Below are 67280 nucleotides of genomic sequence, written 5' to 3'. Positions count from 1 at the left end.
ACGTTGCACTTCGGGGGCCGGGATGTGTGCGGGGCGTGGGGGGCCCTGGCCACGGGGCCCGCTATTCCCGGCTCCGCGCTGCGCGGTCCGGCCGGTGACCTTCACCGCGGCGCTGGCCCCGCACGATCTCCGGGGGCTCCGGGACGGCCCGCGGGAGGAGGGCGTGCGCGGGGCGCCCCGGCCCCGGGTCCGGGCTGCGCCGCCCCTCCCCCGCCCGGCTCCGCCGGCTCCTCGCTCCCCCGCCCGCGCCGAGTCGCAAAGTTCCAAAGCGCAGCCCGAACGTTCGAAAAAGGAACTTTTTGTTTCCGACCTTAGAACGCGCGGCTTTAAGGTGGCACGGGGGAGACCGGGCACCCTCCTCCCGCGCCGCGGGGCGCCGGGGCCGGAGGGGGTGGGGAAGCTGGGGGGCCGCGGAGGCGCTCCCCCTCCCGCGCCAGCCCTTTGAGCGAGCGTCTCCTCCCTCCGCCCCTCTGCGCCCCGCCAACTTGCTCCTCCTTAAGGGGCCAAGGCTCCCCTCCCCCCGCGGCGGGCGGGGGGCAGCGGGATTAACCCCCCTCCCGCTCGGACTTTCCCCCCTCCCCTCCCCCGCCGCCCCCGGGCTTTCGCGGGCTGGACTTTGCGCCCCGGCGCGCGGGGGGAGGGGTCCCGCCGCCCCCTGCCCGTCTACCCCGTCGGAATCCGGCCCGGGGCGGGGACGGGGGAGGGGGAAGGGGCCGGGCGCCGCTGTTCAAACTTGTTTCCTTCCCCAGGCGGCGGCCGGGGCTCGGGCTCCCGGGTGCGGGTGTGTGCCCCGACCGGCCCACCCACCCTGCCCCCCGCCGGGGGGCGGCTCTTAAAGGGCGCGGAGCCGGGCCGGGGCGCCTGGGGCCGGGGCCGGGGAGGGGGCTGGGGGTGGGGCAGGGGTGCGGCGCGCTGTAGGGTCAGTCACGTGCGTCCCTCAGGCTCTCCCCGGCTCCCGCGGGCTCCCGGGCCTCGGGCCTCGGGGGTGGCCGGGGCCGGCCTCGCCGGGGAGGGGGCCGCGGCGCCCAGACAACCCCGCCTCGGCTCCCCGCGCCGCTCCTGCCCTTCGCCTGGTGGGACCGGCTGGGCCGCTCCCCGAGCCCCGTCTGGGGCGGGGGGGCGCGCTGTGGGGGTTCTCCGGCTGGGAGAGGGGGCGGGAGGCCGGCGAGGGCCTCCCGAGCCGCCCGTCGGTCTGTCGGGCCGCCCGCGCCGCGCGCCCGCATCCCGCCTGCATCCCGGCCGGCTCCCGGCCGCGGCTGTTCCACTTCCTGTTTTCTTCCCGGCGCTGGCGCCACCGAGGGCTGCCCGGAGTGGGGGAGGCGGTGGGCCCCCCAGGAGGCTGGCGTGCTCTTCCTCTCCCACTAGCCCTCCCTTCCGACCCCCGCCGTCCCTTAAAAGTTGGGCTGTCAGTGAATTTGGGGGGTGCCCGGCAGTTGTGCGCCCTCCCCCCGCAGGTTGCCACGGTCTGTCTAGGAGAATCCCTGCCCTGCTTCTGTGGGAGCCCGTGTGCCTTCTGGGACCCCGCCATCCCAGCCCTTCCTGTCTGTCTGCCACCATAACTACCCAGTCTTGAAGTGTTCTGAAGCCTTCTGTGTCCGCTGCTCGCTCCCTGCCTCACTGTCCTCGGTGCACGGGAGGTCCCACACCCCCAAGCTTTCTTGGTGCAGGCCGGTGGTTCCCGGTTTTCAGCACGTGGATCCATACACAACACACACTCACACATGCTCTCCTTGCCCGTGCCTGGCTCCTGGCTCCAAGGCCTGAGGAACAGAGCCCCATTGAGATACCCTGACGTCACCCCCCCCCCCATCCATCTCCCCCCAAAGCTAGGAACAGGCCGTCATGTATGCTGGGGATGGGGTGGGCCTGGGAGTAGGGAGGGACCCTGCAGAAGTGGGATCCAGGGTCCTGGCCCCAGAGGGGGGTTGCTCAGGGAGGGGACTTAAAGAGGGATCCTGGGACAGCCCCCCAATGCAGCTTTTGCAGAGCCCCCACCTCCCTTCCAGTTCCCTTTGTGTTGCATGTAGTCTCTCTCACTCCTTCTCTTCTGCAAAGTTTATTTTTAGCCTCCTGCTCCCCCGCTCCCAGGACTGTCGCTGCATACACGTTGCCTGGTTACCGGGACAAGGAGGCTGGGGCGGGTGGGCTGGGAAGGGTGGCTTTAATTTTGGGGGGGTAGGGTGGAAGTCAGTACACCCCCAACCCCAAACTGATGTCTCAGGGGCCATATCCTCCCCCCCTCCTGCATCTGAGAGCCAGATTGGGGCTTAGGTGGGAGGAGCATGGCGCTTGGAGTCCTAAAGGGGGCGAGGAGCTTTATGGAGGGGTTGGAGGGTATATGGAGCTGGTGGTTTGGTCACTTGGCTTCTCAAGGACCTCTGGGCCCTGAGAGACCCTGGGTCCTGTAACAGGAGGCTAATGGGGTGAACACCTGGATTCCCAAGAGAGGGATGAGGCTACAGATGCTGGGGTCCTTGCAAGGCGCTTTTGAATGGAGCAGGGGCTGCTAGAATGGATCAGACCCTGAGACTGTGACTATTAGAGGTCACGTCCCAGGGGCCCAGGGTGCGAGCTTGTTTGAATCTGGGGATTTGTGAATGAGGCGGGGAGTAGGTGGCCATCCCTGTCCATCTAAAGGCCAGGGGCCAGGGAGTCAGGTCCCTGTGGGGAATGGAGTCAGCTCTGCATGTAGAGGGGATGTGCCCCGTGTCCCCGAGGGGAAAGGTCCTTGTTGGATTCTAGACTGGACTGGAGTCTTTTGGGGGAGGCTCGGTGTTGCCCCTAGCCTTGGTTCCTGCTCGAGCTGGCGCTCGGGCCAGGGCAGTGAGGCTGACTGTAGCAACCTGACTGGAACTTGGGACCCACGCATCTTTAGCTGTCCACCTTGGTCTTCTCCATTGAGTGGCACCAGGGCCCCTGCCTGGCCTCCCCCTTCTTCTCTTCCTCCCTTTTCCCTCCTCCCACCCCTCCATTACCGGCTGCCTAGTGCTGAATTATTGATGGCCCCTGATTACCCGGGGGTTTGGGAAATGACAACAACCGCAGCCCCCCACCCCAGGCTGCCCACCCCCTCTAGGGACCAGCCAGCCCACCACCAACCTCTACCCAAGGTTAATGCTGGGGGCGGGTAGGCAGGTGGGCAGGAATGCTGGGGATGAGAAGGCAGAAGGGGGAAGAGGCGACAGGCTTCAGCAGGGCCTGTTCAACCGTCTGGCCTGAGCTGGGGCCCTGCAGCCAGGTGGGGCCAGTGTGCCCAGGTCTGGGGAGGGCAGTGCAGCGGAGGGTCCAGGGCTTGGGGGGGCTTCTCTCAGACAGTCTGAGTTTCACTCTCCAGGGAAGACAGAAGCCTCTGTGTGTGCTAGCGCTGACCTCATCGTCAACCAGCCACCCCACCCCTCCTGGTCCTTTTAAGAAAAAAAAAATTCCTCCTCTTGGTCCTGGGGTGGGAGAACGTGCTCTGGTAGTCTTGGGAGGGAGACAGCGAATGTTTCTAGGAGGGCACCAGAGGAGCTGTGTGTGGGGGATGCGATTGGCTCTGAGTAGGAGTGGGGGGGCTCTGATGGGGAGCTCACCCCAACCTGTCTGGCCACGTGTGCCCCTTCCTGCCCCTCCCCCACTGGCAGCCCTGCCCGCCGGCCTGGCTTGGTGCCTAGCCCCCTGGCACTGGCCCCGGGACCCGCCGCCGACGGTTTCCTGTTTCTCCCGGTGTCGCTGGAGCAGGCTCCAGCTTCCCCTCCCCCCAGCTCCTATCTAGCCCCCCTCACACGGACAGATGCACACTGTTTCTCCCTAACCCAGGTCCTGATTTGGCTGAAGGGAGACGGATTTCCTCAAGTGCAGGGTGGGGTAGGTGGTGGTCCCTGGGGTACAGTACCCAGAGGCCCCCCCCCCACGCCTTGGCATCCTGACCCAGGCCGCCCCCCTGCCTCCGTCCCCAGGGTTTGCCTTCCCGGATTGGGCCTACAAGCCCGAGTCGTCCCCGGGCTCCAGGCAGATCCAGCTGTGGCACTTTATCCTGGAGCTGCTGCGCAAGGAGGAATACCAGGGTGTCATCGCCTGGCAGGGGGACTACGGGGAGTTCGTCATCAAGGACCCTGACGAGGTGGCTCGGCTCTGGGGTGTCCGCAAGTGCAAGCCCCAGATGAATTATGACAAGCTGAGCCGGGCCCTGCGGTGAGGAGGGCAGATGGGGATACTCCTGGGTGGGGAGCACCTGACCTACAGGAATCGGCTTGGGGTTTGACCCTGGCTCTGCCAGAGCACAGCTGTGCGACCTTGGGCAAGTCCGAACCCCTTTCTGAGCCCTTTGTCACACACAGGTGACCTGAGGCGAGAATACGCTCATGGGTGTGGCCTCTGGTCTGACTCCAGCCCACAGGAGAGCTGGTCCCCACCCTCTGGGCACCCATGTTTCTCAGTTGCCCTTTGGGAGCAACACCTGATGCTACAGCAGAGTGTGGGGGTCTAGACTTGGACTCCCGTGACTGACCGCCCACTGGTGTTTGTGCACCCACAGCTATTACTATAACAAGCGCATCCTGCACAAGACCAAGGGAAAACGGTTCACCTACAAGTTCAACTTCAACAAACTGGTGCTGGTTAACTATCCTTTCATCGACGTGGGCTTGGCTGGTGAGTACCAGGACTGGTGGGCATGGCCTCGGAGATAGGAGAGGGCGGTGGGCATGGCCTTGGAGATAGGAGAGGGTCCGTCTCTCTGGCCAGGCCCAGGGCTTTGACGCCAACTCTCCCCTTCTCTGCCAGGGGGTGCGGTGCCCCAGAGTGCCCCGCCAGTGCCATCGGGCGGCAGCCACTTCCGCTTCCCTCCCTCCACACCCTCCGAGGTGCTCTCCCCCACCGAGGACCCCCGCTCGCCACCGGCCTGCTCTTCTTCCTCCTCGTCCCTCTTCTCGGCTGTGGTGGCCCGACGTCTGGGTCGCGGCTCGGTCAGTGACTGTAGCGATGGCACGTCGGAGCTGGAGGAGCCGCTGGGAGAGGACCCCCGGGCCCGTGCGCCCGGCCCTCCAGAGCTGGGTGCCTTCCGAGGACCCCCGCTGGCCCGCTTGCCCCATGACCCTGGCGTCTTCCGAGTCTACCCCCGGCCTCGGGGTGGCCCCGAGCCCCTCAGCCCCTTCCCTGTGTCGCCTCTGGCCGGGCCTGGCTCCCTGCTACCCCCTCAGCTCTCGCCAGCTCTGCCCATGACGCCCACCCACCTGGCCTACACGCCCTCGCCCACGCTGAGCCCTATGTACCCCAGTGGCGGTGGGGGCCCCAGCGGCTCAGGGGGTGGCTCCCACTTCTCCTTCAGCCCCGAGGACATGAAACGGTACCTGCAGGCCCATACCCAAAGCGTCTACAACTACCACCTCAGCCCCCGCGCCTTCCTGCACTACCCTGGGCTGGTGGTGCCCCAGCCCCAGCGCCCCGACAAGTGCCCGCTGCCGCCCATGGCACCTGAGACCCCACCCGTCCCCTCCTCAGCCTCGTCCTCTTCTTCCTCCTCTTCCTCCCCATTCAAGTTTAAGCTTCAGCCGCCCCCGCTGGGACGCCGGCAGAGGGCAGGTGGGGAGAAGGCTCCGGCGGGCACTGACAAGAGCGTTGGCATTGGCGGTGGCGGCGCTGCCGGCGGGCTGGCTGAGGGGGTGGGGGCGCTGGCCCCCCCACCGCCACCACCACAGATAAAGGTGGAGCCCATCTCGGAAGGCGAGTCGGAGGAGGTGGAGGTGACTGACATCAGCGATGAGGATGAGGAAGACGGGGAGGTGTTCAAGACGCCCCGTGCCCCGCCTGCGCCCCCCAAGCCCGAGCCCGGCGAGGCACCCGGGGCTGCCCAGTGCATGCCGCTCAAGCTGCGCTTTAAACGGCGCTGGAGTGAAGACTGTCGCCTGGAAGGGGGTGGGGGCCCTACTGGGGGCCTCGAGGATGAGGGCGAGGACAAGAAGGTGCGTGGCGAGGGGCCCGGGGAGGCCGGGGGGCCCCTCACCCCGAGACGGGTGAGCTCTGACCTCCAGCACGCCACAGCCCAGCTCTCTCTGGAGCATCGAGATTCCTGAGGGCTGTGGGCAGGGGACCCCTGTTCCCTCCAACCCCCCAAGCTTCTTTTGCTGCCTTAACCCCTCCCCCCCATTCCCTGGAGGTGAGGGCAGCCCTCTAGTCTCCTCCCTGCCTCCCTCCTCTCCCCTCCCCATGTTTTGTATACAACTTTTCATTTTTTTTTTTTTAAATGGTGAGGGTGGGTGGGTGCCCAGGGCTGGAGGCTGCCCCTGTTTCTGGGAGTTTCTAAGCTGTGGGCAAAATGGTGGGGGGAGGAGGGGGGGTATTAAGGGGTCACCTCCACTCTGGGGAATTTATATTGAACTGAGGCTCTGGCCTCAAGGCCCAGGAACTTTTTTATTACAATCGCTTAGGAAGTAAAGCCTTGTCTCCCTGTCCTCTGCCTCCTGCACCCTCCCCTCCCCCTCCATCAGCACCCCACCATCCTCAGCCCCAATCCTGCCTTCCCTGCCCCTCCAGGGGCCATGAGTGCCTGGGTTTCTCATATCCCACAAGGTTGCAGCAGGAGAGGGAGGGACATTTTATGATGAACCAAAAATTCCATGTTGGGGGGAGTAGAGGGTGGAGGAGGGTGAGGGGTGCCGCCCATAGGCCACAAATCTCTACAAGTGCCTGCTATCCCTCTCCCACTCCCCACCCCAGCACCAGTCCAACCCCTTCACCCCCAGCTGCTCCTAGGACTAGCCCATAGACAGGCGGGTGGGGGGTGGGTAGGGGGTGCCCTGAAACCAAACTGGAAGCCCCCTCTGCCTCCTAGCTGGGGCCCCTGGGGTGGGGGTCTGTGGTCAAGCCTTATTCTGTATTGGGGATGGAGGGTGGGGGGGAGGGAAGTCGGGGGACTGCTGGAGAATGTATTCAAAACAATAAAACTTTGGACCTTTGGATGCAGTGATCTGTCCTGGGTACAGCTATCACCGGCTTGGCTTGGATCAGTGGCCAGAGAGCCTGACCCCACTGTAGCAGATCACCTCCAAGCCCGGGAAATGGTGTTATCTGGGGTGTGGGGGGGGTTGTGGGGAAAGCATGTAAACCCCAGGGCCTGATGATTAAGGTCTTGGGCATAGGTCTAACCTCTGACTGCTCCCCTATTCCATCTGATGCCCCATGACGCTTGTCCTTGGAGGCACTTAGGACTCCACCATGCCATTGCCCTGAATCTTCCCATCCCTGGAAATGCCTTTCCTTTCGGGCTCTGATTTTCTACTCGTGCTCCCGTGTCCCTGGTGAAAGCCAGGAGCTCCTTTCTGCACTAGGTCTAGTCCTGTTCACCTCACGTCTTAGGACCACCAGGAGTTGTTTGATGTCAAGACCTGTTCAGTCTCAAGACCTAGACCTTGCAAGGTGCCTTAGTGACGTCGAATGGGGAAAGACACTTCCCACCAGTAGGTTGAAAAGGGACTGGCTTAATCATAGGGGCTGCTGACTGACCTACCTTGTACCCAGTACTTTAGTACCTAGTGAGCGGCTACAGTACCCACTTTTGACATCCAGCAAGGCAGGGCAGGAGCCTCCGGTAAATGACCTGCCCAAGGCCTTAATCCTGTCTCTGAAGCCCAAGTTCTTTTAACTCCTGAGTTTTCCTCCTGAAGCCAATATGGATGGATATAGACTGGTGTCAAGATTGTAGGATCTTGAGAGATGAACTGGTAAAGCTAGAAGCCAAGGATGGGGGAGCTGGATCAGGGATAAAAGAACCTAAAAAAAGAAATCCAGGGCCTCCCTGGTGGCGCAGCGGGTTGAGTGCAGCGCTGTGAAGCTGTCCACATCCTCTGCAGTGCGGGTTCTATCCTGACCGGCCGCGGAGATACCCACATGGTACGGCAGGCCTCTGCTGTCTCGCCCGCTGGTGTCCCCTCAGCAGTGTATTTCAGTTAGTCTGCCTGTTCTGTTCCCTGCTCTGTCTCTGGTGAGTCCTTCCACCCTCTCACGCATCTGGCCTGTACCCTGGTTCTTGTATAAATAAATAAATAATAAAGAAATCCAGATGAAGTGCCCTGAGAGTCCAAAACCCTCATGCAGGTGAGAGGCCTGAGGCCCACAGAGGGAAAGAGTTCCCCAAGGCCAGACAGCTGCTAAGAGAGGTGGGGATTGAGGACTCCAGGCCTGTTGGACTGGCTTCACCATGAAACCCGACCCTGTGCTCTGAGGGGGAAGGAACTGGCAACTGCTACCCTGTCTCCATTCAGCTTCATTTCATGCCAGCCCAGGGTGGGTGGTCTTAGATGATGTCGGTTGGCAGCGAAGAGAGGATCCAGGGCTGGGGGACTGGCAGGAAAACGGCTCCTGTGGCGGCCTGTGGGCAACTGCTCCCTCTCCTGGGTGATGTAAGTCACTCCCTGGGGTGGGGGCCGCTGGGCTATTTCTGGAAGTTGGGATGAGGCATGTCTCCTGGCAACATAGATGTAGCTGAGTTGGTGGTGGTGGTGTGATGGAGAATGGGGGATGTCATCACTGTGGAGGGGGAAGAGGGGGAGGACCCTTCAAGAACTAGCATTCTCAGCCCTGATTCCAGTGCCTTCAAAGCACCTCTCACGAGATGGATTAAAAAATGCTCAGTTCCAGAACTCTCTGGATCAGGCCGTGGCCCAATCAGACTTGTCGCCCCAGATTCTGGATGACTGGGTGGTCATTTTGGCATCTGGTCTTGAAAACTCCAGAGGCTCCTCTAATCTTTAATGACCCACCGAAGTCTCCTCAGACTTTAGGCAAAACCACACCCTTGTTTCTTTCCACATCCCCCGAGATCTCTTTCCATAGAGAAAGCCCTCTAGAGATCCCTGAGGACGCTTCAACGGTTAATTCACCCCACTTCACGCCTACAGCCCCAGCATCCCACAGTCCCCCAAAGTCCCTTCCTCATGCTTCAGACTCAGAGACCTCTTCAGTCACGTGTCTGAGTTTCCTACATGCCTTTTAGAGACACCACGAGTTTCCTCTGCCGATTCTCCACTGGTCCCCAGGACCTGTTCTCAGGTGTCTGCAGCCCAGCAAAGACTGTTCTTACTGACTCCCCTCAGCACCTCAGACACCGTCGGTCCCTCAAACCACGACCCGCCCTAGCGCCCCTCTGCAGACATTCTCAGCCCCTACAATAACCTGGTAAGATTCCCTCAGGTCGTCGCCCTGACTCCCACGGACCCCACACCCTAGTGGCGGTTGCCCACGCGCGGCCCTCTGCGCATGTCTCCGGGGTTCAGGCCGTTAAGTAACTGCCGCCACTCCGCCTCGCTCTGCTGCTCTGGAGGGTTTTCTCGGTCCAATTGGATTCCCCAGACTTTGGGACTCGACTAGGATTTTTGCTTTCCGACCCTAAGCTGCCGTCAGAGGGCAGCAGGCACCCCTGGCCTGGAGAACTACAATTCCCAGCATCCCCCGCTCCGAGCCGGTCGCGATGCAGACACATTCCTCGACAAGGGAGCGGAAGTGCGTCCTCGCTTTGCCTTCTGGATAATGTAGTCCCCAAAGGACGAGCGCTGGATTGTCATGCCACCGGGGGTCTGTGTCCCCTGGAAACTGCAGTCCTGAACAGACCGAGTGGATAAGATTTTCTTCAGGCTTCAGAAAGGGCAGGGCAATTAATATGAACACCGACGCGGATTAAAGTGAAGTCTGGAGACTCCATTCCCATCATTCCAAAGGAGAGGCGGGGCCGAGGGTGATTTTTATTGTAGTTTGAAGTATTTCCGGGAGGCAGACAGACACACAAGAACTCTGTCTCCCAGAGCCCTTTGGGGCTACTCTATTAATCGATAAAAATGGGGCCACCTAATGCGTGCACACTACCCGAGTCTTACTAACTGCCAGCTTCTTTATTTGGGCCCTCCAGGATCCTGTAATTTAGGAAGCGGGAGGTTGCTAAAAGCTTGAATGTGGGTTCAATTTTATTTTCTTCTTTTAACGCACCCCCCCCCCCCCCACTGCTTGAACAACCCAGACTGTATCCAAAGAATCCAGTGTTCTGGGAAACTGCCCGGAACTTTGTTTCCCAAATCGTTTGCGGAAGCCGAGGGCGGTCTCTCCCTCCCTATTTGTGTAAACTTGGAAACGTAAAAGGAATACTTGGACTCATTTTCCAGCAGCTCCTGATCGATTTCGGCGCTTGGGACCTTGGAGGCGGGAAGGAAGGCGTGGAAACACCCTTCAGTTTTCCCGGGAGACTAACATCCTTCACTTTTCACTCGCACGCGCCTAAGGTACTCTTTGGACTCCATTTCCCGGCAAGCCTCCGCACTCTCGTCTCACAAAGGGCCAGGATCCTGACTGGCCTATTCCCTAGCACGCTTCGGGCTCAGGGTTGATCCCCTCCCATTCGGTCAGCGAGGGAGGCCGGCTGGAACTCCAGTTCCCAGAAGACACCAGGGCTCTGTGTACCAACTACTCTGAAGCTACGGTGTTGACTACATTTCCCGGCAGGCGCTGCGGCCTAGTTTTCGTACCCACTCCGCTCCCCAGCCTATCTCCGGAACTGCAGAATCCAGTTGGGGGGTGGGGGTGGGGGTGGCGTTCAGGGATCACATGGGACTCCATTTCCCGGCGTGCTTTGGGAGTCGCTTTACACCCGCAATGCGGTGAGGGCGTGGCGTCGAGTCCACTTCCCGGCTTGCCTCACGGCCCTAATCTACGGGTCCCGGCGCAGACTCAATTTCCCAGAGTGCACCTGGCGCCGATGGCCCTCCATCGCCCATCGCTTAAGTGAACGACTGGACTCTGTTTCCCGGCGTGCATCAGGCTCCATAGCGCGTGACGGAGTGGCTGCGACTAAAATTTATGAGGCACGCCTCTGCCTCCTGTTGTCGCAGTGGAGTGAGTGCGATTCTGACTTCGCTTCCCAAGGCGTTTCAGAGCCCACTGTCAGCACAGGTGGCCGATAGATTGCCCAGGTCTCTTTCCCGACTTCCAGTGCGACCGATTATCCCCGCGGTGGCCGCGGAGACCTCTGTGGACTCCACTTCCCGGCGTGCCCCGCGGCTGTCTGTGTGGGCTGAAGGCCGTGACGGCGGCGCGGAAGGCCGGCGGACTGCATCTCCCAGCGTGCCCCGCGGCGGGCGCTGGGCCGGAGCCGGAGCCCGAGCCCGAGCCCGAGCGGCGCGGCCTGGAAGAGGCCGGAGCCCGGGGGAGGCGGCGGCAGCGGCGGCGGCTGGGGCAGCCCGGGCAGCCCGAGCCCCGCGGCCTGGGCCTGCGCTCGGCGCCATGAGCGGCGGCGCGCCTTCGGGAGGCGGCCCTGGGGGCTCGGGCCGGGCGCGGACGAGCTCGTTCGCGGAGCCAGGCGGCGGAGGCGGCGGCGGCGGCGGCGGCCCCGGGGGCTCGGCCTCCGGCCCGGGCGGCAGCGGTGGCGGAAAGGCGTCGGTCGGAGCCATGGGCGGAGGCGTGGGGGCCTCGGGCTCCGGGGGGGGCCCCAGCGGCAGTGGCGGAGGAGGCAGCGGCGGCCCTGGCGCGGGCACTAGCTTCCCGCCGCCCGGAGTGAAGCTGGGCCGTGAGTACTGGCGGCGCCTGGGGTGGGTGGAGATCGGGGCTCCCGGAGCCCCTCCAGCGTCGATCAGGGGCTCCCAGACCCCCGGACGGGAGCTTGAGGTCACTGTCCTCGCAGCACTGGCGTTTGCGCTCCCTCTCTCCCTCCCAGAGAAAGCCAAGGGGCGGGGGGTGGGGGGCGCCTGCCATCCCTTGGAGTTTAAGGTGAGAATAATCCTCGAAGAAACGGGGGTCACAGGTTCTTCATCTTGACGTGTGAGACCTGGGGTTTTTGAACCTTAAAAACAGGGCTCTTGGGTTGCCATCCATTAAAGAACAGGAGCAGGGGGCGTCTCTTGCTTCCAAACGAGGCTTCGGGGTTATTGTTCCCAAAGAGGACAAGAGTAAGATCACCACCCATAAAGGGGGGCTCTTAATTTGCTCCCCTTTAGAGGATGGAGATGTGGAGTGAATGTTACATGGAAGCACGGTGTGTCCCCAAAGAGCACGGCTTTCCAAAGTTGGTCCCTAGGTCATCGTCCCTTTTAGCGCGGGGCCTGATGTTGTTACCCACCCCGTAGTAGGTCAGCTCTACCCTGATGGGGGAAATGAATGGTTACTGCTGTTTAGGAGTCATGACAGCTTGGGTTTACTCTTAAAGCAAAATCATAGTCACTGTTCTTCAAAGAGCAGCTTTGGTGGGTCATTTTTCACAAAAATGGAATGGGGGCCACGGGGGTCACAGTGCCCCATAGAATAGGGATCTGAGGTTGTGCCCCTCTTATTGAGGTAAAGTGTCATTTGCTTTGAAAAAATAGCAGTGTAGAATCATCTCGCTCCAAAAGATGTCACTGGCTCCTGAAAATCGATTTGGTTTATCAGTGATCTCTTCGGGGAACCTTTCGTTGGTTCCTTGAAGAAGAGGGGTCTCCAACCCTCAGTAATGGCGCCAATGTTTACTGCCATTTGGAGAATGTGAATTGACTGGATGACTGCCTGGGAATAGAAATCAGGCTGACCACTCTCACCATGGAGTGTTTGCCCATTAGAGACCCCACGCGTACAGGAAGGAGTCTGGGGCTCTGGACCACACAAATGAGGAGTCGGGTCAGTGCCTTTTCTAATCCCAGAGTATTTTGGATAAGAGGTAACTGTTCCCCAGAAGTGAGGACTAGGGCACTAGTGAGGCTCAGGCACTCCTGATTACCAGGAGGAATCATTAATTTCTGTCACCAAAAAAAACAATGGTGAATTTACCAGCTCTGCCTGGGAGGACTTGGAGGTCACTCTTCCCTCAGTTGTAAGAAAGGTTAGCGCTTTCCTGAAATAGAAGCACCTCAGGGCTCCCACTCGCTAAAGTGGAAGAGGTTAGGTCAGGCAGGGCAGTAAGCTGAGAGGATGGATTCAACCTCTGCGGGGGCAGAATGTTAGGGTTTTCTGGAGGGAAGAGAACACAGGGAGGCATCCAGCAACCACCTTTCCTCAAAGACGAGAAAGGGACAAAGAGACACACAACCCTCCCCCTCTCCTCAGCCCAAGCCCAGCTTCCTGTAGAGGATCACCACCCACAGCGTGAGGATGAGGTGGTGGCCAGAGGAGAGAGGTCAGTGGGTCTCGTGTCTCCTTTATTCCGCAGGTGACTGTGGGAAGGTGACCACAGTGGTAGCCACCCTAGGCCAAGGCCCGGAACGCTCCCAGGAGGTGGCTTACACAGACATCAAAGTGATTGGCAATGGCTCCTTTGGGGTCGTGTACCAGGCACGGCTGGCAGACACCAGGGAGCTGGTGGCTATCAAGAAGGTTCTCCAGGACAAGAGGTTCAAGGTAGTTGGACGAAATGGGGACAAGGAGTTTGGGGACTGGGCATGGCTGGCCAGAGATCTCCAGCAAGGGAGCTAGACTTGGGGTTCCACAGGGTATCTGAGCATGAGCCAGAGGAGAAGGGGAGAAAGAAGGGAATGCCTTGTGTGGAAGATGAGGATGTGGATTCCAGGGAAAACCCAGAGATGAAGCTGACTGGGCTTGTGCTCTGTGTAAGTGCTTTACAAGCGAGTTCTTGTGTAATTTACGCAAAGCACTCTAAGGGTAGCTACTGTTGTTATTCCCATTCTAAGTAAGCAGAAACTGGAAACTGAGACTCAGATAAGAGAATTGCCCAAGGTCAAGACTGGAAATCCAGCAGTCTGGTTCCCAAGCACTCCACTGGGTTACACTTCTGCACCTAGAGGAAAGGAAGCTGTGGGGTGATGAGTCTGGTTACGAAGGTCGCCTTCTGCCCCAGGTGCGTGGCAAGTGCTGGATGTGATCCAGCCTGCCCTGTGCTCACCCAAGCACGTGCTTCGACGTGGGGCTCTGTCCTCCTGAGGAAGGGGCGGCCTTTCCTCGTTCGGGCAGAGGTGCCCTCAGAGCTGGAGGAGGCCCTGTGGATGAGAAGGGCATGGAGGTCCAGGGCGGACTGGTGTGTGAAGGAATGGTGTGTGGGAGCACAGGTTAGCCCAGATGGGGGAGGACTGAGCCCAGGCTGGGAGGGAACCAGGTCCGGGCCTGGGTCTTAGCCTTGAGGACTCTTAGGGAGGAGTTGGGTGTTGGTCAGAATTTGGTTAGGGTTGAGTCCCAAGGGGGAGGGATCTGAGACTAGGATTTATGAGACCTTAAAGGGGACAGAGAACAGGAAAGAGGCTGTGGCTGGATTCCCTTTGGGAGGATGGAAATTGGGTCTGTAGTGTGGGACTTGGGATCAGGCTTTGCGGCCCAGAAGCTCTAGGGACAGCTCTAGGGAGGAGCAGACTGATGCCCACCACTTGCTCTTGTCACCTGTGCCATGTGGGGGTGGAGCTCATGTAGTCACATTGTCTGACTTTTCAGACAAGCTGGAGAACTGGATTTATACGTGCTCATTTGATGTTCAGATGTCAACAGTACTGGAACATTTTTTAAAAATGGGCTGAAGAGAGCACATCTGTGTATGAGGGGAATGGGTTGGGGTAAAGAATTGGGGCTGCCCCAGAGGGGCCTTGGAGCTGGGACCGAGGGAGTAGCTGCCTGGCTCAGTGGGCAGGAATTGGGGAGTGGGCGTGTAGTGAGGGGTCATAGAGCAGGGGGGCAGAGAGAGTGGGTGTTCTGAGGCTCTTTCTCTTTGCCCCCAAGAACCGAGAGCTGCAGATTATGCGTAAGCTGGACCACTGTAATATCGTGAGGCTGAGATACTTCTTCTACTCCAGTGGGGAGAAGGTGAGATCTCGGATGTGGGGGGAGTAGTCTACCTTCACCCATTTTCTTGCTGGTCTTTCTCATGACTGCCAGTCCTCCCCGCCACTGCTCCCCACAAACCTTCCCTTCCTCCTTCTTTGCTTTTTTCTCACAACGCCTCACACCTCTTCTTTGCTCTCTGCAGAAAGATGAGCTTTACCTAAATCTGGTGCTGGAATACGTGCCTGAGACGGTATACCGGGTTGCCCGCCATTTCACCAAGGCCAAGTTGACCATCCCGTACATCTATGTCAAGGTGGGCAGGCAGGCTGGTAGGCAGGCAGCCAGGGCCTCTGGACCCTCCTGCCTTCTATGGCTGTCCTCACCTCCCAAGTTTTTGTTGGTCTCTGGAGGCCTAGTGATACCTACCTTTGTCCCCATGCTACCAGTGATGGAGTTTGCCAAACGCCCGGTAAACTCAGGGGCCCCAACCTGAGGCTGTACTGAATGACTATGGCGGGTTGCTCAGGGGTCTGGGGAGGCTGCAGGACACCTGCAGGCTCTACACTGGTGGGGTTGGCTCAGCATCGGGGTGGAAGGCAGGAGATGCTGAGGTTGGAGTCTGGACCCCCTCACCTTGACAGAGGAGCTGAGGAGGAGGTGGGACTGAAGGACAGTCATCGCCCAGAGCCAGGAATACATCTTCTCCCTGTGCCTGTGCAGGCTCATTCCCCCTGCCAGGTCCTGTGTCCCAGGAGTTACCCTTGAGAGGTGTTGGAATGAATGAGTGAGTGAATGACTCCATCCATCCAATAACAATAAGGAAAACAGAGGTGGGAGCAACTTGCTGTAATTGTTGGGAAGGTGGGTGGATTCAACTCTGCTGGCGGTTGATAGGGGCCCAGCTGCTCTTCCCGTTGGCACCCAGTTCCTAGGTGAGCTGTGGGGCTCAGCCAGGGCTTGTTGCTGGGAGGGGAGTCCTCTGGCAGGCGAACCTGTCCTGTGGCTGTCTCTGCTGGCCCCAGTGCTGGCCTATGCCAGAAGCCTAGTTGACTGAGACCCAGACCTTGCTCCTGCAGTGCTCTTAGTGTGGCAGGGTAGACAGGTGTCACAGTGAACTGGAACTCTAGGAAACTGCCATACTAGAAGGAACACAAAATTCTGGAAACAGTGGCATACCCCCCCCCCGCCCCGCCCCCAGGCCAGACTGTTTTAAAGATGAGAAGGCTCAAGGAAGGCTTCTGGGAGGAGACATTTCTGGTCAAGGGCAATGGGAACAGGAGGAGGAAGGGACCCTGGAAACAGATCTGTGTGCAGTGGAGAAATCAAGTTGATCACATCCAAGGCACTGGGCTAGGCCCTGGGGATGCAGCAGTGATGAAAACACAAAGCATCCTGCTCTCTTGGCACTTCCGCTCCAGTCAGTGGGAGAGAAAGTGGCAGGAAAACCCAGCTGGAGAGGGGCTGGCTCGTGGGTGGTTTTGGCTGGCGGCTGGAGGAGGCTGAGCCCTTCCTGTAGCCAGTGGTTTGGGTGAGGGGGCAGTAAGTGCCTGACTCCCCTGCTTTCTCTGCAACAGTCTGTTTCATTCTGCAGGCGTCTGTGGAGGGGTGTGATTGCGGCCAGAGGTGGGGACAGCTACATGGGCGCTGGCAGGCTTGTTGCAGATGCACCATCCTGAACTTACTGAGACAGAAACTCAGGGGCTGTGTAGGCAGTCCTGGCCCTAACTAGCCCTCCTAGTGATTCTGGTGCGGCACCCCAAGCAGAACCCAGGGGCCAGGGAAGGGCTTTAAATTAGGGAGAGCGGGCCTGGGGTGGAATAGGGTGTGTGCTGTGTGTGTGGGGCGTGCTGGGCTGCAGCTCCGCTGAACCCTGCCCGCCCCAGGTGTACATGTACCAGCTCTTCCGGAGCCTGGCCTACATCCACTCCCAGGGGGTGTGTCACCGTGACATCAAGCCCCAGAACCTGCTGGTGGATCCTGACACGGCTGTCCTCAAGCTCTGCGATTTTGGCAGGTGGGCCCGACTTGGGAGTGCTGGGTGGCTGTAGGGGCGAGGAGGGACCCCACCTCTTGCTTTATGTTTACTCCTACCCGCCTCTTCCCACAGTGCAAAGCAGTTGGTCCGGGGTGAGCCCAACGTCTCCTACATCTGTTCTCGCTACTACAGGGCCCCAGAGCTGATCTTCGGAGCCACTGATTACACCTCGTCCATCGGTCAGTTAGGGAGGTGGGGGTGGGGGCCGCAGTCATGGCAGTTTGTTCTTTCCATGTGCTGACTGCCCGGCCTGGTGATAAAAGCTTAACATCTGTTCTTTTATCCAGTCCTCACAAACTCTGGAGGGCGATGGCGTGTCTGCCTGCGTTCCTGAGGCTTAGGGCACAGGGTACCTCCTGCAGCTGCACCACGGGCACTGGGCAGGGCCTTGCTTTGAAAGCTGACCTGACCAGAGTCCGCCGCAGCTCTGGAACCTCCCCGTCAGCCTCTGTTCTCAGCCAGGGGGAGGGACTAACTGTGACCTTGGGGGAGTCAGAGGCGAGGCTTTGTCACCTCGAGGGTGTGACCTGCTGCCACCTTCCAGACACAAGAGGGTGTGAAAAGATTAGGAAGAGAACTTCCTTCAGCGGTGTGATAAAGCTGCGTGACCCTTCGGTGTGAACTTGTGCTGTGGGGGTCAAGGTGTACAGGCCAGGGAGGGGTGGGAATACCCGACTGCAGCTGTGCCTGTGGGCAGAGGCTAGCAAGTGAGGCAGTCCAGTGCTTAATACTTTAACTCCCTGAAGCCCACGGCACACAGGTACCTGGCCTAGGCCTGATGGCCTGTCCTGCAAGGTGAAGGGCAGAGAAAATGCTTAGTGGGGTCCCTGCGCAGAGAGGGAGTTGTACTGGAAACAAGTCTAGAAGGAAGGGGCAGTGGTTTTGACTGGTCTGGAGATTCAGTCAGGCTTAGTGTTCTTAAGCCAGATATGACCTTCAGTGAGCCGAGAGAATGGGGTTCTTCTCAGGGTGACTGATAGAAATGGGTGTGAGGGAATGGGTGTGGTGGCCCTGATCATCCTCCCTTTCCTTCCAGATGTGTGGTCAGCTGGCTGCGTCCTGGCTGAGCTTCTCCTGGGCCAGCCCATCTTCCCCGGGGACAGTGGGGTGGACCAGCTGGTGGAGATCATCAAGGTGAGGGCAAGGCCAGGTGGGCAGGGATGGGGATAAGGGATGGGGGCCTGCGCTCAGATCCTCCGCTCCCCACTTTCCCTGCAGGTGCTGGGAACGCCAACCCGGGAACAGATCCGAGAGATGAACCCCAACTACACGGAGTTCAAGTTCCCTCAGATTAAAGCTCACCCCTGGACAAAGGTGGGGCAGGGCTGGGGTCGCAGGCAGCATGGCTGAGGTCCCCATTGGAGACTGACTGGTCTGGGGACCTGGCCACAGAGGCATGGCTTGGGAGCCGGTCAGTAACTCATCAGATTTCAGTTTCCCGAGTTTTCCATACTGTAACAATTGAGGACCCACAGTAAATTCGGAAGTCTTTCGGTGGGGGGAAACAGGCTCATGGCGAGGGCCATTCAGTCATGGGACCGGGGAGGGCTGAGATCTACATTGACCTTCTTTCGGTGGGCAGACCTCAGTTTCCCCATTGGAAAGGGGGTTTGTGGAAAGCCATGGTCCCTGTGGCAATGAGGCGAGTACACCAGCACTGGGGTGTCTCACTCTGGTGACCTCCCCTGCCAGGTGTTCAAGTCCCGAACGCCGCCTGAGGCCATTGCGCTCTGCTCAAGCCTGCTGGAGTACACGCCGTCCTCCAGGCTGTCCCCGCTGGAAGCGTGTGCCCACAGCTTCTTTGACGAACTGAGATGTCCCGGAACCCAGCTTCCCAACAACCGCCCACTTCCGCCCCTCTTCAATTTCAGTCCTGGCGGTGAGGGCACAGCCTGGGGTCTGAGGCTGGAGGGGCAGCCAAGATTGTGAGAAAAGCTTGGTGTTGGAGACAAGGGCTGGGGGCTGGGCGGGGGCTCTAAGCGGGGGCTGGGGAGAAGCCCCCAGGTTTGGGGAGGGCCCAGCCTATTCACCTACGCTCTGCCATCTTGCTGGTTTTTCATTCAAAGAGTCCAGCTGCTGTATGTCACCATGGTGTGACCTGCTCCCAGGGCCTCTGTGTCTCTTCCTGTTGGTCGGGATGACGGTGCCCACCTTCAAGGCAGGAAGAGGGGGCTGGAAAGGGTTTGGAAGATAACCATCCAAAGGAGGCTTTGCCAAATAGCTAGGCCCCCATTTGGTGTCTCTTATTAACCCCAGCTGAGTCTCCAGATACCCGGCCCTGTCCACTGACTGAGTGTGTCCATTCCTGTCTCTAGAACTCTCCATCCAACCATCTCTCAATGCCATTCTCATCCCTCCTCACTTGCGGTCCCCGGCGGGCAGTACTCCCCTTACCCCAACCTCACAAGGTAAGTTGGGGCCACTTACTGTGGGTTGAAGCAGCATTTCTCAGCCTGGGGGGTGGGCGTGTTCTCACAGCCCTGCGGTTCCCGCAGATATCTGAAACACTGCTGTTTGCATGGCGTAGAAAGCCTGTTTTCGGCCATGTGAATGGCCCCCTGTGTGGGACATGACTGCCTAGATCTGGAAGACCAGAGAAAGGTGTTTGGCTTGTGTAAACACACCCAGCCGAATTTGTTGCCCACATGTAAAAATTGGGGCCGTTTTGTTGACAATGCAGATTTCCAATTTCTGTTGGAAGAATATCATACTTGGTAGCCCTGTCATCGAGCTGAGTTCTAGCTGTCCCCTCTTCTGTGGGGCCTGGCTCTCTGGCATATCACTCAGCCTGGTACCAGCCTGGTCCTTTGGCATGTGGGCTTGCCTGGACCTAAAGTGACAGCTTGGAACTTCCATGTGGCATTTCCCACTGACTTTCTGCTCTTGGTGGTGGTGGTGGAGGGGCCTCCGAAGAGCTGGGCTAACTGTCTGCTCCCTCTCCCCAGCAGCTTTAAGTGAGGCTCAGACCAGCCCGGACTGGCAGTCCACCGATGCAACAGCTCCCCTCACTAGCGCTTCTTGAGGGCCCCACCAACAACCCTTCCATCTGGGAGCCCCAAGTGGGGAAGGGGGGGGCCATAGCCCATCCAGCTCCTGCCCTGGCTAGGCCCCTAGAGGGCAGAGGTAAATGAGTCCCTGTCCCCACCTCCAGTCCCTCCCTCACCAGCCTCACCCTACGGTGGGCTTTTTAAGAGGATTTTAACTGGTTGTGGGGAGGGAAGAGACGGAAGGACAGGGGGTTGTGGGGGCACAAGGACCCCCGTACCCCCTTGGTCCCCTACCTTACCCTCCCCCCAGGCTTCCACCTCTTCCAGACCCTTCCCTGCCCATGTCCCTTGTAAATAGAACCAGCCGTGCTCATCTCTTCTTTCCTCCCTCGGCCCCCGGGTGTAAATAGATTGTTATAATTTTTTTCTTAAAGAAAATGTCGATTCGCACCGTCCAACCTGGTCCCTCCCCTTCTACAGCTGTGACCCCTTTCCTGTCCTCTGCCCTTTTGGTTTCTCCCTCCTCTCCCCACCCTGGAGGGCTGGGGGGCGGTGGGGGAGCTCCTGATGTCTTAGTTTCCACAGTAAGGTTTGCCTGTGTACAGACCTCCGTTCAATAAATTATTGGCATGAAAACCTGCTCCCTGTCTGGCTGCCTGTTTCCACAGAGGTGAGGGAGGTGCCGGGGCTGTTCTGGGACAAGAGTGGGCTGACGCTTAGGCAGGGGCGGGATATATGGAGCACAGGCTGCCTCCCCCGGGGCCCGAGTCCCGGCCCTGGTACAGGGGCTCAGCCTTCCTGCCTTGGTTGTCCCCGGCGTGACTGGGGCTGGCTTGTCCGCTGCAGGTGGGGGAAAGGAGCCTGTCCCGGAATCCAGCAGACATCTGTTTCCACTTACAGAGGGAGGCCCTGTCACCCCAGGTGATGCTGAGAGCACCAGAGAAGTCAAGGCCATAGTGCCTATGGCAGCACCAGACTTCAACAAAGGACTGTCTCACACTCTGAGCTGTCTGCTACTTCAGGGTCCAGAGGACACAGGATGAGACAGTGACTCAGATCAAAACAGCCTGGGTGTAGATTCTTAGAGGGCCTGGGTTCCCACCCGTGCAGAGGCTGTCCTGGAATCCCAGCAGATGCCCAAAGCTCCATTTCTCTGTTAGGTGGCAGCGCACACTACATGGCCCACCTCTCAGGGATGCTGGGGAGCAAGAGAGCATGGCTTTTTTCCTTCACTGTGAAAACATGCCGGGGCCAGATGGGGGGGTCCGTGGGTGGAAGGAAAGGGTTCTCTGCTCAGTGCCAACTGTAGGTGAGTGCAGAAGGCTCCAGAAGTGGAAGGGGGCCATGAGCAACTGACATTCCCCTCACTGGAATCTACCAGTGCCCCAGAGGGGCCTTCTGGCATCTGGGCTCTGCAATCAGTAAGGCCGGCCCCAGGGGCATCATTACCTCCCTGGCCCGCCCTACTGAGCAACAGGCAATGTAGCCTCATTCCAAAGACTAGCCTCATTCCTAAGACGTGCACACAGCAAGCAGACTGGGCGAGGGGCAGATCCTGGCCTCTGGGGGACCCCTTCCTCCCCTTGCTCACATCGGGAATGTGCCAGGTGCCCCTCACTGTCCTCCCACCTCCATGGTCTCCGCCCAGCTCTGGCCCTGTTCTCTCCCTCTCCAGCCTTTCCCTCACCCCATCCTAGCCCCCACTTAGGACCCTCCCTTCTCCCTTCCCATATTTAGGCCTCCTTCCTCCTCTGCTTTATCACCCACCCTCCCGCCCAGACAGCTCAGAGCTGCAGCTGCCTCCTGCCTGCACCTTGCTCTGCACAGGCCTGGGAAGCATCTGCCCCACTGACCTCCCATAAATCACCGGCTTCTGCTTTGAGAGGAAGGTATTGTCATCCCAGATAACCTTTAAAGAGTTTGGGGAGTCCTTCCTGCTCCCAAGAACTTTGATCTTTTGAGGCCCCATCAATCCCCAACGGCTCTGTAACACCCGCTCACTTTTCCTCCACTTAATCAAGCCCTGAGCCACCAGCCCTGCGTGGGTTCCAGGTCACGATCAATCAGTGGCACTGGTCCCAGACGCGGCCTGAAGGAACCAACTGGGTTCAAACCTCAGCACCCCCTCCGCCTAGCTGCAAGACCTCGGGCGAGTCTGGCCCTGTTTTCTCATCTGTACGACAGAGAATATACTGAGATCACCTCCCAGGCCCATAGGATCACAGTACACAACGCTTACTGCAGTGCCTGCCACAGCTAGGCAGTCCAGTGTCCACTGTACTGGGGCTGTGAATAACTGGACAGTATCCAAACATACCAAGAACTCACCCTCCTTGCATTGCTGCCTGTTGGAATGTTCTCTTCCATTGTCACTAGCAGATTTCTGTTTTTCAAGGGCTACCTCTAGGAGGCCTCCGACTCCAGATCTGCCACCATGGAGGTCGGTCTGCTGCTCTGGCCTCTCACTGTCCCCGCCCATCCCCACCACAGCCTAAGGAACCTGGGGCTGAGAGCTGTCTGTCCCCCAGAAGTAGGGTAGAGGCCCGACTCATCTTTGGCTCTTGGTATCACCCAGCACAGAGGGTGGCCTCAGGACACCCAGGCCAAATGAATGAAGACACACTTGGAGAAGCAAGGCCATCTGTACTTGTGTTCCTCCCATCACCCCGCACGCCTGCTGGGGGCACAGCCCATGTCTGACTTATTCCTGGGTCTCCAGCATCACCCAGTCTGCAGTTGAGCACCTCAATACCTATAGATTTCCTTCCACATCGCCAAAAACGAGCTTAAGGAGCCCCAGAGAAGTCCAGTGGCTTTCTCCCACCAGGTGGAGTGAGGTCCTAGGTGCCTGGTGTCCAGGGATGGCTAGGGCTGAGAGGACAAGCAGAGGACCAGAAATAGGTGACCGTGCCCAGCTCCAACCTGGCACATGCTCAGGGCTCAGAAAAGGTTACCTGATGTTGCCCGGCACCCGGGTGCTGCTGAGCAAAGGGCTTGGCAAACTTCCCTGGGTAGTGTGGCGGGTGACTTGGGACAGATCAGCTCGCATCTCAGAGCTTCAGTTTTCTTTCAGGCAGAAAAAGGTGACAAGAGAAAGCTGGCGGGGTTGTTCTGAGGAGTCGGTGGGGAAGAGGCCAGGGTGGATCCTGGCACATAAGTGGACGCCAGAGTGGCTTGCCAGGGGGTGAGCCCCTTGCCCCCCAAAGGGAACCACAATGGCCATGGCAACCAAACTTTTATTGCTCTTCTTCAGCTGTGTCACATGAAGGCTGCATCCAACTGCAGCAGCCCGCTGGCCTCAGTGGCCCCCAGGGCAGCCTGGCACAGCTGCAGTGTGTCCTCAAGGGCCAGCGGCTGGGAGGTCTCAATGATGGCAATGGTCTCCCCTAGCTCGGTGCACATGATAGTCTGCTGCGGCTCAGGGGGCGGGGGTGGGGCGGGGGGCGGTGAGCGGGGTGGCTGTGTTGTCGCAGTCCGGGCTCGAGCATGGACCCGCTGATGCAGCCGCAGGCCCGCCATGGCACGGAACCAGCGGCCACAGGTCCCACAAGAGTAGGCGCTCTTGTTGTAGAGACCAGTGATGGGCAGGCGGGGTGCCCGGGCGAAGGCCACAGGCCGCAGGTGCAGCCTCCGGTGCTGCTGCAGGTTGGAGCTCTGCGTGAAGCGCTTGCCACAGTCCAGGCACTGGTAGGGCCGCACGCCTGTGTGGGTCAGCTGGTGGCGGCTGAGGTTGGCTAAAGACGCAAAGGTCTTGCCACAAGAGTGGCACTGGAAGGGCCTCTCACCTGTGTGCGTCCGCAGGTGGTTGTGTACGTGGACCAGCTTCTTGAAGCCCCTGCCACACACCCCGCAGCGGTGCCGCCGCTCAGGGGGACCATGTACTGCACGTCGGTGCCGGGACAGTCGGGAAGCTGAGGAGAAGGACTTGGAGCACTGTGGGCAGGGCAGCTGGACAGGTGGGGCGGGTGGTGGGGGCGGAGGCGGGGGCGTGGGCTCAGCGGGAGCTGGGGAGGCCACTGCTGCCGCTGCAGGGGGTGCCCCGCTCTTGCCCGCGTGCGTGCGCCGGTGGTACAGGAACTTGGTCATGTTGCTGAAGGTCTTGCCGCAGCGGCAGCGATGTAGCGGATTGGCGGTGTGGGCCCGGCGGTGGGCCACCAGCGTGAGTTCTGTGCCAAAGCCGCGGCCACAGTCCACACAGAGGTACCGGGCTTCGCCGCGATGCAGCCGCAGGTGCTGCTCCAGGGAGGCTGCTTTCTTGAAGACCTTGGAGCAGGTGGTACACTCGTGGGTGCCACCCACGTGGGCCCGTCCGTGAGCCAGCAGCCGATTGGCGGAACTGAAGCTGCGCTGGCACTGGCTGCAGTGGAAGGGGTGGGTTGCTGATGCTGGGCCACGAGATGCCCGCCGGTGTCGTCGGCGTGCCCCTGTTGAGGTCCTGTGTTGGGGACAATCCCCACAGCTATGGGTGCGGCCGGCTGTGGACTTGTCGCCTCCCACGGCCTCATCACCCGCCTCCGCTGCTGCCTCCTCTTCTTCTGTCTCCTCGTCATCTTCGTCGTCCTCATCTTCCTCTTCCTCCTCTAGCCCATTGCGCTCTTCTTTCTCCAGGGAGTCGAAGTGGGTGCCCTGATGCTCCAAGAACTCCTCAGGGGTGGCGCAGAGAGTAGAGCACTCGGGACACTCGTAGGGCTCCATCTTGACTTCAGGTGGAGCAGGGGGCGGAGGCGGAGGCACGCTAGGAGGCAGCGGGGGCGGTTCTGGTGGCCCTGCCGTGGTGGCAGAAAGGTGCTGAGCCTGGCGATGAGCGACCCACAGCTCTGGTGAGGGGAACAGCTCCTGGCAGTCCCCACACTGGTACTGGATCTGGCTGGCGGACTCCCGGAGGTGGGCGTCCTGGTGGGCCAGGAGCTCACCAGGGGAGAGGATGAGCTGGCTGCACTCACAGCACTGGAAGGGCCCGTCCTGGATGCCACCTGGCACTATCTCTGGGCCGGTGTCCTGGGGGCCCAGCGCTTCTTCCTCTGTGGCCGTGGGTGCATGCTGCTCCTGGTGCGAGAGGACTTCCTCCAGAGTGTTGTAGAGGTTGCCACACTCTGAGCACATGAACTGGTGGTGCTGGAAGAAGAGGGATGAGGCCAGGGCCTCCCCAGGCATCATCTCGGTCACCTCTGCTGACATCTCTGTCATCTGCCCTAACACCGGTGTTGATGCCTCTGTGGTCCCTGGTGACATTTGTGTTGGCATGTCAGCCACCTCAGCCACCACCTCTGTCATTGTCTGGGAGGGCAGTCCCTAGAGAAAAAAGGGCCAGGCTGATGAGACCGTAAGAACCCAAAAGGAGGGGAGGTGTCTCAGGAGTCCCTGTGCCTATCCCATCACTCACTAGCTACTGTCAACCAGCAAGTCTCGGTCCAGTGTTTATACCTCAGTCCTTGGTGAGTCCCCAATTTCGAATGTGACACATGCCTCCTGCTGGCACCTGGGCTTCTGCAGGACAGACAAACTAAGAAGAGCTCCCCGTTTGGCCTCTGATGCTGCCTTCCTTCCCCAGAGGGCCAGACATAACCTTTCTATGAGCATAACGTGATTTCGGGTCTCACGGCCTCTGCCTGTACAGCATTTTCTTCTACATAGACACACAGAGCTGCAGCAAAGCAGAGGAGCTTGAATCTGAGCTCCACTTCTTACTTCCTCTCTCTGAGACTGTTTTCTCATCTGTGAATTGAGGCTAAAAGTAGTTCTGGCCATGGAGACTCTGGGGCTTGATAAAGACTAGATATGACAATTACCTGAAGTTCTCCAGAAATGTTGCTTTTAGATCCTAAGCCTTTGATGCTGTTATTCCTTCTGCTAAGAAAGCTCTCTCCTCTTCTTGCCTAGCAAATGCCTACCCAGCATCCTTTGCTAAGCTTTTTCTGACACCCTCTATATCCTTAGGGTGGTGGCCACTTCCTCCCTCCCTGGGGTTCCTATGGTCTCCGGTGTCACCTTCATCACTGCAAATATCATGAGCCATGGAGTCTCTGGGCCCCTCAATGGACTGAGTTTTCTGGCAGAGGGTCTGACTGATTCATTGTAGTGGCTGCTGTCACCAACAAAATCACAGACCAGGCACAGAGATTTCCACTTTTGAACTTCCCTCTGTGGGCCCCATTTCCAGTTCCACATTTCCAGTTCAACCCAACCCAGGACCCTTCACACAGCAAGGGCACAGAGTACCTTCAGCAGTTGACTGCCTCCCCAGAAAACCTAGGAGCTAATTCTTGGACTCCAACCCCTACCTTCTCCACTTCTTCTTTAACTCAGCTGTTAGTGCCCAAGGGTAGGAGGAGTTCAGCTTACAGCCTTGCACACAAAAGTTGTTCATGTCAAGCTCCCACAAGGCAGGGATTTTAGTTTGTTCATCGCAGATGCATTCCCACTGCCAAGAACACTTCTGAGCACACGGGAGGCCCTCCGTAGATACCTAGGGAATGAAGAGTGGTCCCTCCAGGAAATGAGGCCTGAGTTTCACCCTTTCTTGTGTACACTCCACCTCTCCCACCAGATTAACTCTCCCATTAGACCCTGAATTCCCACAATAAAAGTCCAGCACAGAGTCCTGCTTTCAACTGGTGCCCAATAAATACTCCTTGAGTAAATGATTTACTAAAAGTCCAGGGGCTAAACTTGCCTTAACTCCTTATTTCTATTCCCTAAGTTTAGAGCTGCCAAGCAACAGCCAGGATCTTCCTGGCAGTAGTGAACCATGGAGTGGCCTGAGAGTTCAAGTTTATGCTGTGTACTGTCTCATTCCAGAGAACTCCCCCTAGGGCGAGGCCCCAGGCCTGGTGGAAGGGCTTACACAAAATGGGCACACAGTAAATATCCCTCGAGAAGGTCGTGCAAGAGACCTGTAGTGTCTCCTTCCCCATCTTGGACTGTGAACGCTTGGGGGCGGGAGAGGGACTTTTTATACAGTAGATAAATAGTTCTTCCAGGAAAGAACCCACCAGAGGCCTGTGAGTTTAACTTTCCCGCTACACCTCCCCCTTTCTCCGACCGGACGGATAAACTCCTCAGCCTCTCGCGCGCTCCCGGCAAGGGGTGTGCGTGCGTGTGCGGAGGGGCAGCGAGCCCAAGCACAGGGTCCTCCATCCCTCAGGGCGCGATCAATGCTCAGGGGCACCTAGGGAGAAGCGCTCTGTGCACTCCGCACCGCTCCCGCCCTGGCGCAGGCCCCAAGCTCTCCGACTCCCGCGGACCCCTTCGTTCTCCCTCCGCCCTCTCCGCACGCCCAATGCTCTCTTCCCCCGCCCGCCCCGCGGCGCCCTCACCAGTCTCTCTTGCCTGCTGCAGCCCCCGCCGCTCTTGACACGGACCCTCTGCTCCAGGCGTGCGGGACCCCTCACTATCCACGCCTCCCATTGGGCGGCACCCTTACCCGTGACGACCAATCAGCGCCGGCGGCGGAGGGCACGCGCCTTTGCGCCTGCGTGTTGACGGTCAGGCGGGGCTCGGCGAGTTTCTCCACGCACACATTTGTGCCCTGTGGGCGGGGCTCGGGACTCAAAAAGGCGCCTGCGCAGTTCTCCTGTTCCCCGCCGAGAGTCGGAAAGTAGGGGCAAGTGGGCATTCCTGGAACACGAGGACTAGCGCGGGGACTGGGCCCTGGGAGATCTTGACAGAGGTGTCATTTCATAGCCGAAGAGAGCATATTTTAGAGCTAGGAGCCACTTGGGATATTTCCCTTCCCGGGCCTCGGTTTTACTCCTGTGTGAAATGGACTTAATTCACATCCACCTAAAAGGCTGTTCGAATGAAATCTCACATGTAAAAGCGCTCAACACAGTGTTACAGGGCATGGAGAGGGGCACCCCAGACCCCACAAACCTGCCTTCTCTGAACAGGTTCTGCCATCCGCCGCATCAACACAAAACATGAGACTTTAATAAAAAGGAACTTTAATGCAATTAGTAAACAATACAGGAAAGACAAAGAATACAGTTTCTAAATCAAGCACCCAAAGTTACCCATCCCCTCGTGGGTAAAAGTCCATCCAAATGGGATTGGCCCAGAGCAAGGCCCAAAGCCTGCCACAAGTCTCAAGCATCTTCTAGTGGGACCCCACAGAAAAGGATTGGAAACAACCAGACAAGTCTGGAAGGAAAAGAGCAAAATCAAGACAAAAACTGCCATTGTCACCTCCCCACGGGTCTCTCACCCACATCTGTGTCAACCAGTCCACGACCAACAGGCAAGCGCAGTTTCTTCATGTGCCTCCTCCAGGTCTCCTTGTGGCTCTCCATCCTGTTTCCTTCCTTCCTCAGTCTCCTCTGCAGCTTCTTCTCTCTCTGCTCAGCTCCACCCTCCCTTTGGTGGGGCAGGAAACCTGGAACCTACCCCTTTCCTGGGGACCACCCTGTTTTACAATAGGACCTGTTACATTGTGGGTGCTCACTCTAACCCAGCTGATAGGGACATGGTTCTTCCCAGTTTGTAGAATTGTTTTCCCTTTCCTCCCTGTCTTTCATTGACTTAATGATGTTCACTTACTTATTGGGCGCCTACTGTGTGTCCGGTCCAGGACTGGGTTTCAGTTGGTGACAATTGTCCTCTGTTTCCTGTTGGGGAAATGGGCCCAGACAGAGGGAGGGCCTCTTCTGAGGGCACTGCTGCAGCCCAAGCAGAGTTGGTGCTGAGCCAGTGCCAAGCAGGAACCTGGTCTCCTGCCTCCCAAGGGGAGATAAATCCAAGGATGGAAACCGGTCGGGTCGGGGAGGGGAACTGTCTAGTGGCATGTGCATGCCCTGACCTTGAATCACATAAGTGTGGGGGCGGAGTGGACACCATGCCAGAGGTCCTGAGAAGAGGATGCTCAGGCACCACAGCCTAGAAACCAACTCTCCTTGTGAAAATCCACTTTTTCCAGCGTGAAACTCATAGGTGCAGATTCAAAAGGGCATTGGGGGGCTTCCTGATCTTGGAAGACAGATTGGGAGGGATTATGGGGGTGACACTTGGAGACTGGGTGTATGTGCACATGTATGTCTGTAATGGGGAGGATTATGATAGATACCATCAGGAATTGCACAATTGGCATAAAAGGGTCTATTGCAATCAGGAAGGAAATATCAAGTTCCAACTTGAGGTGGGGACTCCTGGTTTTCATCAGGGTAGGTAACTTATAGGGAGTTTCTTCTGGATGGGGGGATTTCCAGTTGGGATGTAGATTCCTGGTTGCCATTAGGAGTAAGGGGCAATTGAATAGAGGGGCGCCCAAGTCCCGACTATAAGGGGCCAGGAGGCTTCTGGGAGCCGGTAAGGTTGTGCTTGTGGTCCCATGCCATGGGCAGCTGGGGGCGGTGGTAACGTGGGCGTTTAGGTCGTGATTAGAAGAGGTTGTACTCTATGAAATGAATAGTTCCATCAGGATGTGACGTGGGGCAACAGGCGGCTTGAGTCACCGTCGGGCAGAATCAACCTGGCGACCGGGTACCAGGCCCTGCCCAGGCGCGGCGCCACACGCGCTCTGCGCAGGCGCAGGAAAGGCGGGCCTCGACGCGGGGTTGGGGGTGGGGCCGGGCGGGGCGGGGCTTGGAGGTCTCTCTCTGCGCTTGCGCCGAAGGGGCGTGGCGGTCGCACCTGCGCGAGTTGGGAGGAGGAGGAGGGGCGAGGTGACGCAGGCGTAATAATAGAGAAGGTGCCAGAAAGATCCAAAACAAGTGGCTGCGGCCGTCGCCCAGGAGTCCTCGGACGCCGAAATCCGGTAAGGACCCAGAGAGGCCTAAAGGCGCTTGGTGGCGGGGGGACGGGCCCTCCGGGGCGCTGGGGAGATGGCGGTGCCGCCCTTACGGAGCGAGGGGGTCGGGTTCGGACGGTACCACCTGTGTAGAGCGAAAGGGCTTGGCCGGTCCCACTTGTAGGGGGCAGAGGGTCACTTTCTGGCGGTACCACCTCCCCGGGGCTGTGGGGCTGTGATCGAGCAGTACCACTGGGCAGAGAGCCAAGGGGCACGTCCGGGCAGCGCTACCCGGAGTCAAAGGGCAGTTGGCAGGGCGCCCCGGGATGGGCCCCTGGGCTTGCTCGGACCGAATCGGCGGGTCGGGTCGCGAGGCTGGCTGGTAACTTGCCACCTGGGGAGGGGCTTTCGCGCTCTGCCGGCCCGGCTGGTCCGCGGACGAGCGGGGTCTGGCGTCTCGACTTGTTACTAGGGGACCTCGGGCGATACCATTCCCTTCCGGGGAAAGGGGGGACCCTGTGGGGTTGGCTTGTGAGAGGGACCGGGCCGGGCGGGCCAGGGCCGGGGAGGCGCACTGGCGGGGGTGAAGTCCGGGTCCCCGCGTCGCTGACCACTGTCCCTTCCCTGCTGTGTGGGTTCTAGGCCCTGGTTCTGAGCTTGTTCCGCCCCCCTCCCCCGGGTATGGCGCTGTCCGGGCCGACCCCGGCCCCAAGCTGGGAGGAGGATGAGTGCCTGGACTACTACGGGATGCTGTCGCTTCACCGTATGTTCGAGGTGGTGGGCGGGCAGCTGACTGAGTGTGAACTGGAGCTGCTGGCCTTCCTGCTGGACGAGGCTCCCGGCGCCCCCGGCGGCCTGGGTGGCGCCCGCAGCGGCCTGGAATTACTGCTGGAGCTGGAGCGCCGTGGGCAGTGCGACGAGAGCAACCTGCGGCTGCTGGGGCAACTCCTGCGCGTCCTAGCCCGCCACGATTTGCTACCGCACCTGGCGCGCAAGCGGCGCCGGCCAGGTATGGTGGAGGGGAGGGTGACCGACTTCCGGGAGGAAGAGGGCCTGGCTCCCACTCCGGCCCCTCCCCCCATGGTGCCCGGAGCCGACTGTGCCTCATCAGACAACCTCTGTCCCTTCCCACTCCCCGCTCCTCCCAGAGTATCAATGAGAAAGACAAGTGGGAGCAGGCATGGCTTTGGGAGGGGTGAACTTGTGACAGCTGGCCACATGAATAATGATGGGGGTAGCCACGGTTTATGGAGGGCTTATTGCATGTCAGGCACAGCGGTAAGCCCTTCACATGAACTATCACCTGATCGCCTCCCAGTAATCTCAAGAGGAAGTCCTTTTTCTGTCCTCACTGAAAGGGGAAATCAGCAGGCTCAGAAGTTAAGCTACTTGCCTACACATAAGAACTGAATCCTGTGTGCTGGGCCCAGGCCTTACCAGGTGATGGCAATGACAGGGTATTTATTCCATGACGCTTGTTATGGAGAGTAATCTGTAAAACAGATAAATAGCTTATTTTTAGATATGGTTATAAAAAGATTAAAACTAAGTAATGGAACGGGGAGAGAGAGAGAGACCCCTTTAGATTAGGTAACCAATTGAAACCTTTCTGAGGAGGTAATATTTGAACTGAGTCAGCCCTGCTCCGGGACATAGATCGCAGAGAAAATTACAGGCAGAAGAAAGGCCTGGGGCAGGAATGAGTTTGGCTCCTTCAGCAGCAGGGTGGCTGGAGTAAAGGGGACCCCAGCAAGGGCAGAGAGGTAGGCGAGAAGCCACATCACACGTGCCTGCAGATAATACAGTTTGAAGTGTGGGAGCCAGGTTTCAAACCCAGCTGGTTTGTCTCCAGACTTGCTGCCCTTAGTCCTTGTGTGGAAGTACTCCTGGAGGATGGCAGTCCTGAGAAGGTGAGGAGCTGGGAGTGTTGCCTGCGCAGGCACCCCAGAGTGCCTAGGCCTTGAGCTTTCCAGCACTTGGCTGGGTTACTGGAGATGGAGTGGCTATTCTGGGGAACAGGCTTATGCCCTTGCCCTGCCCAAGTAAGCCCATGGGAAGGGCAGGAAAAGGGCAGCACTAGGGAAGAAGTGGTGGTGGCATTTTGGAAAAATATGTCCTGGAAGAGAAGATTTGGGGAACTTACAGAAAGGTCTGCTTACTCCTTGGGGGCTCAGGGATTGCCGGGGGCAGTTGATGGGCAGCATTACAGGGATCCCGGCCATGACGGCACTTACAGAATAAACCCTTGACAGTTGAATTGCTGGAGATGGGTTGTGGGGGCCCACTGAGCACCTGCTGGGCAGGAGTATTTGAGAGGGAGTGGGTATCTGGGCTCGACCTTGGGCACCTGGGGGGGGCAGTTGTTTTTCTTGGGGGATTGAGGGCTGCACCTGAGAGGAACCAGGGAATGTGAATACCTTTATTCCCCTGCAGTGTCACCAGAACGCTATAGCTATGGCACCTCCAGCTCTTCTGCAAAGAGAACAGAGGGCAGCTGCCGTCGCCGCCGCCAGTCAAGCAGTTCTTCAAATGCTCAGCAGGGTCAGTGGGAGACAGGTGAGCCCAGCTGGGTGCACATGAGGGCAGTGCTTGTCTCTTCCTTCTGAATACTGATGGGCCTTCCCTACCCTGGCCCATCAAAGAAGGGATCATTCTTTTTTGTTTTTGCTTTGTGGGTGTCTGTGTATTTATTGTTACTACACAAGTAAGTGTCCAGAAGCAACATACAGATTTGTTTCTTGTGGTTATATGCTTTCTCTAAATGGCATCACATTATGGGTTTATACTTCACATGAATAGGTTTTTGCTGGGTATGTTTCTGTGTTTCTGGTTTTAATCATGTTGAGTGTCTTTGAGTTCTTTAATTTTCATGTTGAGTAATATATCCAGTCTCCTTTCATTATTCAAACATAATTTCAAGTATATGGAGAAGTACAAGTTTAGCACAACAGTATTAAACTGTTCAAATCTCCCACCTAGATTCAGTAACTTTAACATTTTGCCACTTAATTTTTTTATTTGTTTATGCATATAAGGCCAGAGGTGTGGGGGATGAGAGAATTCACCAGAGACAGCGTGGGGAGCAGAACAGGCGGACTGACTGAAATACACTGCAAAGGGGAGCAGTGGGCGAGACAGGAGAGGGCCACTGCACCATGTGGAGCAGCTCCCTGGCCAGGGATCGAATTCCTGCTGCAGTGGCTGCTGATAGCATCGTAGTGCTGACTTAACCCCTTGCATCACCAGGGAGGCCCCTTGCCACTTAATATTTTTGTATATATGTAATTCTGTATTTTTTTTTTTTTAAATATTTATTTGTTTGTTTGCTTATACATACAAGCACTGGGTACAGTCAGAAGCGCGGGAGGGTGAGAGAATTCACCAGAGCCAGAGAGGGGAGCAGAGCAGGCAGAAGGACCGAAGTACACTGCTGAGGGGAGCAGCGGGCAGCAGGAGAGGTCTGCGCACCATGTGGGACCCTCCTCCGGTGGCTGGGGAGCAGCCGGGGATCGAACCGGTGCTGCAGAGGTTGCGGCCAGCTTCGCAACACAGCGCTCAACCGCTGCGCCACCGGGGGGGCCCAGTAATTCTGGATTTTTTGTGGAACTCTTTGAATGTAAATGATAGGCACCAAGACACTTTGCTTCTAAATCACAGGCCTCTCCTGAGAATAAGGAGGTTCTCCTACACTGGGGTCATTGTCTTGCCTGCAAAATTCTAATCGTCTGATAGCCTAATGGTCTGTTTTCAAATCTCCCCAAGATTGTGTCCACTCAGGATCTACTCAAATGTGAGTTGCAGTGTATTGAGCTTTTATCCATGACTTTGAGGTATTGACCTTTCCAGTCTACTGGTTCTGTAGACTATCCAGATTGTTTCTGGTCTATCTGATTATTTACTGATGATTATTTAACTGATGATCTGATTATTTACTGATGATCTGATTATTTACTGATGATATGATTATTTACTATCTGATTATTTAACTTGCCCCTCTGACCTGTATGTTTCCTATGAAGTGGACCTACATCTGGAGACTTGGTTAGATTCAGGCTGCACGTTTGTGGGAGCCTTGCTCCTTGGTTGACACTGTGTGCGCTCCATGTTGGGGCCTATTGGGAGGTGTGAGGTCCTGCTTTCCTGTTGTGAAGGGGTATGTCTGCAATATTCGCCTGTTGTAAAGGAATGTTTTTTGTCCCTTTATGGTTAATAAACAATCTATGGAATAACACATTAGCACGCCCTGTTCCCCATCAGCATCCCCAGTGGGCCTGGCATCCATTGGTGATCCTGCTTGAATCAATTATTACAGTGGCATTTATAAAATAGCAAGCTTCTGAAAATTTTCTACTTATATTAGCATCTTTTTTTTTTAAAGATTTATTTATTTATGCATACAAGAGCTGGGGTGCAGGCCAAAGGTGGTACAGGCAGGGTGAGAGGATTCACCAGAGACAGAGTGGGGAACAGAACAGGCAGTGAATCCTCTTACCCTCCTGCATATCTGGCCTGTACCCCGATTCTTGTATAAATAAATAAATAACTCTTTAAAAAAAAAGTTCTTGTTGGGGCCTCCCTGGTGGCGCAAGGTGCAAGTCTCAGTGTTATCAAGCTGTCAGCAGCCACTGCAGCATGAGTTTGATCCCCAGCTAGGGAGCTGACCCACATGGTACAGCAGACCTCTCCTGTCTTGCCCGGTGCTTCCCTCAGCAGTGTATTTCAGTGGTTCCGCCTATTCTGCTCCCCACTCTGTCTCTGGTGAATCCTTCACCACCCCTCCTCTGGCCTACCCCTGTTCTTGTATGCATAAATAAATAAAAATAAATCTTAAAAAAAAGTTCTTTTTAGTATTATGAATTCAAAATTGCAAGGATTTTTTTTTTCCTCTTCCACTGAAAATCCTGATTTTTTTTTTTTTTTAAGATTTTTATTTATTTATGCAAGAACTGGGGTACAGATCAGAGGCACAGAAGGGTGAGAGAATTCAGCAGAGCCAGAGCGGGGAGCAGAACAGGCAGACAGACTGAAGACACTGCTGAGGGGAGCAGCGGGCGAGGCAGGAGAGGTCTGCCATGCCATGTGGGTTTCTCCCTGGCCAGCCAGGAGTCGAACCTGTGCTGCAGAGGCTGCGGACAGCTTCACGGTGCGGCCCTCAACCCACAGTGCCACCGGGGATGCCCCGAAAATCCTGATTCTTAATAACACTGAGATATGGACTTACTGCTATAATATAGTAGTTTCAGCACAGTTCACTGCCACCACTGACTGTGTCTATTGAATGAAATGTAAGATTTATTTGTGGTGATTCTTGTCCTCTGAGTCTGTCCTACAGAGAATTTAGCCAGGGTGTTCTTCTAATTACTTGAAGTAATTTTTTTTTTTCACCTAGTGTTCATGTTACCAATTATATATAGAGTTAGGTTCACTTGTTTCTGTTTGTTTTTTTTTTTTTTTAAGATTTATTTATTGTTTATACAAGAACTGGGATACAGGTCAGAGGCATAGGAGGGTGAGAGGATTCACCAGAGACAGAGCAGGGAGCAGAACAAGCACTGCTGAGGGGAGCAGCAGGCAAGACAGGAGAGGCCTGCCGTGCCATGTGGAAATCTTCCTGGCTGGCCGGGAATTGAACCTGTGCTGCAGCAGCTGCGGATAGCTTCACAGTGGCGCTCAACCCACTACACCATCGAGGAGGCCCCCGTTTGTTTAATTTTATGGTTTCTTTTGTTTCCTTTTAATTTCTTTAATTTCTAAAACAATTACATGACTCAAAAATGAGAACTAAAGTATGTAAGTATTTATGGAAATATTATTTCTACTGTTCTCCCCACCCCAGTGAACAGGTAATTAATTTCATTCCTTTCCACCTTTTCCTTACAGTGTGTCATCTTGGAAAAGTAGCAAATATGTATATATTGTTATTTTCCCTTATTCGAAATGTGGCAATTTGTACACACTTATTTTGCACCTTGTTTTATTTCCACAATCAATGTTTTGTAAGTGACTCTATATACTTCTTCGTAGACATTTTCATTGTTTTCTAGTTTACAGGTTATAAACCGTAAACAATAGGTTATAAACTATAAGCAGTGCCCCAGTGGGTGTTGTCATGTTTGTCTCCTGGGGCAGGATTTTCTCTAGGGTCACACCTGGGTAAGTAAGGTGTGCTCCTCTGCCCTTTTAGATCATGCTAGGTAGGAGCCCCCTTAGGGACAGGCCCAGCCGAGGGGCTCACCCAGCATCTCATGGCACGAAGGCTAAGCTCAAGTTCTTCACAGGGCACCCACCTTAGTGTTTTGTTTGTCATCCTGGTCCATCTTTCTCTTCCCAGGTTCCCCACCCACCAAGCGGCAACGGCGGTGTCGGGGCCGGCCCAGTGGTGGCGCCAGACGGCGGCGTAGAGGGGCCCCAGCTGCCTCCCAGCAGCAGCAGGAACCGGCCAGGTCCCCATCAGAAGGCAAAGTGACCTGTGGTAGGTGTCTGTGGGCTCTGGGAAATGCCTTAACAGTGCCCATGGCAGGCTGCAGAGCCAGAGGGTGGAAGACACTGACACTCACCAGGGGTGTGGCATGCCTAGCGGGTAGGCTGTGCTCTCAGCCATCTGTACAACACAGTGGAATCCTTGTCCTGTCTGGTCTATTTCTCGCCCATTGTTGTCATGTGCCACCTCCTCCAGGAAGCCTTCCCTGACAACTTTTTTTTTTAAAGATTTATTTATTTATACAAGAGCTGGGGTACAGGCCAGGATCACGGGACGGTGAGAGGGTTCACCAGAGACACAGTGGGGAGCAGAACAGGCAGACGAACCGAAAGCACTGCTGAGGGGAGCAGCGGGCAAGGCAGGGGAGGTCTGCCACGCCATATGGGTATCTCCTTGGCTGGCCGGGAATCAAACCCACGCTGCAGAGGCTGTGGACAGCTTCACAAGTGCTCCATCTGCTGCACCACCGGGGAGGCCCCCTGACAACTTCTTGTCCCCAGTTTCGTTTCTTTACTCAGCAAACGTTTACAGGCGTTTACTTAGTCAAGAATGGTTATGTCTGTGTTGGTTGAATAATGCAGGGGTAAAAACAAGGATCTTGAGACAGGCTTCTTGAGTTAGATTCATATCATAGCCCTGGTAGTTAAGTTTTCTGATCTTGGGCAGGTGACCGAACTCCTGTGCCTCAGGTGAACGAACCCTCTGTGCCTCAGTTTCTATATCTATAAAATGAAGCTGGCACTGATACTTCCAATTAGGGTTGTTAAGAGAAAAAAATGAATGAACCCATGTAATACACTGGGAGCAACTGGCCTAGGGTCCATGCTACACATTTGTTACTGTATGGTGTGCTTGGGGAGAGTACCTGCCTTTGCGGAGGTAAACATCTAGTTAGGGAGACAGATGAGTGACAGTGAAACTTGACTTGGATAATAAGTGCTGCTAAGGGAGGTTAGAGAGCAGATGGAGAAACTGGGAAGGGCTGAGCAGTGGGCTTGGATGGGAGTTTGAATTTCATTCCATGCAGCAAGCGCTATCAACAGGTTGGAAGCAGGGGAGTGAGGTGATCTGATACCTGTTTTTAAAGGAACTCTTATCCATCAAGGAAATCAGTTAGTAGATGTGACTTGTAAGATGCTAGGAACTGCTTTGGGCATGTTACACGTGCTTAGTCACGTGTGTGTTGAGTAAATTAAAGTAGAAGTAGATAAATTATTGGCGAGGCTATGAAGTCCAATCCTGAGGAGAGGGCAGAGATCTGGTGGTGGAGCCATAGTAGAGGAGGTGAGGAGGTGGCCTACTAAGGAGATTATATGGACCATTTTGGACATCAGGCTCGCTAGACCTACAAACAGGTTGGGGGGCTCTGTTGTGGAAGCTTATGCTCAGACCTTGCCTTTGAGAAATTCTGCTGTCCCGGGGTGAGGACATAGGCATGGGTGGGGCACACATACCCTATATATACTCCTCTGGTACCTCCTTTGCTGGGTTGGGCAAACCTGGGACATAGAAGGAATCAGTGGTGAGGTGCTCATGCAGGGGAAGGTGGTGGAATTGCAGGCAAGAATATGGAGGTGGGGGTGGTTCTGCATTCCCCAGGAGACCTATGCCTGGGGGTGCTTCTTCCCACCATCTGCAGAAGCTTCTCTAGTCTACAAAGCACACAAGCTTGCCTCCCCTAGTGCTCGTTGCGGCCTTCTAGGCTGTTGGCGTCATATCCACTCTAGAGATGAGGCTGCACATACCTGTGCTGGGTGCTGCCAGCAGGAGCAGACCAAGAGAGCTGGCTCGTGTCCTTAGACAGCACGGGCTTGAGGGGGTGGCCGCGTGCCTGGGACTCTTCCCCAGGTCAGGTGGTAATTACTAGAACACCAGGCTGGCTGGGCAGGGAGGGAGTCACTGCCTTCCTAGGATGCAGCTGAGCTAAGGGTGGGATGGGTCTTATTGCCAGTAGAGTCTTCTGGTCTCTTCCCTGAGGGCAGGGCCATGGCAGGGAGGTGGTAAGCCTAGTGTGGGTGTGGCGAGGTCTGAAGAGGGATGGGTAACAGGTCTGACTGCTGACTCACCAGCAGGGTGGGGCTGGAGTGAGGCTGTCCCCAGGAGGACCTGGCTTTCCCCTCTGAAAGTGGGGGCGGATTGCCTTGAATGAGGCTTAATCCTAGGGCTGGAAGGAGACCCCCAGACCTGATCGAGGAAGAGGTTTGTCATTCTTGCCTCCTCCTCACCTCTGACAGCTGTGAGAATTGACTCTCGCTGACAGAACCAGACTAAAGTCCAAGTACCCAGAGTCTGAGGAGGGGGACCTGGGGATCCAGGTCCAGACTGCAACAAGGACCTTTGAGTTTCTATGTCCCTTTCAGTAGCACCCACCACCAGGGGTTGTGTTGAGGGTGCTACTAGCCTGGCCTTGACTTCTCCAGATAGCCATTGAGGTAGGGGTGACATCTCCCACTGTACAGACGAGGAAGCAGGCTGGGGAAGGGAAGTCACTAGTGAGTGACAGGAGCAGAGCTAGGCTGAACTCGATCTGAAACTTGGATCCCTTCATTTGCTTATTCCATGTGTATTTACAAAGCATTTTGCTGTGTGTGGGGCTTGCCCTTGTGGAGCTTGCGTTCTGGTGACAGGAGCAATCTAAGAGAGAGAAAAAGTTTAGATGTTAGACTAGAAGGTAGAGAGTGATGGAAATGCCATTTCAACCTGTTTGTAAGATTGGGTGGTAATCTAGGAAGGCCTCTCAGAGGAGAGGAAACAAGCCTGAGGATGACTGTGGAAGAATGTTCCAGATAGAGGGCCAGCAGGAGCCAAGGCTGAGTAGTGCCAGTGGTGGTGAAACTATGAGGAGGAAGGGGGCAGACTGGATGGGAAGGGGGACTGGGGTAAGAGAGGAGAGATGATGGGCCCAACCTTCAGTACCTGTGAGCCACAGACCAAGGCTGGACTTTTTTTTTTTTTTTTTTTTGAAAGTGATCAGAGGATTTGAATGACTGACAGGATGAGCTTTGCCCTTTCCACTCCTGTTTTCTGTGAAAAAGATGCAGAAGCAAATAGACAGGCATAATGAACCCTGGCTCCCCGCCACCTAGCTTCAGCAGTTGTCAAGTCGTGACTGATCGCGTTTCATCAACCATACTGTGTTAGAGTCATTTCCGGGGGTCCTGTTGTTCCATCTGTGGATTTTTTGCTCTCTTTAAAGACAAGAGTTCTTCAAAAAAAAAAAGAGATCACTCCAGAAAATTTAATTATTTCTTACCACCAAATAGCTAATCAATGGACAGATTTCCAGTGGTCTCAGAAATTTTGGTTCTCTTAAATCTCCCCTAATCTAGAGGATTCCCACACCATCTGTGTCTTGGAGTGTTTTCCATAGGCTGGGAGTTTTGGGTTGCATCCTGTGGTAGGGTTGTCTCCCTCTTGTTTGTGCTACTGAAAGTTGGTGGTTGTGTCTGGAGGGCCTTGGTCAGATTCCTAAGGTACCGTTTTCTTCCACGAGGCTGAGCAGGCCTTGGCTGCCTAGCTTTCTCTGTCTGGTCACTACCTCTTACTGCCTGAGTTTGATAGTTTAATAGAACTTTACATTTGGCATATGACTCTTGCTGCATCTTGGAGAAGAAACTGGATGTCTAGAGGAGGGTGGAGCTGGCTCTGGTGCGGCAGCTGAGGGCAGGGGTCTTTCCCTTTGAGCATGCTAACCTCTGCTCCCCACCATGTGCCATGGGAGCACAGGAACTCCTGGGGGAGAGCCCGAGCAGAGTTCTTCTCCGATCCCCAGCAGCATCCAGGCCAGGGACTGCCCCATGAGGCTGTTCATCTGCTCACCCGACCCAGGGCCTGTCCCTCCTACTTTCCCTGGTCCTCTACTGGAAGCTTCTCCCATTTCCCTGTGTCCCATTATGTCCCAGAATAGAGATGGAATAGGTATGCGGTTGGGGAACTAGGAGGTGCTGGGGTCCACCTGAGTGCAGGAAGCTAGGGTAGCTCTTCTTTTGAGGAAGGCACAGTCCACCTTCCACCCAGAGCCTGGGAGTATTTCCCTATAGCTTCCGGAATGGGGAGGGACCATGTACAAGTTCTTGGTGTTTGTGGCCAGAGGAAAGCGTGTAGCTGGCCCCCAGCCAGGTGACTATTCTGGATGCTCTTCCCGCCCCTCCCTGGCCATCACACCAGGGCTAGTCCACCCATATCTGCTCTTCCCTTCTGCACTGGCCACTTCGCTGTTTCTGATAGCTGCCCTGGGTCCTGTTCCTGACACTGGGCTGCTTCTGCAGAACAGCTGGAGTCAACCCAGCGCCCGAGATCACATCCTCCTGCTGCACTTGGAGGGTTTGCTATGTGCCAGGCAGCAGCCCTTCACCCGCATCCAGCCATGCTGTCTCCTCAGTCACTCTGCACAGCAGGTGCTAAGCTGAGCCTGGTTCTAAGGAGGTGGCCTCCACTGAGGTATGCGGGGTGGGGATGGGGGGGTGCCGTGGTCAACACCTGGTCCCGCCCCTCCAGTTGCCCCCTTGTGCCCCCCTCCTACACTGTGACCCACCCACACTGGCACTCAGTCCCCAAGTTCATTTTCTGCCTCTGGACTTTTTCACATACTCTTCTGTCTTCTGGGAATGGCATTCTTCCCTCTCTGTGTCTCAACCTACTTGTGTTCCTTCACTTGTCACTTCCAATGTCATGTCCTGGAGAGGTCCTCTGATCATTGCAATCTAAATGACAACTCATGCTCTATAATTTTCTCTCCTGGCCTTAGGGATGTCTTTTAATTATAGATTTATGTGTGTGGTGGTGAGAGGCAGCAAACAGGATAGGAGTAGTTAAGAGTTCAGCCTCTAGAGCCAGGTGTCTCAGTTGGTCATTCCAGCCCTGCCACTTCCTTGCTGTGTGGCCTTGGGCAGGTGACGCATGATCTGAGTCTCAGTTTCTCCATCTGCAAGCAGAATAACAGCACTGCCCCATTAGGTTTCAGGGACGATTAAGAGAGTCTGTGGAGGTGAGGTGTGTGCAACTTGCAGTAAATAGTCTGTGCGGGAGACTGCATGTGATACATGTGACTCAGGGCTGCGGAGGTGGCTCAGATCATGCTTGTCTTCCCTTCCCCTAGTAGGACCTCCCAATCCTCTCCTCCTGTGTACCACGCCAGAGGTCAGACTGTGGTCTGGTGAAAAGGTTCCTCAGTTGTAGAGGATGACACAAGGGCCAAGGTGGCAAGCACTCCCTAGCTGGCATCTTCTGGTCCCATTTTCAGTGGGGCATTTCTGGCACTCAGCAAATGTCTGTTGAGTGAAAGTGAATGGGGACACACAGGAGTCTGACCTGGCCCTATCCTCCTTCTAGAACCTCCCCATGCTGGGGGTGGACTCTGGATGGATAGACAGTTTATGCTGCAGGTCAGGTAACAACCTGTGCTGAGGAGACAGGGATCTGCGAGGGGGGTTACGTGAGAAGATGTGGGGTCCTGTGATCTCAGCCTTGGTGGGTGATGGAGGCATCTTGGGTAGGGGAGATGGACAGGTCATTTTGTGAGTAAGGCTTGTGCTGGAAAACTTCCCTTGTGACTGGAGGGCAGGGTAGGGGAGTGGAGTTGATGAGGGAGGGGCTCAGACTAGAGAGAACAAAGTTGGCTAGGGGCTATGGGGGTGGAGAGGTGCGTGTCAGAATCATGGTTCCTGTTTCTGGGTGTCTTCTGTGTCGTAGTAATCTGGGTCAAGTGCTTCATGAGTTGCCTTATTTGATCCTCATAATCCCACCATGCAGCAGGGACCTCTTGTTTGTTTATGTTTTTCAGGTGGGGAAACTGAGGCTCAGAGAGGTGAGGTCACATGCCCAAGGCCCCACAGCTAGAGAGTGGCAGAGCTGGGACTCGCCTCAAGGTCTGTCGGACTCCGCCACCTGGCTCTGTGCCTCTGCCACTGAGCACCCCGTGTGGCCTTGGACAGGTGCTGCTCCTCCCTGTCCCCTGCGCCCAGCCCCCGCTGATTGAGGGCATGGCCAGACACTCACAGCAGTCAAGGCTGGGGCCAAGGCTGGGCAGGGTGTGCTGGGCCTCGAGCAGAGAGGGTGAGGTTCCCCCTCAAGGCAGAAAAGGAAGGGTTTGGGGTTTGGGGTGGGAGGAGGAAGTGGTTGGTACGGAAAGGTTGCCTGGGGGAGCAGTGACCTGCCTTCTAATTTCTGCTCTGCTGTTGACACAGTCCGAAAGGTGAAGGGAGTCTGGGACATGCCACTTCCCCTCCCAGAGCTTCAGTTTCCTTATCTGGTGATGGGTTGCACATGGCTCCAACCCCATGGGGCAGATACTGTGAGAACCCCCCGGGGTTAACCATTTGGCACATCAGAGCTGTTGGTGGCTGCTGTGTTTGGAGCTGCAGTGCTAGCCACGTCCTTTCTAGCCATCGCTCTTTTCTGTCCTCTTAGTAGCCCTGGCCAGCAGGGATTGTCTCCTAATTTATGCAGAAATCCTGGCTCAGAGAGGTTGTGGCTTGACGCAGGTCACACAGCTAGTGCTTGAGACACAAGAATTGACTCCTGTGACCCAGTGCTGCTCTCTGTGGCCTGGGAGGCTCCATGACCTTTGCCAAGCACTGCCACTGCCTGGCTGTGCAACCCTGGGCAGGCCACTTCACTTCTCTTTACTGCCATTTCCTCATCTATAATTTAGGGGAGATAGCAGAGCCATTTATGGAGTAAATGAGTTTGTGAGAGAGTCTGGCTCATGGGGTGGCACCTCACAGATAGTCAGTGCTCTGTAGTGTTGGCTGCTGTAGTTATTTCAGCTCAGAGCTGATCCTCAGAGAGGAGGTTCTGTGAGTGGCCCAGTTTCACAGGTAGGGAGTCAGTAGTCACACAGGGAGACGATAGGCCCGAGGTCAGGTTTACAGGGATAGCCTCAGAAGTCATGCTTCCTGTCCCCTGTGCAGAGATGCCACCTCATGTGGGCGGATGAGGGCAGGCTTGTGAATGACAGACTCAGACTGGCTTAAGCAAAAAAGAGAATTAACTGTAGCTGAAAACTCAGGTGATCTGGGGCTCGCCACTGAACCCAGGAATGATTCTTCTACATCATCATCCCTGTATCAGCTTCTTTCTCTCCCTCTTGGTGGCAGAATGGCCCCCAGCAGCTATGGGTTTATCACCCACCTCTTAGCCTCTGTAGAAAGAGCACCTGCTTCCTGGTAGAGCCAGCCCTGTTCTCACCTGTGTCTGTGGGCCCTGCTGGCTTGGTCAGTTGGGGGTCTGACTGGGGGGTGGCCCCACATGAATTTCATTGTTTGAGGCCTAAAGGCTAGTCCATTCAAGTGGTTCTTTCACAAGTACATACTGAGCACCCACTGTGTACCACCAGGCTATTAATTGACCAAAGCAGACACAAATCCCTTCGGGGAGCTCACATTGGTGGGGGGAGACAGGCTGGTCCGCGGCAGTCAGCAAGACAGTAAGGGAGCATAGAGTGGGCTAGAAAGTGCAAGTGCCTTGGGGAGAGATGGTGCAGGGTATGGGGAACTTGGAATACTTTGGGCCAGGGAGGGCACTAGCCTCATTGGTGAGGGATATCTGAGCAGAAACCTGAAGGAAGAGAGGGAGCAAGTCTTGTGGAGTCTGAAGGAGGCAGGACCAGAGCCAGGCTAGGGGTGCCTAGAGGTGGGGGAGCAGCCAGGATGGGGGTGAGGATGGAGTGGGGCACATGAAGGGAAGAGGAAGAGGTCCCAGGTCAGGAGGTAACAGGGAAGCCATGTGTCACCCATACTTGGGTGTGGTTACCAGAGGGGAAGGATGTGGGGCAGGTGCATTGCAACCCAGGGTGGGGGTGGGAGACGGGGCGGAGCCTGTGGGAAGAGGCCCAAGGGAGGGGGCAGGGCAGCAGTCCCCCTGGACCCCCGTGCAGTGTGGGGTCTTGGCCCCTCCCTGATGTGTCCCTCCTTCTCCACAGATATCAGGCTCAGGGTGCGAGCAGAGTACTGCGAGCATGGGCCCGCTTTGGAGCAGGGTGTGGCTTCTCGTCGGCCCCAGGCACTGGCCCGGCAGCTGGATGTGTTTGGGCAGGCCACCGCGGTGCTGCGCTCCAGGGACCTGGGGTCTGTGGTATGCGACATCAAGTTCTCAGAGCTCTCCTATCTGGACGCCTTCTGGGGCGACTACCTGAGTGGCGCCCTGCTCCAGGCCCTGCGGGGTGTGTTCCTGACTGAGGCCCTGCGTGAGGCTGTGGGCCGGGAGGCTGTCCGCCTGCTGGTCAGTGTGGACGAGGCAGACTATGAGGCTGGTCGGCGCCGCCTGCTGCTGATGGAGGAAGAGGGGAGCCGGCGCTCGAGTGAGGCCTCCTGATCCTGGATGTGGCAGGACTGACCCCACCTCCTAGCCTCGGGGCCACCTTCTCCCTTCGGAGGACGAAGACCATTTCTGCCCCTTGAGGACTGTCACTCCAGCAGCTAAGAGGACTGTGCCAGAGCTCCAGGCCCCTGGACAGCCTGGCCCCTTGACAGCCCCTCCCACAGGATGTGGGCTCTGAGGCCTAAACCACTTCCAGCTGAGTTTCCTTCCCAACCTCCCCACCCCAAGGTGTGTTCCTTCAGCTTCAGGAGGCCAAGGGTCTTCCAGAGGCCTCCTGCACATCACATCCCTGACTCTGGCTGTGTGCATGCTTGCACACACCCCCATCTTTTTTCTGTCCCCACACACACACACACACATACACACACACATGCACACACGCACGTCACCCCCTCTGAAATCTCCCCACCTTCTGCCCTGGCCTGCTCCACATACTTCTTTGGCCTAAGGGCTTCTCTCTCAGGATCTCTGATTTTACTGCCCCCACTGGGGGGCATACCAATAGGCAATGGAGCCACACCAATAGGCAATGGAGCTGGGGTGCACAGGGGGCCTGCTCACCTTGCCCACACATCTCTGTAGCCATCCAGGCTCTGCCCAGCTTCCACACACAGATCTGGCTCTCTGCCACCTCCTACCCCCCAGAGCTCTGCACACGGAGTGTTACAACTGTGTTGCTGTAGCAGCAAACCAAGGCTTGCTGTTGCCAAGGGGCTCAGGACCAGAAACCAACTACCTTTTTGGAAAGGGAAGGCAAGGCCTTGGGGGTTGATGGGGAAGGCCTTTTACAAATGGCGCCAATAAAACTGCCCTGGAAGGGGCATTGGTGGGCATCAAGGCTCTGGAACTCTTTGTTTATATGCTGGCGGAAGGAGCAGATGAGAGCCTGAGCCCAGCACCAAGCCAAGTTCCTGGCCCGCCAGCAGGCTTGGGGAGGGGGGGGGGACACGATACCAGGCCATCACGTGCCAGCTGCTACCCCAACTCGCCCTCTTCTCTGGACTTCATTTTCTTCACCTGTCAAAGGAGGAATACTGCCTTGAATTATAACTTCTTCCCACCCCATCTTCACATGCTTTGTTCCTGTATGTCTTAGCAGTTGAGTATCTTTATCTGGTTCAGTGAGGTGGGCCAGCTACCTGCAAGGCTGATTAAGCCCAAAGGTTTGGAAGCAAAACAGCAGCAGCCAGGGTTCTGTTCCTGGAGCCCTTCATCGTTCCCCACCCTTCACACCTGGACATTTATCTCTTCCTCCTGAGGCTAAACCCTATTTTCTGTTACCCAGTGGCCTCCAGCTGAGCTGGTGGCCTCCCCCACCTCGTGTTCAAGCACTTAGGAACTCAAATTTCTTACCTAATACCGAGTTTTCCTTCCTGAGGGGAAAGGGAACTAGGGCTAGGGAGTTGGGAGTGAGGTAAGCAAGGATTCCAACTGCTGCCTGTCCTGGGGGAATGGACACCACTGCTCGCACCTGGGCACCTGTCCTGGACCCCTGGCCTATGCAGATGTATAGGGATGGAACAGTAAATCTAGTTGAGTCTGTTCAGGAGTCGACAGCAAGTCCAACTAGTTGCTGTGACCCCAGACTGTCTCTTTACTTTCACTGGGAGGGGCTTTAGGTCTGCTGGGCACACAGGAATGGCTTAATACTTTGCCAACTTACGTGAAGTAGGCATTTACCACCATTTTGACAGGAAATGGGCTGAGAAGGGAAGTGACTTGCCTGAGGGAGAGGAAGCAGCACTGAGGCAGAGCGCAGCTCTCCCCTAGTGGACACCGCTTGGGGACAGGTGGGGGCTTCCTCTCTCTTTCACCTTCCCTCTAGCTGGGGACTCTGCTTAGCGAGATGGAGCAGGCTTTCTTGCCACGATCTTCCAAGACTTAGGGCCCTTCTCTTCTCGGGGCGTAGCGTTCTTAGGGGTGGGAGCCGCTTCTAGCCCAGGCATCCACTAGGTTCCCACCTACTGGGCTAAATCTGGGGACGCACCTCACCCCCAGGTCCTGGGGCCTCATCATGATGGCCCCCTGCTCCTGTCCGCCCCTGCCTCTTCCGCTCTCCTCTTAGCCTCGGAACCGTCCTCGGTAGCACGTGCCTGCCGGAAGTGACGGAGCCTGCCCTTGAGGACTTTGGAGCTTGCGCAGGCGCACTGGGTTCCAGGATTTGGCGTTAATGGGAACCGGAGGCAAGGTTTGCTCTGCCAGCGCCTCCCTGGGCGCATGCGCTGTGGAGCTTGCCTGGATTTGCCAGGGCCCGCGCCCGCGCCAGGGCGGTCTGACAGAAGCTCAAGTCCCAGAGTATGTCAGACACAGGTCATGAGGACAACTCAGGGACATCAAAAAGCTTCAGAAGTCGAGCAATATTCTGTGGGCCGGGGCCTGGAAAGACCCTGTTAAGGAAAGTAAGGGTCCGCAGGAGCCCCGAAGAAGCGGGCCATGGTCTCACAGAGGCGCCTGAGGCTGGCCCCTGAAGGATGAGCAGGAGTTCAACAGCATGACAAGCGGGGGCGTTCCGGGCAGAACAACCCTCTGGAAGACCTTAGGAAACTTAACTGAATGGGATGTAGGCGGATAGGCAGAAGCAAAGGTATGTGGCCATGCAGTAGCAAGCACCCCTCATTTGGTCAGCAGCCACCTGTCCCCACATGCTGGCAGACACCTTGATGATAAGGCAGTAACATGCAAGCTTGGGGCCTCCTGCCTACCCGGCCCTGCGCTGGCCTCTGCTGGGCCCTGAGGGACGCTCGCCTGGGTTCTGGCCCTGGAGCGCCTCTGGGCGGCTGGGTGAGCCAGACTGGGACAGTGTGGGTCGCAGCCCAGGTTAGTTAGTGGCTGAACCAGCAGCAGAGGTTGGAGGAGCCCAGGGAACATGGGGGGAGGGACGCAGGAAGGCTTCGTGGATTGGGATGCCTCCTGTTAATTCTATTAAAAGTTAACACCGTCGTCATTACCAAGAAACATTTCAATTGTGAAATATAACTCAGAAAACAACATAAAGCATAAATGTACCGTTAATAAGTTGTAGAACATCGTGTGTAAAGCAAAGTTAAGAAATGCATTATAAGCACCCCAGAATCCAGCCACCCTTCTGTTAAGTGCTCCTTCCTCATCACAACCCCCTTTCTCCCCTGGGAAGAGCTGGGAACACCATCCTGGCTTTAACAGTAATAATGTCTTGCTTTTCTTTACATTCTAGTTTTATGTTACTCAGTTATATAGTTAATTTTCTCTCTGAACTGGATATAAATGGAATCGTACAATGTTTTCTGTTGTGTCTGGTTTCTTTTGTTCATTGTCATGTTTGTGAGATTCTCCCATGTGGTGTTTATTCGTAGTTGACTCATTTTTATGAATATCCTATAAATAGTTTGTGTATCACACCGTTGATAAGGATATATGTCATTGTATTTAAAGCCCACCCAAATAATCCAAGAGAACCCCCTTATCTCAAAATCCTTACTGGCCTGTCTATACCTGGTATTGTCAGACACTTTAATTTTGCCAGTTGGATGGATGTGTGGTGGTATATCATTGCGGTTTACTTTTCTCCTGATTAATTTCTGCTCATTCCTGAATGAGGAGTAAGAGGTCTTTGGGCGAATAGAATGGGCCAAGGGTATTCCAAAGAGATGGAAGAGCATGTATGAAGACCTCAGGAAACATTTGTTTAAATTGAATAGTTTTGCTGATTTTTTTATAGTGAAAAACTTTATATTTAGAATTAGCCAGCTGGATTCAGTTTAGAAGATCCAATTTTTTTTAAAGATTGATTTTATTTATGCATACAAGAGCTGGGGTGTGGGCCAGAGATGCAGGGAGGGGATGTGTGGGGGTGTCTGTCTGTGTGTGTGTGTGTGTGTGTGAGAGAGAGAGAGAGAGAGAGAGAGGATTCACCAGAGACAGAGTGAGGAGCAGAACAGGTGTATTAACTGAAATACACTGCTGAGGGGAGCAGTGGGCGAGACAAGAGAGGTCTGTGGTGCCATATGAGTCAGCTCCCTGGCTGGAGATCAAACTCATGCTGTAGTGGCTGCTGATAACTTCATAGTGCTGAGACTTTTAACCCCTTGCACCACTGGGGAGGCCCTAGATGATCCAATTTTCTTGGCAACACCCAGAGCATCCTAACCAGGAGCCAGTCAAACATATGCCTTCTCTCTGATCAGGGTGGTGACCTTGGTCACATCAATGTCATAGAGCTTCTTCACAGCCTGTTTGATCTGGTGCTTGTTGGCCTTGCCATCCACCATGAACACGCATATGCTTATTGTCTTCTGTCTTCTTCATGGCTGACTCAGTGTCAGAGGGAACTTGATGATGGCTCAGCGGTCAAGCTTGTTTCTTCAGGGGGGGAGGGACTCTTCTAAAAAATTTTTAAAATTTATTTTTGCATAGAAGAACTGGGTACAGGCCAGGGTTGGGGGGGAAGGTGAGAGGATTCACCAGAGTCAGAGTGGGGAGCAGAGCAGGTGGAATGACTGAAATACACTGCTGAGGGAAGCGGCAGGTGAGGCAGGGAGAGATTTGCTACACCATGTGGATAGCACTGAGACAACCTCTAGGCCACCAGGGAGGCTCTGGGGGGAGGGGTGCTCCTATGAGGATATTTGGATTGCCTTCAGAGCAGTGTTGTGGGGTGGGCCATCGGCCATCGGAAGGTGGGTGACATGCGGATCTTTTTTTGTGTGGCTGTGAATGCCTTTCAACACTACATTTTTGGCCTTCAAAGCCTTGGCTTTGGAGGGGTAGAGGCTTCCATTTTTTGCTGTTGGCCCCATCTTCACGAAAAGGAATTTTGGTGATTTTTTTTAAAGCAGTAAGTTATTAAAAGTAAAGAGAATGCTCGCAAATAAACATAACAAAATCGAGGGTAGATGTGATGGTCCACTATGAGACTCTGGGTGAACAGAGCAGGGAGAAACATCAGGAAGGGTCTGGCAACTGACAGAAAACAGAGGGGTTGGGCAGTAAGGATTTCAATCACGGAAGATAGTACCAGTTGTGGCTGAAACCAGGGATTCTAAATTTGGACCCAGAAAGTCCTGGGTTGGAATCCTGGCTCTGTCACTTTGCTAAATGTGTCTGTCACTCCAGTCTTTTCTCCTTCCCTCACCCCACAACTCATTCAACAGCCATTTACCAATGGATACTTCTGTTCTATCTGCTGCAGGATGGGCTGGTCCAACCCCTCTCTGACAAGCTCTGGCTCAGTGGGAGTCATGATCGCTGTAGGGCATCAAACACGGGCATAGAAGGGGCTGTGAGAGCTCAGATGACTCAGATACTGACTCTGATCTGGCTTCCCAGAACCCAGGCATCTGTCCTCAGCTCCTACCACTTTCTGTTCCACTTCCCACTGACATCTCTTAACTTTCTGATCACATCCCCTCATTCCTGACCCTCTAGCACCTCCTCACAGACTTCCTCTCCAGTCCCTTAGGTCTGAGGAGGGTAAGGAAGAGAATGGTCCCGCTGGAGCCTGCGGAGACGTGGTTGGCATGCACCGGAAGGTGAGAGTTATAGAGCGAACAGCCACGCCAGAACCACAGCGCCAACAGTCTGTTCACCTAAAGACTGCTGTCTTGCTGGGACTCTAACTTCCCCGTGACGATCCATCCTTCCAGTTACCTCCCAATTACCCAACCTCTTAGTCTCTCCCACCTGGTCTCTGGTGACTTTCATCCCACTCCAACCACCCCTCCAGTGACCTCGCCTTGGACTGAGTCACTACCCGGAAGTGTAACCGGGGAAGCAAACATTTCCCAAGCGCTGATACCTCATGCCAGGGCCTGTGCCAAGTTCAAGGGCTCATGTGTGTTTACTCCTCATGCCAACCTGCAAGGTTGGTATTAATAGCCTTGTTTTGTTGTTTTCTTTTTCCTCCTGGAGTAGCCTCACTTCAAAGGCAAGGGTACACACTCAGGAAGGTGAAGTCATTCCCTGGATGACACATTTAGTAAAGTGGCAGAGCCAGAATTCTAACCCAAGACTTCCTGGGTGCCAAATTTAAAATCCCAGTTGTATGTTTAGCGGTGAACTTCATGTCTATACCATGAACACCTGAAACTTACACAATGATATAATGTAATGCTGCTTCAATTAAAAAAAAAAGATTAATGAAGTTCCTAGTTTTAAATACAACCTGTTTGAAAGCCAGCATCCTGCGCTCTGATCCCAGCACCTGCCCTCCAGGCCTCACACCTGTAGCCTCAGCTCCAAGAGCGTTCCACTCCCCTGACTCCTCTGTTTTCTGCCAGTTGGCCAGACCCCTCCTGGCTCCTCTCCCTGCCCTGCCATCCAGCGGCTTGGCTCACATAGGGCCATCTGCTCTCTCTCACTAGCTCTCTAATAGTCAGAGTCTCAGCGGGAAACAGAAGGCCCCACAGCTGGGAATTTGAAGATGATTTAATGAAGGGACTGCAGAGGTGTGGACAGGGTTGAGGGAACCTACAAGGGCAGTGAAGGCAGCAGGAAGCTGTGACCACCCTTAGGGCTGTCGGGGTGTGGAGGGTAAGGGCAGGGAATGGTCCTGCTGGAGGCTGCTGAGTTGCAGATGGCACACGCCTGAAGGTGACAGAGTTGTGGAGGGTACAGCCAGAACCACGGTGCTGACACAGCACTGGGAGCAGGAGAAACATCCAGAATGATGCTCTCTTCTCCCATTCTAATGTCCTGGCAGATGCTTCCCTTATGGAGAACCCAGCTGGAATTCAAGGAGAGAGAGCTCAGATGGTGCTGTCCATGTGGGTAGAGAAGGCCAGAGGGGCAGACCTGGAAGGGGGAATGGAAAATCACTAGCACACACTCTTGATTCCTTTACATCCCTGGTTCCTGCCTCCTCTACCAGCATGTCTCCAATCCTGGTCCAAGTGGTTCAATTTGGCTCAGAGAACAATTGTAGCCACACAGGGCATGTGGTAGCCACTCCCATCTCTCAGCCCCCTCAGTTACTGCTGTCACATGAGTGTCCCCCAACTCTACCCTTCCACTCTCAAATAAAATGAAGGCAAAACCAGCTGTGATTTCCTTCAGCTTCCTGTTCAAACCTACATGTATCCACACCCAGATTTCCCCCACTTCCCCAGGCTCTGTTCTTAATCCATCTTCTCCACCCATGCGTCCCCCTCCCCACACCACCCTGTGGACATCACTCCCTCATTCTTCTCTCCTCTGTTTTGACTTCTTCCCTCTTCTCCTTCCTCCCTGTTAGCCTGTAAATATATTCAACTTTCTACCACTTTAAAAACTCACAAGACGTCCTACCTCCCTCTCTTTGAGCTCCCTCTAGTGCCTGCCCTTTGTTCTCCTACACAACCGATCCAAAAAAAAAAAAAAAAAAAAAAGGAGATTGAGTTAGGGCTCTTTAACTGCAAGCAACAGAGGGCCTCCTGCAAACATGAGCAAGCCAGGAATTTACTTGAAAGAAATGAGGGTGGTGTACACAAAGGAGGGAGGGACAGAAGAACTAAGCTGTGAAAATACTGTAACTGTAACAGGGTGGTCCAGGGCTGTGGGAGGTCAGAGACAGCAGCTTGGAATGGCAGTTCCTCAAGGTCTGTGGGCTGTGGCATGAATCAGCTCCAACTGGATTCAGGCCGCCTGTCACATCAGCAGGATTCAAATTCCAGGGAAAGCTTCGGATTGGTGCAGCAGGAGTCCTGTGGCCTCCCCGTGGCCTGTGGACTGTAGGGCACCCTGATGGACAGTCTCATGGAATGGTATCCAGTAGGCCATGGGTGATTATGCAGAGTGCAACCTGAGAGTGGTCATAATGACAGGGACATGGCTGCTGGGCAGGCAGGAACCATGGCTGACCTCAGCTGTGATGGGGTGGACCTGCTCACCAGCCCAGCCTCACCTCCTCTTCCAGTCTCAACTCCCTGAAATCATTTGCAGCTTCTTAATGACCTTCTCTTACCAAACCCGGGGGGCATTTTTCAGTTTTTATCTTGACCAGTAGCTTGCCATCGAAACTTTCCTCCTTTGACTTCTGCATAACAAACCAACCCCAAAACTTAGCCTCTCAGAACAACAAACATTTATTATCTCAGAGGGAAAAGCTTAGCTGAGGGGCTGTGGTCTCTTCTGAAGGCTCAGGTTGTGTGTGTATCAGGAGAGCATGACAGGGTTACCCCAGGGTGAGTGATGAGAGAGGAGAGGCAGAGATAGAAAATGGGACAGGAGGGGAAGGGAGGGGAGGGGAGGAGACAAAAGAGACACGTGTACACGCAGAAGCTGTGGAGTGACATCCAGGAGTGACATCCCCTCACTCCTGCCACATTCTGTTCACTTGAGTGTAGGTCCAGCCCACACTCCTGGGAGGTGGTCATACAAGGACATGAGGACCAGGAAGTGGGAGTTTCTGGGGGCCACCTGGAAGCTGCTTATTGCAGCTTCCATAAGATCTCCTCACTGTTTTGCTTCTTCTCTGACAGCCTCTCTGGTCCTTGTTCCCCTGGGGTCCTTTCTTGGCCCATGACTCTTCCTCTGCATGTTCTTGCTGAGAGGTGTCACTCACTCGCAGGACGTTAGTTGTCACCTGTGTGATCTTCACCCCAGGCCTCTCTCCGTAACACGGCACATGAGTGTGTCCCAGTGTTGCTGCAGAACCTACCCAGGTGTGTACCACAGCAGCTCAGACAAAAGAGGTTCCAAAGAACTTCACTGGATAAGTTCTGTGACTCCTATTTTTTCCCAGCTCAAGGAATGGCATCTCTATCCACCCAAATGAGAGGCGAGACCATCTTTCCTTTTTTTTTTTAAGCTTTATTTATTTATGCATACAAGAGCTGGGGTACAGGCCATAGATGCAGAGGGTGAGAGGATTCACCAGAGACAGAGCGGGGAACATTCAATCACAGGCAGATTGACTGAAATACACTGCTGAGGGGAGCAGCGGGCGAGACAGGAGAGGTCTGCTGCGCCATGTGGGTAGCTTCCTGGCTGGGGATGGAATTCGTGCTGCAGAGGCTGCGGACAGCTTCACAGTGCTGTGCTTAACCCCTTGCGCCACCAGAGAGGCCCGAGACCATCATTCTTGACACCATCCTCCTAGCCAAGTACATCCACCCTATAAGGGTTTGCTAACTCGACTTACCTCCAGGTTTCCTCTTGTCCCTCCTTCTCCCCCTTCCTCCCCTCCTCCCCCCTCCTCTGTGTCCCTGATGCCACTGTTGTAATACCAGCCTTTAGCACCTCTTGCATAGGCTTTTGTAACAGCTTCCCGATTTTTCTTGCCTCTACTCTTGCCCCCTCAGATGCATCCTGTCAAAAATGCAACACCACCCTTGACGAAAACCCTTCAGGGGCTCCCCATGGCCTCTAGGATCAAAAGATGCTTCATGATCAGGCCCCATCCAATCTCTCCAGCAGCTTCTTTCACAGTCTGCGCTTTAGCAACCCCATGCCCACCTGCGCATGCCTGCTGCAAGCCTGGTTTTATTCATTCAAGAAATGTTTCCCCTTTAAAACTCAAGAAAATGTCCCCTGGCTGGTTTGAGGGCCCAGCACACAGTCTTCAATTTATTGATATGTTTATTTCTCCTACTGGGCCATGAGCTCTGGGGGGCAGGAGTGGAATCCTTTCCCCCTTTGCAGCCTCCCTTCACTTCCATGGGGGTGATACTTAAGTAGGTACTCCAGCTGTGGGTATTGAATGGGTGAATGGATCATCTGGAGACTTACATAGCCTTGGGGAGGGGAGCTGGTTCTTGAAGTCCAATAGCCTGGAAGAGTGGACAGGACATTCCAGTTACAGGGAACTGCTTGTGCAAAGGCCGGGAGGTGAGTGTCAAGGGAGAGATGGTGTGATGGTCGGAGTATAGGATCCACAGTGGGCAGTGCCTGGAGGGGAGGGGCTGATATTTCAAGGGCCTGAGAAGCTGGCTGGGGGCTCTGGCTTGTCTGCTCTTGGCAACAGGAGTTCTGAATGAGTCTGAAGAGGGCCGATTTGATCAGAGCCAGGTTGTAGAAAGATCACCCCAGTGGCCACTGTGGAGGATGGACTGGAAAGGGCAGGACTGGAAGCCCGGAGGCCAGGTAGGAAAAAGGTGTCGTGGGCTGAGCAGGTGGAGTGGAGTCCTCAACTTGGAGACCAGGAATAGGGAAGAGCAGAGAAGACAGAATTGAGAAATAGCAGGTCGATTTCCACAAATGGCTATTTTTGTAAGAAAAAGTAAGTTGACTGGCAGTTTTCATATGGTTCATATTAATGTTAAGGAGGACAATGAACTGGGTGGAATTTTGAGCGGATTTGGATGTGAAGGTGAGGTAGAGACTGTCAAGACTGGGGGCCATTTTGCTGACTAGAATGGCAGATGGGATGGAGGTGCCACTATGGAGGAGGGGAAACCCAGTCTGCAGGGGGAGTGGGCAGTGTCATTATTTTTTTTTAAGGTTTATTTATTTATTTATACAAGCACTGGGTACAATCAGAAGCCCGGGACAGTGAGAGAATTCACCAGAGCCAGAGCGGGGAACAGAACATACAGAGTGACGAAGTACACTGCTGAGGGGAGCAGCGGGCGGCAGGAGAGGTCTGCGCGCCATGTGGGACTCTCACCAGGGGCCAGGGATTGAACCGGCGCTGCAGAAGCTGCGGGCAGCTTCGCAACCCAGCGCTCAACTGCTGTGCCACCAGGGGAGGCCCTAGACAGGTTGATTTTGAGATGCCTTGGGACTTCCAGGAAGTGGCTGGATACCTGGGTTTGAAGCTTAGGAGAGAGAGATAGGCTGGAAACAAATTTGGGGGTATAGTTTAGAGAAGGCAGTTGTGGGAGGGGATCATTCACCCTGGGATTGCTGCTGAGACAGACAGAAGCCAGGGAGTGAGCTTTCTTAGATGGAGTGAGGAGTTTTAAAGGCTGGCTGTGGCCACGTGCTGCAGGAAGGCGAGTCAAACAGGATGGAAGTGAGCCTGGTGGATTGAGCAGGAGGAGGCTGTGACCTGACTGGGAGTGCGGACAGTGATGGGAATGGCCCAGCCTGGGCTCTGGAGGGACCAAGACTAGGCCTGGCCTTGGGTCTGTCACTCAGTAATGCATCACTCTGGCCACCAGGGGGCAGTGGCCACACAGAATCCATGTTGCAGGGATTCTCTGGGGCCGGCAAGCTTGCCTTTTAAATGTGGGTTAGGGGCAGAGATTGGGGAGTTGGTGCGTTGTTGAAGCAGTTTCCTAATGGGAAGGAGTGTCCCCACATGAAGGGAGCAGGAAAGAAGTTCTGGAAGGGTGCAAGGTGAGAAGAGTGGAAGGAAGTCCCTGTTGTGGGGCAAACATGCACAGATTAGCAATTTTTGCTCCTGTTTTACAGTTGCCCTCTGGTGGGTCTTTGGGGGTGCAGGTGGGGCTTATTCAACATGGTGATCCCAACAGCCCTGGGGTTTGGAGGTCGGACTTTGATTTTCTCTATTCTTGTGTCTTTTTTTTTTTTTTTTTGATAGAGGCATGCTTTATTTATTTGTTTGCTGGTTTGTTTGTTTGTTTTGTTTATACATGCACTGGGTACAGTCAGAAGCGCGGGAGGGTGAGAGAATTCACCAGAGCCAGAGCGGGGAGCAGAGCAGACAGAAGGACCGAAGTACACTGCTGAGGGGAGCAGCGGGCGGCAGGAGAGGTCTGCGCGCCATGTGGGACCCTCCTCCAGTGGCCGGGGAGCAGCCGGGGATCGAACCGGCACCGCAGAGGCCGCGGGCAGCTTCGCAACCCAGCGCTCAACCGCTGCGCCACCGGGGAGGCCCTATTCTTGTGTCTTTTTTAAAAGATTTATTTTATTTATTTATGCATACAAGAACTGGGGTGTAAGCCAGAATTTTGTGAGGTGGGAGGAGGATTCACCAGAGACACTGGGGAGTAGAACAGGCAGATCTACTGAAATACACTGCTGAGGGGAGCAGCGGGCGAAACAGGAGAGGTCTGCTGCGCCATGTGGGTCACCTCCCTGGTTGGGGATCGAACTCATTATGCAGTGACTGGCGATAGCTTGCTATTGCTGAGACTTAACTCCTGTGCCACCAGGGAGGCCTCTTTTTTTTTTTAACACTTATTTTTTATTGAAGTAACATTGTATTCCTCTCATGTCTCGATGGACTACCTTGTATTCTTTGAGACACACTGAGCTTTTCAGCTCTCACCCGCTTCCCTGTGAAAGTCCTTCCATGGAAACGACCCCCAATTCCCTCAGGTCTTATCTCAGGCATCACCTCCTCTCAGAAACCTTCCCTCACTGCCCCTTCTTCTAATTGTTCACGTATTTATTTTCGGTCAGCTTTATTGCTATATAGTTTAAATACAATAACATTCACAAACTTTAGATGTACCATTTGATGAATTTTCTACACACACACACACACACACACACACACACAGAGTTATGTGACCACCTCTATCAGGATGCAGAACATCTCTTTGACCCCCCAAGTTCCCTCCTGTCCCTTTGCTACAGTTCTCTCCCTTTCTCAGCCCTTTGTAATCACTGATCTTCTTAGTCTGTAGTTTCCTTCTGTCTAGAATGGCATGTGACTGGCATCCTACAGGATGTAGTCTGAGTCTAGCTTCTTTTCTTTTGCTTTGGGGCTCATCTGTGTTGCTGTGTATAGTAACTAAGTATTTATTGTGTTTCCCCCAGGAGGGTCTCTGAGCGCCCTGTCTGGTTCCATCCTGGGTCTTCAGCTTGCACCTACCAGCCCTCAGTGTTTCTGAAGTGGGACTGGATGGAATGCTCTGGGTGAGCTGCAATGCCAGGAGAAGGCAGGGCCTTCACGATGCTCTCCAGTTGCTCCTCACTGACCCTGGCTGTGTGTCCAGTTTCAGGCCCTCACTCCTCTGCCCTTTCTAAGCTTCCTCTAGCCCCACTTGGTCCTTGGGTCCCACTCTTGGTCTCTGCCCACCCCTCCTTGCCCACTTCAGCTTCCTCCTGGCCTTTGGGAGTCTCCATATCTTGCTACCCTGGGTCTGCCAGTCTCTCAGCCTTCGCACCCTCTACCTCCGTCAGAACTCCCTGGTCCCCCTTCTCTGGGCCTCTGGGGATCCTCTCTCTGAGCCCCTTTTATGATGATGAAGGGAGCTGGCTGTCCCATTCTGAGGACCTACATTATGATTTCCCTTCTCTCTTCTGCTTCCTGCCATTCCCCTTTACCCCCCACTCAAACACCTTCCCAAGGGAGGCCCTGGGGGGATTTCTGGAAACCTCTGTCTACCTCATTTCTTTCCCTCGGCTCCCTCCCTTCACCTTCCAACCCCTTCTTTCTTCTGGCTCTTTTCTCTCCATTCTCCAGTCAGTCCCAAATCACCTCCCTTCTCCTCACAGCCTCACCACCCACCATTCTACCCCTGTGCTTGTTCTCTTTCCTCACCACCCTCTCCCCATCTGCTTTTGGCCCCAGGGCTTCCTTTCTTCCTTCCGGAGGCCCCATTCCAATTCCACTTCTCTCCTTTTTTCTCTTCTTCCTGCACCACGTTCCTCCTCCTTCCTCTCTGCCCCTTCTGTGTGCCTCCACGTCCCTTTTATCCTCGGTTGTAAGGAAAACCCAAGACTTGTATTCCAGAGACAAGGATGTGAGCCAGTGTGTGTGCGCATACCCAATCACACACACAGATGTGTGAACAGACAGATTGCATTAGTGTGCATGTGCATGTGCCCAGAAATATGTTCAGATGCACACGTGGTTGAGAGGAGCCAAAGCTTACAATGCATTGCACTTAGTACATGCCAGGTACTGTTAATCAGGCAGGTTTTTGAAATGTGAGCAGGCAGAGTGAGGCGGGAGTGAGGGCTAAGCACACAAGTTCACTCACATGGGAAGAGCCACACGTGTGTGCACGTGTGCACGCTCATACCCAGAGACGGTTGTCCCTCAGGCCCACGTGAGCACACATGGCCCAGGGGAAGCCAGTCCTTCTGGAGTGGGCCTTCCAGAAGCAGGGAGGCCACATGTGTTGCGTGCAGTGCCTGTGCCCGGTGGGGTCGTGAGGCAGGGCTGGGGGTACCCACCCCTGGAGACTACCCGCTCCAGTCTCCTGCTGGATCTGGTCAGCAAGTGAAGATGACAGTTTCTGCGTACCCAGGGCTATCTGGTGGAGGTGGAAGGCCCCCCTCTCTCCTCCCCCAACACAAGGTCCAGGAAACCTCTGATATGGACAGCGCATAAGCTCAGTGTTTACTTGTGGTATACCTGTTGTGTGCTTGGGGAGGCAGAGAACAGGACATCCTTGCCACTCCCTTCAGCTCTCCTGGCTTCCCTTTTTCCAGGCTGAGAGGGTGATGGAGGGGGCTGCAGCGCCCCTGTCTGTTGTACGCACCCACAAGGGGACGCTCAGGAGTCTGTTGGGTGTATTCAAGGGGGGGGTCCCTGCTCCCTCTAGCTCCTTCCAGAGGAGGCGCCCTGTGTGGGGGTACATCCCTCTTTCTGAGTTCCCTCCTGTTAGTGGGTCCCATGTATGCAAATGGAGTGGGTGTCTCTGATGTTTATTTGTGTTACACAAATAGCTCTTTGGGTCTTCAGAACGTGCGGTGGGTGTCATGTTCCAGGGGTGGGGGTTGTTCGTACCCCTACTTTATAGACATAGCCCATAGGGTACTTCTGTGTCCGCGTGGGCCCGAGTATATATGGAGTGGGGAGCGGTGGTAAGTGGTCCTGTGGCGCTTATGCCCGCGCTACCGAAGTCCCGTGCTGATTCGGGATGCACACAGGTTGGGTACTTCTTGCATTTATTTGTGCTGTGCACACACACACACACACACACACACACACACACACACACACACACACGGCGGGTCCCGGGGGGCCATTGTGTGCTGGGCTAGTAGGTAGTTCCGCGCCGGTTAAGCACGCTGCGCAGGTCCCGTGTACTTACTTTGTACGCCCGCGGGGTAGGTGTTTCCTGTATTTATTTCTGTTGCGCACTTGCAGTGTAGGTCCCCAGAGCCTTCCCGTACACGTGGGCAGTTGGTGATTCTCGTGTTTCTCTCACGCACACGTCTCGGGGGTCCGTGTGCCCACTCGGTCCGCTGGGGCAGCGCGGAGGGCGGGTAACAAAGCGACTGGCTGCTGCGGCGGCTGAGCCGAGACCGCGCCGCGCGCTCCCGCGCCCCCCTCCTCCCCCAGCCCACTCCTCCCGCAAACTCCCACCCGATCGGGGCACCCCTGACAACCCCGTCCTGCTCCTCACACTGCTGAACCCCCACCAGCAGGGGGCGGGAGCCAAGTGCCCTCCCGGGGCACTTGGGGAGTCTCAGACTTTTGAGCGCCCTAGGTCCCCTTCCCCCGCCCACCCCCCATTTCCAGTTCTCTCCCTCCACAACCTCACTGTGCCTGGCACAGGGGAGGAGCTCAGGGGTGGGGCACAGAGTTCCCCCATCCACTTCTATGCTGTTCTTGCCTCTCTCTCTCCACCCCACACACACCTGCCCACTTCCCCTTGGTGTTGTCCTAGACCCACTCCTCACCCTGGGGGTCTCCGCTCTCACCCCAGCCTGCCCCCTTCTGACTGCCTTGACTGGCTTTGTCACAGCACCCCTACTTTTTCCAAGTCTCATTCACTGTTTCTGATTCTCCTTTGATCTCTTGCTGTCTCTGCCTGTGTCTCCCCGTGGATCTCTGTCCACCAGAAAGACTCTGGGTCTGTTCCTCTCTCACGGGGTACCTCTATCTCCTCCTCTCAGTCTCTCCGGAGATCTCTCTGTGTATCTCTGTCCCCCCCCCCCCCCCGCATCACTTTTACTGTCTCTGTCTCTCATGGTCTCTGTTTCTTTTTGTCTCTTTTTCTCTCTCCACCCTGTGTCTTCTTCACACATGTCCTTTCTGTCTGTTTCTCAGCGTCTCTCTCAGACTCCCCGGGTCCGTGTCTCTGGGTTCTGTCTGCATCTCACTAATCATGGGTCTCCTTGTCTGTCCCCTCCCCTCCCCACAGCTTTTTCTCTGTCTCTGTCTCTATCTTTTGGTCTCTGTCAATGTCTTTCTGACTTTGCCTCGTTCTCTCTCCCTCTTGCTAGTGGTCCTTCCTTTTTATCTCTCTGCTCCTGCGTGTCTCTCCTCTCTGGGAGCGCGCCTGTCTCTCTCTGTCTCTGTGTTTCCTTTCTCCATTTCTGCAACCCTGTCTTGTCTCACAAGACACCCCCTCCCCCAGTGTGTTTCTCTCTCCTGTATGTCTGTCTTTATGATCTCTGTCTCTGTCTGTCTGTCTGTCTGTCTGCCTCCAGAGAGAGGTGATATACATGGAGGTGGAGATGGACAGAGGATGATCCGTGTCTCCTGTGTGTGTGCTCCTCTGTAGTTCCTTCTGGCTCTTCATCTTTCTGTCTCTCTGCACGGACCAGTTCTCTTTATCTCTTTGTCTCTGGGTGTCTCTGTAGTTCCTGGTGCCCCGCTCTGCTTTTGTATCCCCATTTGCTGCTCCCCCCCCCCCCCCGCATGCCTGTATCTATAGTCTGTCTCTCTGACATATCTCGGCCTCTCTGAATCTCACCCTGTCCCCTGGATTCCTCCCTTTCTTCGCTGTCTCTGATGTCTCTTTGAGTCTCTAGGTTTTGGGGTCTTGCCCTGCTTTGAAGTCCCCTTCTGCCCCCCCACCCCCCGCCTTTCTCTGTCTCTCTGTCCCAGTGTCCATATTGCGTGTCTCTGTGTATCTCTGTGTCTCTGTGCCTGCGCATCTCTTTGTCTCTTTGAGTCTTTCCCTGCCCGTGTCCTCTGTGCTTCCTGCCGTCTCGCCTCTCCCTTGTCTCTCTGTCTCTGGGTATCCCTGTGTCTCTGGGTGTCTCTGGGAGAGTCTCTGGGCCTCGGGGTCTCTCCCTGCCTTGGAGTTTCCTGCTGTTTGCCACCTCTCTCTGGCCCCTCCGTCTCTTTCTGAGTGTCTCTGTCTCTTCGTGTCTCTGTGTGTCTCTGTGTCTCTGTGGGTCTCTGGGCTCCCCCTTGCCTGGGCACCCCCCTCCACTCCCCACCCTGCTCCCCTCGCCGTCGGCGCATCTCGGTGTCCCGGTGTGTCTCTGCGCGTCTCTGCGCGTCTCTGGGTCTCTCGGTGTCTCTGTGTCTCTGCGCGTCTCGGGCCTCTCCCAGCCTCCCTGTCCCCTGCGTTCCCCGCCCTCTCCCTCTCGCTCGCTCCCCCCTCGCTCTCTCGCTCGCGCTCTCTCTCTGAGCATCCTTGGGCCCGGGGTTGCCATGGGGACAAGGTGGGAGCCGGGGATGGCGCGCGCCTGGGCTCGCGCCGGCAGCTCAGGCGAGGAGCAGCGGCCAGAGCAGCGCCAGCAGCAGGCAGCGAGCGGGCGCGGGAGCGGGAGCGGGAGCGGGGGTAGCGTTGGCGGCGGCGGCTCCTCCTCGGCCATCCCCTCGGAGCCGTGCAGCTGACGCGCATGGCGAAGACAGCGGCGCCTACCGATGGGAGCAGCGGTAAGGCAAGGCGGCGCGGCGCAGCCGGGCGGGCGGGCGGGCGGGCGGGCGGCGGGCAGCCTCCTCCTCTCCCCAGCTCGCCTGCGCGCCCGCCCGCGCGCCCTCCCTTCCTCCCTCTCCCCTCGCAGCCCCTGCCCGCCCGCCCGCGCCGCGCTCGCCCTTCCATTTAAAAATCTTTAAAACTTTGCATATTAATATCTGCGCTTTGCATAATCTGACCCGCGCTTTATTGATTGCAAGAAGCTTAATGCAGCCGCTCGGCCTATTGCAGAGAGCTCTCCGGGCGGGAGCCGGGCGGGCGCCGCGCGCTCCGCACCGCGCTCCGGCTGCCCGCGGCCGCCGCGGCCCCGGCCTCTCGCTCGGCTCCCGGCGCCCGGCGCCGGGGCTTTGCCCCCTGGCCGGGTATTTTTGTTATTTGGGGCGGGGAGGTGGGGTGGGGTGGGTCGACTTGCAGTCGGCGCCAGTGAGGGGACCCAAGGAGAGATGTGCGTACGGGGGTGGGGGTGGGGGGGCAGGTGGGAAGAAGCGGGGCGGGAGAGGAGCCGAGCAGGGGGAGAAAGAGGGGAGAAGGGGCAAGAAGGACGGGGACGGGAGAGGCGAGCAGGGAGGCCGGAGAGAGGGCAGAGCCGAGGCGAGGAGAGAAAGGAGGGAGGCAGAGGGGCGCAGGCTAGAGAAAGAGCCGGGGAGACCGCCGGGGAGCTGGCGAGGGGGACCCGGCGGCGGGCGCTTTGTGGCTGCGTCCTGGGCTAAAAAATAAAGAGAAAGAGGAAGGGGGAGAAACAGTGAAAGGAGGAGAAAATAAAACACACCGCGGCCGGCGCCACCACATACAAAAAGGAGCACAGAAGAGGGGCTCGGCGGCGGCTGCTCCTGGCCGGCTCCGGGGCTGGGGAGAGGCTCCCCGGCTAGGGGGGGAGCCCCATTTTGACCCTGCACTTGGGAAAGGGGCGACTGAGGAGAAAAGGAGGCAAAAGAGGGACGGGGCTAGTGGCGGTGCTGCCTCTTTCCCCCCTTTTCTGAGGTGTGGGGGCCGGTGTAGTGTGATGGTGGTGAGGATACTGGTTGACGATGCTGTCTGGAGCTCCGGAGCAAACGGGGTGCATGGGGGGAGAGGTAAGAGGGCACAGGGAAGGAGAACGGGCTGGGGAGGCAAGAATGAGGGGCAAGAAGAAGAAACGGGGTGCCTTGGACAGCTGGAAGGGGGGTGCCGGGAAGAGGGAGCAGCTGGGATGGGGCACAGAGAGGCGGCGGCGTCTTAGAGGAGGAGAGATGGGCAGCGGAGGAGCTCCGGGGCCAAGAGTGATTTTGGGGAGCCAGGGTGCACACCCTCAGCCTGCCGGGCAAAGTCTGTAACTTGGGGAACCCCTTTGGCTGCCTCCTCCCTCCTCTTTGCCTCCTTCTCTTTTCTCCCTCGCCTGCTCTTTCTCAGCTCGTTTTCCTCCATCTCTTTCTGTTTTCCAGTTTCTCTGTCTCTTCTTCCTCGCAATAAAAGCTCCTTCCCCCCCCCCCAGTTTTCCTTCTCTCTACCTTCCTTCTCGCCACCACTCCCTTTCATTTTCTCCTTTTCCCCCGTACCCCTCTTCCTTTCCTTTCATTCTCTCCCTGCCACTCATCCCCCTGTCCCCTGTCCTCCCTACCCCCTCCCTCAGGTTCATTTATTCATCACTTTTGTAGCATTGGCCTTGAATGGTGGGCCAGGGAGTGGGGCTCCCGGCAAAATGAGAATCCCCCAAGTTCCTGCCAGAGTGTAGCCCCCATTCCACAGCCCCCCCTATGTATTTCTATCTTCATTTTTCCTGGCTTCCCCCCCCCCGCCCCCGTCTGTCATGGGGGTCCTTGCGCCACCCCCTCTTTCCTCTTGCCTCCTGGAGAAGTCCTGGGGATGCTTGCTGGGGCTGGGGAGGGGGAGGGGAAGACCTAGGTGAAGGCTCCCGGCTGTGAACTCAGCCCCACTATGAGAGATGGGTGTGGGCAGAGGATGGCCAGTGGGAGGTGACAAGGGCAGGAAATTGGGGCAGAAGTCCCCCCCACCGGGTCCTGAGAGCTTTGGTGTCCCAGGTAAAAGGTCCTAAGAAAAGCCTCTGGCTGCTGACCACTCCCCGCTTCCCCCCTGCCCCCCTTCCTGGGGCCTGCAGAGTTGGGGAGCAGATCCTGGGTTTAGAGGAACACCCCTCTTAACTTAGTTGCTTGTAGTCTCTTGCCATCCTGCCAGGCGACTTTGCCCCTTCCCCCAGGGCGAGGGGCGAGTAGAGTGTCAATGCGCAGTGGGGGCTGGAGTGGACAGAGCAGGCCATGGCGGCAGCTTGCGTGTGCACCGGGCTGGCGTGCGTTGCCAGAGGCGTTCAGGCCGGACTGACTGTGTGCAGGGCTCGAGAGCCTTGGCAGAGTGAGGACGCGAAGGTGGAGGACCATGACATGCGTTTCCAGCGGCAGGGGCAGCTCCTAAGGACCCGCATTGTGGGTGAGGTGGTGCAGGAGGTCATCAGTGTGGATATTTATACTGCTCCTTCCCCTGTCTCGATGTTCACAGACCCCCCAATGTGTGTGCGCTAGGGAGATGCTCTCTGGCGTGGTGCGTGGCAGCCGGGTGTGCGGGTCTAGGTGCTAAGTCCGGGTGCTAAGTCCGGGTGCAGGAGCCTGTTCCTACAGCCGGTTGGAGTGGAGGCTCTGTGCGCGTGCCCTAGGTCTGAACATGGTGTGTGCACACAAGGGGACACAGGAAATAAAGTCCAGTGTGGAAGTGCCATTTCTGCGTAGAGCTGTTATTATTGCTGTGATGGTGATTACTCTGGCTGAGTGTCTCCGTGTGTCCCGGATGGAGGGTGGGTTTGAGAAGCAGGGTCTAGGTGCTGTGATGGAAACGTGAGAGGAGAGGTCGTCCAGGGCTTGTGGGCCAGCCAGACAGCCACCTCGAGGCTGGGTTCAAGAAAACAAAACAAGAAAAAAAAAAAAAATCCCTCCTCCTCCCCAAAGTCCGCCAGCCCACAGAAAGCTTCGCAGGCTCTTTCCTGCTAACAGAGTATCCCATGTCAGGGGTGGCTAGCCGGCCAGGGGAGAAGCGGGGAAGAGCCACAGGCAGCATCTCCACTTGCTGGTAATTCTGTTTCTACTTTCCGATTTTGGGGTAATGCCGGACAGAGGCCCACCTCTGCCCATTGCAGGGGTCCCATCCCTGCTCCCCTTCAGCTGCTGGCGAGGGCTCTGGTCTGTTGCAGTGCCATCCCCGGGTATGTTGGTTGCCTTCACTTCCCTCTGCCAGTCTTTACAGGGGAAATGGAGGGCGTCTGTGGCAGGGGAAGAACTTGGCCACAGTGTGCATGCGTGTGTGTGCGTGTGTGCGCGATGCGAGTAGCCACGCTGTGTGTGTGGTAGAGGTTCGCCTATACATCCTAGACAGCACGCGGTCAGATTTTTCTCCCCCCGGCGGGTCCATCCATGGCTACCTCCATTCTGGTTTCTACACGCTCGCTCCTTATACACAGGGGCCACACATCCTGCTTTCGCAGTGTTACAGCAGAGCTAGGGGCCCCAACCTCAGCACCCTGCTAGGCAGAGCTGGCCGGAGCCCTGGTGCATAATCCTAATGTGTGTGTGGGGGGGTGACAGAACTGGGGGATGAGATGGTCACACCAGGGGCTGCTTGGATGTCAATGGGATCGAGGGAGAAGTTTCCCTGTCTGGTATGTGCTGGTTAATTTCTAGGATTTTTGGGCTCGGCATGAAATGGTTGAGAAACCTAGATGCGGAGAATCATAGTATGGAAAGAGTAAGTGTGGGGTCTCAGTCTAGAGGCTGTCCTTTCTTCTATATACATCACTTATCATTTTCCCCTTGGGCCCAGCACCTCCTGATCTGATAATAATAATGATGAAGACGCCGCCCCTTACATCAGCCAAGCTCTTACCGTAGCTCTGATGGTGCCCCTTTCACAGACGAGGGTGTGAGGTCCACACCGTTCTCTCCCCCGGGGAAGCAACCGAGCAGTGGAGGTCTTTGGTCTGTCCAGAGAGATCTATCCCAGCCCTATTTCTTTTCTCTGGCTCAGCCCCTTCCCCCCTTGCTCTCTGCCCCTCCAGACGTCCATCCACAGACCTATCTCCAGACCCTGACAAGTGGATGGATGCCTTACGTGGCTCAGCAAAGGTTCTGAGGATGCGGGTCTTGCTTTGTGTCCTAAAGGGGAAGCCAGCAAATGAGCAAGGTCGAGCGCCCACTCTGGCAACAGCTTAGGACCCGGCCTGTTCAAAGACAGGGAGGTGGGTGAGCTTACATCTCTGACGTCCCAGCTGGGGAGCCCTGCGTGGTGCAGCCGCCTTCCCAAACACACGTGGCAGCCTTGGGGTGCAGGTACTCCTTCCTCCCGCAGCCACAGCCCCACCGTCATCTGTGTCCTCGGGACGGAGAGCTTGCCCGGCTGACAGGTTCTGAAGAGGCTGGTCTGTAGGGGCCCCACATTGTGGGCCCCCATATTCATAGGTATTTATTGAGTGGTGTGAGTCACTGAGAGAATAAAGTACAGTTGGTTCCCGGAGGTAATCTGGTGATGGCGACATGCTCACTCCTTATCTGAACACGATTGCTAGGTGCCAACCGTGGCCTCTGATGTGGACACCCTCCTGGCCCAGACAAGATTCTGGTTGCCTGGCTGGCGAGCACAAAGAAAGCTTCCAGGTCATCAGGAGTCTGGAGAAGGAGGGACCCTAGGATCTTAACAGGGTGGTGGGTATGTGAGGATGCTCAGGGATGAGGAGGGGGAGGCAGAAAGATGACTGAGGGGTGTGGCCCAGCTTGGGGGCCTGGCCTAGGGGACAGAGACTGGCACGGCACCATAGGGCCATCTGCAGAAGCAGTGAGAAGTTTGAACTTGACCTGTCTGGCCCTGGAGACCTAACACGCGTGTGAATGCTCGTGCACACACATGTGTCTTGAACACCATGGTGTAGCCCATGAGCCTGGGTGAGCACACATGCACACATAGGCCCTTCACCCTGGCATCTGTTCAGACACACTCTCCCTCTTGGAAACCAATAAGGGGTGTAGGCTAACCCGCGCCCCCAGGATTCCCTGCGGTCCAGCGCTGCGGCCTGCACGCTCAAGTGTAAGAGTGGGCTGGGGCCCTCCCCCACCAGGGTGCGGACTCATGTGGCATTCACAGACTTAATCCGCCGCAGTGAGGCCAGCGAGGCAGCATCTGTCACTTTCACAAACACAGGCAGTGGGGTCTGGAGAGACACACTCCACTTGCTCACACCCGCTTGAGAGGCAGACACTGTGCCGAGCTGCCCCCACCCCCCACGCCCAGGACAGAAACAGGCCCTTGTGACCTCCTCCGCCCAGTCCAGACCTCTCCACTGAGTCACTCCTGCGTTACGGCACATGCATCCATGTACACACGTGAAGCACAGCCCCTGACACCCTAACTTCCCACATGCACAGCCACACACTTGGACACGCTTGACTTTAAACACAGCTGCTGACATCCTAACCCCGTTCTCTCTCTCTCTCTCTCTCTCTCTCTCACACACACACACACACACATACACATACACACACACACACACACACACACACACTTTCTCACATACACTCCTTTTGGCTTGAGGCACAGCTCTAGCCGTCCCGCCATCCATACACACATGCCTATGAGCGGACTCACACGCACACAC

At 56.0% G+C, this 67280-nt stretch overlaps 4 protein-coding genes across 9 annotated transcripts in view; 3 read left to right on the top strand and 1 right to left on the bottom strand.

Moving 5' to 3' along the window:
* Positions 1-6935, top strand: part of ERF (ETS2 repressor factor) — a 7430-nt gene extending 495 nt beyond the window's left edge. Inside the window, exons 1-4 of one of the 2 annotated variants that reach the window (XM_054697216.1) lie at positions 258-331; positions 3939-4173; positions 4517-4632; positions 4765-6935. In XM_054697216.1, the coding sequence (XP_054553191.1) occupies positions 4142-4173; positions 4517-4632; positions 4765-6053 (1437 nt within the window). In that variant the 5' untranslated portion in view covers positions 258-331; positions 3939-4141 and the 3' untranslated portion in view covers positions 6054-6935. Of the gene's footprint in view, positions 1-257; positions 332-3938; positions 4174-4516; positions 4633-4764 lie in introns of those variants that run through there. The other variant, XM_037516678.1, reaches the window with a different exon arrangement.
* A 4166-nt stretch (positions 6936-11101) lies between these two features.
* On the top strand, positions 11102-20356 carry GSK3A (glycogen synthase kinase 3 alpha). 2 transcript variants are annotated; one of them, XM_037516676.2, is made up of 11 exons: positions 11102-11527; positions 13139-13326; positions 14650-14733; positions 14897-15007; positions 16578-16708; positions 16802-16908; positions 17766-17863; positions 17948-18043; positions 18422-18608; positions 19045-19137; positions 19678-20356. In XM_037516676.2, exons 1-11 carry the CDS (start codon positions 11245-11247, stop codon positions 19749-19751), a joined length of 1452 nt encoding a protein of 483 aa, XP_037372573.1. In that variant the 5' UTR covers positions 11102-11244; the 3' UTR covers positions 19752-20356. The 2 variants fall into 2 exon arrangements, with proteins under 2 accessions (XP_037372573.1, XP_037372574.1); XM_037516677.2 differs by having other exon boundaries at positions 11378-11527; positions 19675-20356.
* Positions 20357-21499: 1143 nt separating this feature from the next.
* On the bottom strand, positions 21500-27109 carry ZNF526 (zinc finger protein 526). 3 transcript variants are annotated; one of them, XM_037516674.2, is made up of 3 exons: positions 27033-27109; positions 25998-26182; positions 21501-25008 (listed from the first exon to the last, which is right to left on the bottom strand). In XM_037516674.2, the coding sequence occupies exon 3, from the start codon at positions 24988-24990 to the stop codon at positions 22975-22977; it is 2016 nt and encodes a 671-aa protein (XP_037372571.1). In that variant the 5' UTR covers positions 24991-25008; positions 25998-26182; positions 27033-27109; the 3' UTR covers positions 21501-22974. The 3 variants fall into 3 exon arrangements, with proteins under 3 accessions (XP_037372572.1, XP_037372571.1, XP_037372570.1); XM_037516675.2 differs by lacking the exon at positions 25998-26182 and having other exon boundaries at positions 21500-25008; XM_037516673.2 differs by lacking the exon at positions 27033-27109 and having other exon boundaries at positions 25998-26961.
* A 2240-nt stretch (positions 27110-29349) lies between these two features.
* DEDD2 (death effector domain containing 2) lies at positions 29350-44239 on the top strand. 2 transcript variants are annotated; one of them, XM_054697215.1, is made up of 5 exons: positions 29350-29464; positions 30151-30446; positions 31871-31993; positions 35769-35909; positions 43840-44239. In XM_054697215.1, exons 2-5 carry the CDS (start codon positions 30185-30187, stop codon positions 44229-44231), a joined length of 918 nt encoding a protein of 305 aa, XP_054553190.1. In that variant the 5' UTR covers positions 29350-29464; positions 30151-30184; the 3' UTR covers positions 44232-44239. The 2 variants fall into 2 exon arrangements, with proteins under 2 accessions (XP_054553190.1, XP_037372569.1); XM_037516672.2 differs by having other exon boundaries at positions 30080-30446.
* The last annotated feature ends 23041 nt before the right edge of the window (positions 44240-67280 follow it).

This window comes from Talpa occidentalis, unplaced genomic scaffold, assembly GCF_014898055.3.
Source record: "Talpa occidentalis isolate TD23 unplaced genomic scaffold, MPIMG_talOcc4v2.1 talOcc4.17, whole genome shotgun sequence".
Classification (NCBI taxonomy): domain Eukaryota; kingdom Metazoa; phylum Chordata; class Mammalia; order Eulipotyphla; family Talpidae; genus Talpa; species Talpa occidentalis.
The sequence above is the reverse complement of the archived record's forward strand: the minus strand, read 5'-3'. Positions and strand labels throughout refer to the sequence as shown.

Excerpts from the sequence above, each read along its gene's own strand:
- GSK3A (XM_037516676.2), top strand. The coding sequence starts at position 11,245 with ATGAGCGGCGGCGCGCCTTCGGGAGGCGGCCCTGGGGGCTCGGGCCGG. Across the intron at positions 17,864-17,947 it reads AGCTGGTGGAGATCATCAAG|GTGCTGGGAACGCCAACCCG; the intron begins GTGAGGGCAAGG and ends CTTTCCCTGCAG. Across the intron at positions 18,044-18,421 it reads AAGCTCACCCCTGGACAAAG|GTGTTCAAGTCCCGAACGCC; the intron begins GTGGGGCAGGGC and ends CTCCCCTGCCAG.
- DEDD2 (XM_037516672.2), top strand. The coding sequence starts at position 30,119 with ATGGCGCTGTCCGGGCCGACCCCGGCCCCAAGCTGGGAGGAGGATGAG. Across the intron at positions 31,994-35,768 it reads GCAGGGTCAGTGGGAGACAG|GTTCCCCACCCACCAAGCGG; the intron begins GTGAGCCCAGCT and ends TTCTCTTCCCAG. Across the intron at positions 35,910-43,839 it reads AGAAGGCAAAGTGACCTGTG|ATATCAGGCTCAGGGTGCGA; the intron begins GTAGGTGTCTGT and ends CCTTCTCCACAG.
- ZNF526 (XM_037516675.2), bottom strand. The coding sequence starts at position 24,990 with ATGACAGAGGTGGTGGCTGAGGTGGCTGACATGCCAACACAAATGTCA.